A 72089-nucleotide genomic window follows, 5' to 3' on the forward strand; every position below is an offset into this window, starting at 1 on the left:
CAAATTTAGCATCTTTTAAATGTACATACCAACCACAATAAAATATTCCCTGGCATTCAAGTATTGTTCTTTTGTATGTAGGACCCCAACTGAGTTGTGAATACCCATTTAAAATGTCCCTCTAAATGACTATAATGACAGGGGAGTTGAATAGTCAGTGAAATTTTCTATTATTTTATTTTGTGTGTATTTTCATTAATAATTTATTGATATAAAAGATAAGAATGTTTTACCTCCACAAATTTGTATCTGTAATTTGTTCTTGGTGCACAGACATATTGAGGATGCCACTCGGCAGTACTGATTGAATATTTATTTAAACAAATATCAGTATAACCCAACTAGCTGGAAAATCCATGAGTTTGGTTTTGATGGCAGAGCATTCCTCAACAATTTATGTGTGCATGCAAATTTTGGTGCTTTGGATATAGGCTAAAGTATTTGCTTTATATGTATTATTTTGTTTGAATACAAGAAAGCTGGTTTGATTTGTATGTTTCCCCCTTATAGAATTGTTCCAAGGCTCTGTCAGAGATCACGTAGAGTAATTTTTCCCATCAATCTTTGCTGTGCAGCCATGCACGAATGCAGTAGGAAAAAGGGGGCAGAAATCAAATCACTTAATTGCAGCATTTTTCATCTACATCTTTTGTTTTATGGTGGTAAAGGCCCCGGAGTAGCCTACCATGATTCATGGCTGTCACTGCTGCCGTTAGCAGTTCAATCCTTCATTCTAGGCATTTTGGTACTGAAAGTACCTACACAATTACTTTGATGAATATGACTTGTTTGTTTTTTCCCCATTTTTAGCAGAGAGTGGTTGTGCTTAATACAGACATTTAAATAAGATAGTATTCGTGCCCACTGCGTGTGCACTGTATTTCAAAAGTTGTGTGTCGAGTTTAACGATAATATTGCCATTGTCACCCAGGTATTTAAGTTTGCTGAGCTTATGGGCTTTTACTCCTATTTTTATGTTTATATAATGGGAAGGCCTTAAAATAACCCCCACTTTATATAAAAGGAATAACTCACCTTTAAAGATCTACGAGGCTGTGACAGATTCCTACGAAACCTCATTTAAAAAAAAAAGTCATTTCATGAGTGTGGCATTACAAAGCCAGCAAACTAGTCTGCCTCTGCATTTATGCCTAGTTGATCATAAAATAATAACATTTTTGGAAATATATGCATGCATCTTAGGAAGTGACTTACAGTATTTGCATATTTGGAGAAAATGTCAGTGATGTCAGCGGGGGTTCTGAGAGTAGCTAAATGAGCAAGCTTTTCAAAAATTGCTATTTTATCAGCTATGCACTGTCAGCACAAAATGCAACCTCTTTAAGAAAGAGACAAGAAAAAGGCAAGTGATTTAATTTCTTCATTAGCTTACTTGCAACTGAATTACTGGTATACCTAGCAGCAGAGACCTATATGCTGTAAGCTTAGGGAAAACCATTTAACATCCCTTTTTGCCCTTGTGACAAAATATGTTAGAAGTTTTGAGTCTCCACCCTTTCTCCAAAAAGAAAGGAAATTGAAGTTCTACTTCAATATTGAAGAAATGGCAATTTGTCACCTCTCTCTACTCTGGTACCATGGGTGAAGATCATGGTTGTTTTGGTTGTTGTTTTGAGGGACTTTTTTGGGTAATCTTTCTGCTTCCTTCTTTACATTTCTTTGTTTCCTTTTGACTACAAGCTCTAAATATATGTTCTGTATAATATGTTCATGCTTAATGTGTATACAGGTTAGAGATAGAATATATAACAGCTCTCATTGTCTTTGTCCAAAGAGATTAGTAAAATCATTCGCTAGACATTTGAAAGAAAATCATCTCATACATAATGACAAAAAACCTCAAAATTGAAAAATCCAAAGCATATCCTTAAAACACTGACCATTAAAATTAACCTGATTTCAGACCCTAAGTGCAACCGTGTTTTAAATCGAAAAAAAAAAAAAAATCCATTACATATATAGTTAGTTTATGTTTACAATTGGTTGTCTTTGTCTTGTCCTAACATGGCCTATCTGAATTTCAAAACAAGGAAAGAGGAAGAATTTCATTTCTTTATTAAAAGTCATAGAGGAAAGTAGCAGAATGCAAGAATTTTAATTTGTTCCAATAACGACTTCTCTTTTTGACCCTTTTCATATCAATTAAAATATATTAACTTTAAGTCAAATATCTCATATTTGATGATAATTTATTGTTGTGAAAAATTAGTATTTAGAGGTTATATTTATAAAATTGAAATTAAAAAAATTTAAACTGAAAATTGAAGTTGGGAACAAGAATTACTCATCAAAGCAGGAAATTACTTGCTACAATAGTGAACTTAAGAACCCTAAAATCTGAATCAAATTACTGATGAGTTAGGCATGCAAGAATGCAAAGTAGTTTTAGTGGTGATGAGTACTTTATATTGTAACAGTGTTTTGGGTCAATGTTCAGATTTTTTCCTAAGAATTATAAAGTACCAAGGATGAATATATTATGTATACTCTTCAGAAATGTGGAAATGTGATATATGAGAAATCATGTCTTCACTGAAAGAGCAAACCATCTAATCTTATGTTATAGATCCTAAAAGTAACTGAAAACACATTAATTATTGAAATCAATTTGTATTATCATGTAAGGACTTAAGCATGCCACAAAATGACAACTCTAATTAAATTCAAGAGAAAAAAATTCCAGATCATGTTTGCAGTAAAATTATAGAGACGGAAAAGAGGTCAGGGAGAGAAAAATCCATTGATTTCTGTACTGTAGGACACAGAGATGCAGAGGCAGAGTCAAATTATTTTCAGTTTAGATTCAGCACAACCTGTTCATTGGTCTTAGTAACAGAGTTCTGCCTTCACACCTTTATTTCTGCTTTTCCCAAAGCAGGTACTGAGGAATGCATCACATGGTCAAATTAAGTTCTTACATGCTAGTTGTTTCAGGTTGGGTAGAATCAGACTCTGACACAGAATTTGGGAAGTCAACACACGTGAAAGGCAGGGGAGGGAGCAAGAGCAGGCAGGGGAATAAGTGGAGTGGTCATGCATGTTGGGATGAAGCATGAGCAAACCTGGAGGGACACCAACCAACAAGGAATGCTTGCCAGAATGATGTGCATTGGATCAGAATGGTGAGACTCCTGGCCCAGACAACAGATTGGTGCTCTCCCGTAGTAGCTAAAGGCTGGGGTTGCCTGCTATATATCCTTTTCCTGCAGCTAGGAGCACATGCTTGAAGGGGGATCTGGGTGGTATGTCTCCATGTCTTCCATGGTAGTTAAAATCCAAAGCTGTTTATTTCCTGGGGAAATTGGCAGAAATTTTAAAATGTATTAGAATATTGATGAAACTTCAAGAGAGGTTATAGTGTGCTGTGTTATCCAGAGTGTTTAACCTTGGAACTTATATGTTTTGTTCTCATTAAGTGCCTCTAGTGTTCTGTAGATCCTACTTGGGTTACCACTGCTCTTGTTTGAAGCTAATTTCTACAGTTCCCAAAGTCTGTTTTCCTTCTCCTTTTCCTCCTTCTCCTTTTCTTCCTTCTCCTTAACTTTCATCTTTGTCTATATGCCTTCATTTACAGAGCTGTGTCACCTACAATGCTCACTGCTTAATAAGCAACAAATTTAAAGTACACAGTACATATTAGGAAACCTATGTGGTAACATTCGTTGATTAAGAATTCCAGGAATGATAGGAATTGGTTTGAGAATAAGAATACAGATCATGAATACCCGGTGTTGAAACAATCTCTTGCAAAACAAAACAAAATGAAAGGAAACAGAACAAAACAAAAGCTGAAAGGTGTTTCATCCTAAGTAATATTAACCCAAGATTTGGCTGAATACTTATCTACAAAATTAAGTGATTTGGTGCCACATATATACAATTATGTAAAGATCAGCCTGGAAGCTAAATTAACCATTAAAGACTTGAAATAGACATTGGAAGGAAAATGTGATTCCCTGTAAATGTATAAATAAAAATGCTAAAATATAAGCTAAAGTGAATGTGTACCTCCTGCTGAAAATAGGTCATTGACGTTGTTATTTAAAAGAATATTTTTGCCTTGGTCATGAAATATGTCTGAGAAAAAGTAATACGCGAATTTAACGTCATGTTAGTATACCCTTTAAATTAGCTATATTCTATACACCATTTAATTCTTATGTTATAAAAATCAGTGTTATCATATTAAAAACCCCCAAAATATTAGAGTTCTAAAGGTGGTATCTGTTTTTGGAAAATTTCTTTTGAGAAAATTTCTTTTTTTCCTTCATGGTTCTTGGTGTGGCTTACATTAAAAAACTAAATAAAAACAAAAAACACAGATATGAAATTGGAAGAGCATATGGATTGAAAACTTACTGAAAATCTAATGTTTTCTGTGGAATCAACAAAACCTTAAATTCAATTGATTACTTGAATCATGATTATGTAATATGTATTTCTAAAGTATAGGTTTTATGTAATGTATTATCTCATCTGGGGAAGTAATATTGGACATTTTAAAGAAATAATATCAGAATAAAAAACAAAAGTTCTAAATTTTGTGAAACAATGAGGCTAATTTATCATAGACCTCAAAGTACCCAGATACCAAATTTTTCAGTATTTCACTATATTTATTCTCATTTCTTCATCGGTAAGGGGTGTGAGAGATTATGGTGCTAATGCTTAAAATTTTCATCCACACAATGACTTCTGAGTTTTGAGATTTCTCTTATTAGATAATCCTCACGTATTCTATATGGCAGGGCAGATGGAGGTCCTGTCTGAACCTTTCTGGACCAATCTCTTAGTAATGCTTTATCCTCAGAATAAAGGTCTAATAGTCACACAGTTACTTTCTTAATGTAAAACTTCCCCAGAATTCCATTCAAATCCCTAAAATTCTCATTTGAAACCCTGAATTTCAAGACATTTTATTTTTTCTTTCCTGAACTAGGCTCAACAGAGTCCCATTAGTGGTGTTTTCATTCAGGTTTGAGAGCTTAAAGTGGATGCTGCCCTAAGCATGTATAGAATATAGATTGGAAATATATTTTTGCTTTCTTTACATATATACATTCACCCTTAATTTCTAATTTCATTTGGCTAATTCCATAATGCAGCACACACATTATTTCAATATCTGGTTATGAGAATAAAAGTGCACACGCGCACACACACACACACCCCTACCACATTTTACAAAGTTTAAAATATCATTCAGGATGCTTATCTTGTGCATAAGATGGTCTCCCATACTCTACATTCTAATTAAGTAGAGCAGTAAATCAAAGCATGCTGGATGTTTTGTGAGGAACAGCTGGATTAAAATGTGCTTGAGAATAGGGGCTGGTGTCTTGGATGTCTTTTGGCAGACTGCCTGCCTTGGTGCAGCTACAGAGTACTGGAACGCTTGATAATTTCAGGGCAAGTTCGTTTTCCATGGCTTACAACCTGCTTAATGCAGGGAGGAAAGCTTGTAACTGTTTTGCCATCTCATCAGTATGTGATATGGAATAATCACAGTGGTTACCTAACAGTGATGGAAAGCCAGAGCAGCAAGGGAAAAGGGGACTGCAAATCTGACTGAACATGGGCATTTCAGGTTTGGAAATATGTGCTCCCTACTAAAATGAGCTATCGACTAATTCAGGAAGAAATGTTATATGGGCTTAATGTTCATCTTCATCCACACTATAATGAGAAGGATTAGACTGGCTTCCATATGTGGAATATTTATTTCAGCAATACAAGAAAATGTATTTCCCTAATATTTTTTTTCTGTATGCACAAGGCCTTAAATTTTACAGATGTGATTAATGTTTTAATTTGCTGTTCTAGTTGGATACAAGTTTACCATACAATATAAATTACTTACAAAGAAATTTGCTTATATGGAGCTTAATTCATAAGCTGTTTAACCACCTTGTGTGGCATTGCCGCTATTTCTCTATGGGGCTCTGCAACGATGCAGCTTATTTTAAAAAATAAGAGCAATCATTCTGTAAGATATTTTGAAGTCATTTAAATTGAATTATTAAGGAACAAATAACATACATACCAATGATTGTCATTTAGTTAAAATTAAAAAAAAAAAAACAAAACCAAAACCAAGCTTAACAATTAAATCCTGGCTACATTTTGAAAAATTCAAAGTAAGCCTATTAAGTGTAATGCTCACTTTTCAAGTTTCTTGTTATTTAGTCACCTAGTATTCTTTTGGCATGCATTTAGCGTATGGTGGGGAAATATGGCAAATATGCGGAACCTGGTTTCCTTCCAAATTAATTCTCACTTTATTTCTCTCAGAATAAAGAATGCATATTTTAAGAACAGGAAGATCGTGTCAAAATACCACTAACCCACCTTTTTACCTGTTCTCAGCTTGAGTGCAATAGAAGGTGTCTATGTGAATTAATTAGTATGTGTGGATTTAAGTTTTAAATCTTTAATAGAAAGGTGATATCAGTGTCCCCTTTATCTACATTTTATTTTGAAGGCCATCACATGAGGTATCGAAATGCACTGAAAACTTTAAAATAAATATTTGTATTTGTTATTGCTACTAGTACCAAAAAACTTTTCATTCAGATAATAAAGAAAAGCACTGCAGGAAGGTGAATTATCACAAGAAATATCAGCCACTATGGGAGAAAAGGGCACATATACAGGTGTTGTGGGATTAGACACATATACAGTTTATGAGAGGGGACACTCACCTTCTTAAAGAGTAGAATACTGTGCTTGCACAATTATGTACAGAAGTGAATATTCATTTAGAATGAAAAAAATAAATCACAACAAGTTAGTGGAGGCTCGAAGATACAGGTTCTGCTCCAGTAAACTGAGGAAATTTACTAGAAATGCTGCTTGAATGAGACCTTGCTCTCTCTCCCTGCCTGGAACCCTCTCCCGGCTCCCAGTCCTCTTGCCCTTTCGACATTAATTTCACCTAGATCAGCTTTTGATGGGAGTTTATGTTGGTAAACACAACACTGATCTTTGCAAGTCTCCTCACATAGTTTTCAAGTAATTCATTTGATGCTTCTAAGGTTGTTAATAAAAAGTTGCTTCATGGGGCACCTGGGTGGCTCAGTCGGTTAAGCGGCCGACTTCAGCTCAGGTGATGATCTCGCGGTCAGTGAGTTCAAGCCCCGCGTCGGGCTCTGTGCTGACAGCTCAGAGCCTGGAGCCTGTTTCAGGTTCTGTGTCTCCCTCTCTCTGACCCTCCCCCGTTCATGCTGTCTCTCTGTCTCAAAAATAAATAAACGTTAAAAAAAATTTAAAAAAAAGTTGCTTCGAACAAAAGAAATGGTAACAAAAAAGAAAGGCAAATATGAAAAGGAAGCGAGGGAGAGCTATATAAGATCAAGTTGCTTGAAGACACATCGTATTTTCCCAAGCTGCTTAATTGGGTGAGATGAATTGTAAACATGCCAGAAGAGCAGATGCCCATGCCCCACTGGTTCCAGGTGCTTCCGTGTCCAGGTTGTGTGTAAATGAATCCAGAAACACCTATTCATCACTAGATCCCATTTACAATGGACAATTTGCATATTATATTTTAATAGTGTGGAAAGTAAATTTCTGAGAAAACATCTTAACTCTCTGGAATATTGGAACCTAGAGCATAATGTCTGTGGTTTGCGTTGCACTGTTAAAGATTTCTTGAAATACATTTTCTTTTCCTGACTTTCTTTCCTCAAATACTGTTTGTTTTTACTGAAGCCCACATTAGAAGTTCTTGATATTTTGTTAAACCGGAACAGAATAACAGGGATAATTGAAAGCCCATGGAATTCAGAATTAACATTCGCATTGTTAGCGTTTTGCTATATTCAAAAGTAAAAACTTCCAAAGTGTTAAACTAACCAAATATTGTCTGGAAAAGCCTCTAAGAAGAAGCTGTAAAGGAATGTAGGAATCATAGAATATTTTGTTCTGAATTAATTGCATCTTTACAATGAGGTTTTAAGTTTTTAACATAACCAATATATTATAAATAGTGAAGTTACCCAGACTGAAAATATCTGTTCATTTTATTCAGTTTAGAATGATGAGTGTTCTCTGCATTCACGTGTGAAACATCTGTGATTTTACTGCTTGCCCTTGGGCCTCAGAAGACCAGGAAATGTAGTGTGTGGGAGAGGGGAGAGAGAGATTTGTGCAAGTAGGTTGCCAAGAAAGTAGGTAAAAACCAGAAGCAGTGGTGAAGGAACGAAAGGACAGTATATTCTAGTGCAAAAGAGGTGATTTTTTCCTCCTTTTTTCTGCCTGTGTATAGCAAGGTAGCCATTATCATCTTGAGCATAATGTCAGTTCAGTATTCACTTTGTAACCTCCTTAAGGGGGCGGGAGTGGTGGGGGGAGTATGTTTGTGGACTGGAATCTTAGAGCAAAACAGCACAGCCCACCAAGAACACTTTTTTTTTTTTTCCCAAGAAAGGCTGTTGTTAATGAGTAAGAAATATATTTAGGCGTTGCAATGCTTGAATCATTGAAGATTGAATTGATCTTTCTATATTCTTCCTTATTATGGGCACTGTATAAATGGGTGCTAAAACAAGTAAGTGCAAGGCTAGATTTTTATGAAAACTTAATGACAAAATAATAATAAATAGACATATATTGAATACTTACTATATCCCAGACATTCTGTTAAGCACTTTAAATGTATTAAGACATTTAATTCTCAAATTAATCTTTCTTCATTTTACCGGTGACAAAACTGAAATGCAGAGAGGTTAAGGAAGCTGCCTAAGCTCACAAGCTAATAAGTCCTAGCAAATGAAGGATTCAAACCAGACAGTCTGGCTGCAGAGTCCAAACTCCTTCGAGACTACCTGTTTGTAAGATACTAAGGACTGAATTTTCCAAGCTCAGATATGTTACAGTGGAAGCCAAATCAAACATGCAGACAAAACCGAGAAAATATTGAGCTGATTGTGTTATACTAGGTCTGTTCAGATTTCTTTTTCAGTCCTCTATTTTCCCTCCTAATAATGGGGACAGCTTCTGTGCATCTAAAGATCATTAAAATGCGTACTTCATGTGATTGGAAGATTGACTCATACATGTTTGTCCAAGTCAGTTTTTTCTGATGAAGTCCTTGAGATCTACTCACTTTGCATCTTCTTAGAAATAATTTGTTGGAAGTGCATTAGAACAACTTTGTATAGCCTACATTTCAGAGACATATCAGCATAACCAAAGTGTACAAACTACATGGTTTAGTTGAAACATAAGAATAGGATTCCAATATTTCTGTATATGATGTAAGATCCATCCACATCTTTTAAGCAAAAAAAAAAAAAAAAGGAATCCACAAATATAAGAAATGGAAACATTATTTTGAATAAGGCAACTATAGTTTCTATTCCCTAAATGCACATTGTAGCCCACCAATCACCTAGTTAGATTTCAACCTACATGACTTTGCTCATGTAATTAATAAAAATTTATTCATAACCTTTGACATTTTTATATTGTGATGGAGAACAAGGAGCAGAGTGAAAACTAAAGATTGACCCTCTATTTATTACATACCGATGTATTGCATATCCTACTGTCTTGTTTCAAAAAGATTTTATCATGTAATCTGATTCTTTGTATCATTTTCCTTCTATGACTGAGGAAGAATAGAATGCAGAGAGTCCTAGCTAGAGACATGGAAAAATTATAAATTAGCCTAGGAAGAAAAGACACTTAAAGAAACTTCAATTCACAAGTTACAGTTTTAGTAAATGACTACTATGTATGACATTAATAAATTGGTTTACTGCTGTGGGATATACAGGTGATTCTTGAGAGAAAGGAGAAGTAGGTGATATGGCCCTTTGGACAATAAACTTAAAACCTATTTGGAAAGAAATGGCACACATGTGAGTCAACCTGAGAATAATGCAACCTGAGTGTCCCCAAGTGTGAGACCAGTGAGGAAGAGGAGCTTAGTAAACAGCATATACATTGTGGTAAAAGATGGTCTCAGTTGTGGTAGTTATCTCAAGCGTGTGAAGTTTCAGCTGGTCCCTGGGAAAAAAGATGCCTACTGATGGATAGGAGAGGGCTGGTAGAGAATTCCAGATGGAAAAGTAGAGGGCATAATGCCAACCACTTGTGGACTTCAACTGTAGGTAGGGAGTTCCTATAGCCTTGTGGGTATATCTTAAAGCTCAGTGTTATCACAGAAAATACATAACATTATCTCTTCAATGAATATAGTTGCTTTATTTGCTTTTGTTTGAAAATACATTACTTTGTGTAAGGAGCTCTACAGTGCCTTCAGTGCAATGCAAAGAAATAACTAAAGGTAGAACCTTCCAATACTATTTATATGAAAACCCACCACTTTTTTTTTAATATATGAAATTTATTGTCAAATTAGTTTCCATACAACACCCAGTGCTCATCCCAACAGGTGCCCTCCTCAATACCCATCACCCACCATCCCTTCCCTCCCACTCCCCATCAGCCCTCAATTTGTTCTCATTTTTAAGAGTCTTTTATGCTTTGGCTCTCTCCCACTCTAACCTCTTTTTTTTTTCTTCCCCTCCCCCATGGGTTCCTGTTAAGTTTCTCAGGATCCACATAAGAGTGAACACATATGGTTTCTGTCTTTCTCTGTATGGCTTATTTCACTTAGCATAACACTCTCCAGCTCCATCCACGTTGCTACAAAAGGCCATATTTAATTCTTTCTCATTGCCACATAGTACTCCATTGTGTATATAAACCACAATTTCTTCACAGCAAAGGAAACAATCAACAAAACTAAAAGGCAACCAACAGAATGGGAAAAGATATTTGCAAATGACATATCGGACAAAGGGCTAGTATCCAAAATCTATAAAGAGCTCACCAAACCCCACACCCGAAAAACAAATAATCCAGTGAAGAAATGGGCAGAAAACATGAATAGACACTTCTCTAAAGAAGATATCCGGATGGCCAACAGGCACATGAAAAGATGCTCAACGTCGCTCCTCATCAGGGAAATACAAATCAAAACCACACTCAGATATCACCTCACGCCAGTCAGAGTGGCCAAAATGAACAAATCAGGAGACTATAGATGCTGGAGAGGATGTGAAGAAACAGGAACCCTCTTGCATTGTTGGTGCAGCCGCTCTGGAAAACAGTGTGGAGGTTCCTCAAAAAATTAAAAATAGACCTACCCTATGACCCAGCAGTAGCACTGCTAGGAATTTACCCAAGGGATACAGGAGTACTGATGTGTAGGGGCACTTGTACCCCAATGTTTATAGCAGCACTCTCAACAATAGCCAAATTATGGAAAGAGCCTAAATGTCCATCAACTGATGAATGGATAACCACTTTTTTAACATCTAGTCTCATGTTGGGGTGCTAGTTTTAAATTGTTCTGTGATTGAGAGATGTGTTTTAATAACAAACTTGACCTAAGTACAAGAGCTTAATAGGGCTGGAGAAATCATCTATGATGTTTTAGTGGATTTTAAAAAGATTTAATTATCAGTGACTGATTCTTATTTCCTTTTTCATTGCTGATAACATAACAATGAAATTGCTGCCAGTACTGCTTTCTGTAATTTTACTAAGAATCATTGTTTTTTTTTTTAAAGGGAGAAAAAAGACAAAATGAGATTAAGATTTTTTCTTTGGCTATATAAGCTTTGCTTGATCCTGTTTAGAATCACTTTTGGGGATCTGAAAGTTTTTATTCCAAAGTTATGCCATTTGAAACCCTTTGGTGGCATAAACATTCCATTATATAGAAAAGCAGACACGTATACAAACTTAACTTGGCAGAAATATATTTTTGCAGCCAACAGAGTGTGCACAGTAAGCCCAGAATGAAATATAATCAGGGGTCTGATGCTGACGTGGTAAGAAGACTGTGGTCTCCTTAAAAAGTGATGAAAATGTTTTCCCTTAGAAATCAATTACAAAAAAAAGGGTTGGGGGAAACACTGATGTTTTCTCTGGTATTTAATAATTGTTTAATGTTTGTATTTATAGAAAAACTACCAAAACAAAATAAGTGCATCTTTTTCACTTTAAAGACTATGTCAGGGAGTTGATGGGTGATGCAGGCTGACCACTCAGAGGTCACTAACATACTATGTCTCCATTGATAAACTTGCCTTGTCCCTGTGCCTGGTCCCCAGCCTTTCAGGATCAGCAATTTGTTTTGGTCAGCACACCAAGAGTTCATAGGTTCCACAGAGCTGGACACCCATTAATCACATTCACAGAAAATGCTACATCAAACATTGAATGATGATTTATTAATTTACAATGAAAAATACAAATGTTGATCAGTCCAGAATTCTCAAGTTAGCGTAACCAAAGCTCTTTCTCATTTTAGCAAAGACCCTACTTTGGGAGGTTGAAATACTCGATAGTTTCTTGATTTCCTCGTACAGATGACTAATGACATCTGTTTTGACAGGTCTTGCTAGTTTAAAGATAATTTAATTGACCTGTTTTTGCATGTTTATCTTGATTCAGCACCAATGATGTCTAAGATGGTTTTTCAACTTTACTTTTTCCTGAGCACCCGCAGATACAAATGCTTAAAATCATTAATACTATAAAATTATCAGGTATTAAGGACCCTAATAAATGATGAACCATGTCTGTTTAACCGCAGGTGCATTAATGTGATATACAGAATATATGTTTAGCATAGGATATTTCCTCTCCGTATTAAAACAGATATCCTTTAATCTCTGGAAATAATTTTTTGAAATTCACTGGGTAACAACTGGATAATCTTTATTATTATTATAAGTGGAAGATAAATGACATTAGCATGTGTGCTTCAAGCTAGCTAATCAGATTTCTCACCTTCAGTTGGGAATTAACCCTATCCAAATGATATGACAACTAGCCCTCCAAAAGTTCTCCCTGACTCAAGCTAATCCATCATAGTAATCTCTTACCATGTTCACTCTCAGTCCAGCAGTAAACACTTGACCCTAGCTTGACCTAGGGAATGACCATAGTCCTTTCCTGGAAATTTGGGATTCAAAAAAGGGCTCTCTATCTCTCTCTGGTGGCTAAAACTGGTAAAATGTATAACTTTGGAACTGTCAGTGGCCACGTGGAAAGTGCAGGTCTACAAAGAAAGAGTATGCAAATAGCATGTAGAAAGAATCAAAGAAAATAAATGAAATATCCCAGGAACATTAAAATTCTAGGGCCGGTTGTCTCTAAGGTTCAAATCTCTCAGCTTCCCGTAGCAGTTTTGGTTTTCATTTTGAGTATGAAATTTTGAGATGGATCTCCCAAACACGCACATACTATTTTTGTGAAGCTAAGGGGAGTTCAGTTTGCATTAAATGGAATAAAAAAATGACTAAATAATATAAAACATTATTTGGTAATACTGAGATTTATATTTTTAGCTAGATAAAATTCAAAGAAACTGATAAACATTTGTGACAGAAAGAAAAATGTAAGTTATGTAGCATTTTCTTCATTTGTTAAGGGGCTTTAGTGACTAACATTTAGTACAAAAGCCATATAATTCTATATGAAATTTCAATAGTCATGCTTTTATATTTGTACACAAGAGAGACATATATTCTTCTATATGTATAGGAATAATAACATTCAGTGACATATTGATTGTGTATTTCTTATAATTGAAAAAGTTGCATTAGTAAGATAATATCTAATTACTAGTAAAATCCAAAAGGAGCTCCTATTGCCAGTATTTTCTTAATCTGTAAGTAGGATATTTATTTTTACTCATTATCAGTTAGCATATTTGCTAAATATGCACTATTTTCAAAGCACTCATCTAGATGTGGAGGGTGAGATAAATATAAAATGGAATGCATAACCTCTGAGAATTATGGGATAGTTGGATATGCTTTGATAAATGTAAAAAATTATACAGTTCAACATACAAACAACTGTTTATTACCATGTTTAAAGCATCCATATCCTCAGTGGAACACTGATAAATGTGGAGTGGGATTAATTGTGGGTGTTCTGCAATAAAAGTTTTTGTATCATTTTGAATGAAAGAAAGACATAAATCGAGGGCTCACTGTAGCTATATATGCAGGTTTAGTTACTGTTCCAAATAAGAGCATTTAACCAAAAGGATGAGCTTCAGAAATGCTTTCTCCCAACTCAGAGCTGCTGACCAGGTGGCCCACCCTCAACCTAGAACACCTTTTCCCCACCCCACCCCACCCTTAACCTCTGGCCTGTCTCCTATTCATTCTTTGTATCCCAGATGATGGAGCCCCCTTCAGGAAGCCTGCTATTAGTTTTCTAAAACTGAGGTAAATGCCTCTCTGAGAACAGTTGATCCCTAGCTCATGCGGGGCAGTCTCACTGACTGGGCTCCCTGTTTGCTAATCATTTTCTCATCAATAGATTGTAAATTCCTACGGAGTAAATATTGTATTCATTTTGAACATAGTATCATCAGAGATTAGTACAGTGCAGAGCATATAGTTCCTCAGTAATAAATAAAGCAGTAATGAACAAATGTATCTAGGAATTTTATATGAAAATTATTGAATAAATGGTTCATAATAGTAAAGAAGGTGGTAAAATAGTTAAAGTAGGTCTGAGAGAAACCCAACTTTGTTTTCTCAAATTGAAAATTGAAATTTTTTTCTCAAATTGAGAATTGAAGTTAAGGCTTTGGTTATGATATGGGATCATAGGATAAATGATTATATTGGTTGTGAGGGATCTTATATTACATAAATTACTCCCACCCCCAGTGATAGGCAATAGCAAGACTTGGCATGATATTTACTGGGGAGACTGTAAACCTAAAATTAATTGCTCCTGCTTCCTGGCCTGTATAGCATACCAATATGGAAATCATGATTAGGAACAGAATATTTCTCTTAAAATGTTGATTTTCTTACTTAGGTATTATACTAGATGTATATTAATTACATATCCTGATGATATGTGTGTTTATGATAATCTGTAGTCCAATTTATGCCTGCATAGTTGGACAAATAGGCATTGATATATTTTATTTATAAAATATATTATGTATTAGAAAGTATAAATTATATAAGAAACACCCACTAGCCTCAGTAATAAAACTTTAAAATCATTAGAAACCCCTGTGTTTGTCAGATCTCTCATTCTCCTCAAGAATTAACTCCCATCCTGAGTTTGCAATTCTTTAAATTTATAATAAATACATTTAAACGACATATAGCATTGGCTATATGTTTCTAAATTAAGATGGCTTATACTGCAAAGATATTTGAGCAACTTACTCTTCGCACCAAAAATTATATTTTTGAAAATCTGAGACTTGTGGTTCCATTTATTTTTGTCCCTTAATGATATTCCACTTTGTGCCAAGTTTTGTTTATTCACCTATTAAAATATACTTGGCTTATTTTCGTTAAAAAATTATTACAAGCAATGATGTTATGAGCCTCTTGTACATGCCTTTTGTATACATGTGGAAGTGTCTTTAGAGTATATACTTTTTTGGGAGGGGCCTTTTATTCCCATGACTTATTCATTCCATAACTGGAAGCTTGTATATCCCGTTCCTCTTCACCCACCTGCCCATCTCCTCAACCCCTCGCCTCTCAAGTATATATAGAGAGAGTATAGGGAGAGAGTATATACTCTGACTAAAGTTGCAAAGAACTTGAACCATTGTCTGTATAGATATTATTACATTGGTTCTCTTATGTTATTTTAACAATTAATACTTCTACCAGCTGTAAATAAAGTGACTGTTTCCTTTATATCCTGACAACACTGGATATTTTCAGAATTCCAGTTTTTTTTTTCCATATTTATTGAATGTGAGACAACATCTCACTGGATTATTTCCTGATTAATGGGGACAGGAGAGAGGGAGTTGGAGAGGTTTAGATTTCTTTGTTATTTTTTAAAAATTTTTAAATGTTTATTTTTGACAGAGAGAGACAGAGTGTGAATGCGGGGGGGGGTGGCAGAAAGAGGGGGAGACAAAATCCTAAGCAGGCTCCAGGCTCAGAGCTGTCTGCACAGAGCCTGATGCAGGACTTGAACCCATGAACCGTGATATGACCTGAGCCGAAGTCAGACACTTAACTGACTGAGCCACCCAGGTGCCCCTAGATTTCTTCTTTTGTGAATTATCTTTTCAAGTCATTTGCTTTAAAAAAATATTTTAATTAATTTTAATATTTTAGCATTTTCCCGTTTTTTAACTTCTGAGTTCTTCCTGTAATATAGATACTAATTCTCAGTTTTATATATGCCTTGCAGATACTTTCTGTTTTATTTTTTATCTGATATGGATGGAATATCCAATATTCTATGAGATAGTCTGTGGTAACTTGCTCCTGGTGGGAAGTCTGATATCATAGCTAGTTTCTACTGCTTCCATTAAAAAACAAACAAACAAACAAACAATCTGATGAAGTGCCCTTTTAAAATTGAGTTTGTAGGAAAGAAAACAGTAATTTTCTGTCACAACATAAAATATTATCAAGTTAATGTCATTAGCTAATATTTCTCATTTCTACCCTATTCAGTTTCATATAAGCATGAACAAAGTACAAAAGCAATTATGAGAAAATAAATTAAAAAGCAAAAATAAGAGTTGGGGACTAGGGTGAAATTTATAATAAAATTATCATAAAAATATAAATAATTTTGTTGTATTTGTGTGTATAAATATTAAGATGGGTATCCTTAATTATGACCCCCAGCCTATTAATAAATATAATAAGATATATATGCTTATTAAAAATACTCTATTTTTATCCATATGACATATTTGAGTTATATTTTTGTTGAACACAAAAATACAGAGAAATATTTAATTGGAATTCATGTATTTTATGACCACGTAGCCTTGTTAGATTTATTGCTTATGCTGTGATCAGAAACAACCATTTGAAATTATCATTATTTGAAAAATTGTAAGATTAATACTAATATATGGTTATTTGTCCATATGTTGGCAATCTGTTGTTCCAATTTCTTCAGAATGATTTTTTGAACTTTGTGGTATTTGATTTAGTCAGTAGAACCAATGTATGGTGTCTTTGAGCAAAAGTGCTCATGGTAGTTTTCTTTCAAGTCAGTACAATTATTGGAAAAAAGTGACAAAGTGGACTTAAATATCAACCAATTTCCCATTTTTTACAGCAGCATACTTTAGAATATTTATTAATGTGTCTACCAGAAGTGTTACACATTGCCCCATTAAATATATGTGAACATATTTAGCTGATTATAGCCACATTAATTTTATAAAACATAATAGATATATGTCAATAAAGTATCATCCCACTCTAAACATTAGTTCTGGGGCAATTATTTTATTTTTGTTGCCACTGAAAATATATCAGGGAATAAAATTTTGTTAAATGGGCAAATGTTCCACCAATCTACCACAAAGAAATTTCTTTAAACCATTTAGAAAGACATTAGTTCTTAATTCATAGGATCGTAGTGAGACTTAAATGGAAATAATTCAGAAACATCAGTAAGTGCTAACGTGCTTATAACATAGTTTAGTATGTTATAATTAATGTTGTCATATAATCAGTTAAAACAAAATGAAAGATAAACTTATTTATAAAGCCATGATTCCCCCACTATTGACATTTGATTTCTCTCTCTAACCCCAGTACATATCGATATACATGTTAGGTATACCATCTTGTAATTACAATTTTGTATTAAGCTTTAAAAAAATGTACTTTATGAAAAAGTTCCATGTTGCTTGACCTCATAATTTTCATATTCAATGTCAACAAATAAAATAACATGTGAAATTTATATTTGCTTTTTGAGTATTTTAACATTTTTTATTTACATAAATGATTTTGCCATTAACTTCTCATTCTACTTCACCCTCATTAGGGTGACTCATAATTTTAAAATCAAGTTTGATAGAAAACAGTGTTACTTAATTGTTTAAATTATAAACATATTCTCTTCTGTATACCAATTATATTTCTATTATGCAAATTGTTCACGTTATGTCCTTTGGATTTGCTTACATATATGTGTGTGTTTTATATATATATATATATATATATATATATATATATATATATAAAATATATTTTATACATACATACTTGTTATCAATTTTTAAATTTTTTATATAACATAAATAAATCCTGTGGCCATAGTTGTTATAAGTAGTTTTTATTGTAGGCCATGTTCCTTTTCATTCTGAAAACTTAACAGAGTTTTAATTTCTGTATGGTAAAGCTTGTCTGTCTTTGGTTTTCTAATTTCTGCTATCACTTCCAAGCTTAAAATTTCCATCCCTTAGGAGAGCTTATAAATATTCAAATATATTTTCTTCATTTTCTCATTTATACATTTTAAATATCTCAATACAATTAGAATTTATTTTGGTGTCTATCTATAGGTGGAATCCTCAATTTTAGTTAATTTAAAGACCACTACATTTAAAAAATCCTGTATTTTTCTATTCTTTTACAATTCTCCTCTTTTAAGATATGATAAATGTATAATAGAATCTACTGCTAGTATTTTATTCTATTTATTTCTATATTTTTGAGTAACATTTATTTCTATATTTCTAAAACTATTTTAATTAAGTCTACTTTGGCATTATTTCTGAAGATTAATTGAAATGTATTAAGATTCATCCTTATGTTTTCTCTCATGAGTTCTCATTGTTTAAAAAAAATAAAAACTCTGACTTGTCCAAGGTAAGCCTTTAAATAGACAATTCTTTCAGAATTATAAAAATTTATATTGGGAATGAAATTTGGATCTATTCAAATTGTGGGAATTAATGAATTTATATCACCCCTGAAACATGTTTTTCAACTTTTTTTTTCCAACTTTTTAAGTTAACATTTTAGTATGATGGCTTTATGGAATTTTAAACTTTTAATTTAGGGGATACTAACCTTCATTTTATAAATTAAACACCAACAAACACTCCCTGGTAAGGAACAAGATTATTTTTTAAAAAATTGTCCTGAAAAGCTGCAAAAAAATGTATTCTTATGCCCAATAGTGTCTATTCTATTAAACACTTCTACATTTGGAAAATAGCTGATGCAAAGATCCTGTTTCAACCCAAAGTTCTCCTTCATGTTAATGGCTCTTCACCCCTTTGGTCTGCTTCTGAATGTTAGAAAAATGCTATGCAATGTTCAACTTAAATTAGATAGAAAAAAATAGCTCATTTTATAGAGAGGTTTTCTGCAACACCTGTATGTGCATGCGATAGGACTCTAGTCAAGGGGAAAAAAAAAGAAGAAATGTTTTCTAAAATGGAATGACTTTAATGAAACTGTTCAATCTGTACAACAGTATCATGTATTTCACTTGAATGAAGTTGTTAAACAAGATCTCTGTTTACATAGACTGTTGTGCAGTTATCAATCCAATCAAAACTCACTCATTGTTTTTTAATTCAAAAGTGATTAGCAAATGCTGAGAAGTCACCTTATCTCACTAAAACACAGGTACCAACTCAGAGTAAATATTTTGGTAAACAATTATTCTGGCCCTGCATATTCAGCAGTGTGCTAAATTATGCATAATCTTGCATAAGTAATAAGTGAAGGTAGCTTAAATTCAGTTTTTTTTTCTAACCTGACCTATTTCTTTCAGTGCTGTTAGCAGCTTAAATCATGTATGAGCTTTCTGTAAGGCTTCAATGAGTAGCTCGGGTGGAGAAACTTCAGTAATAAATTTCAGGAGAAGACAAGTTTTTTGACAGGCATAATGCAACACATACAGAGTCTGGAACTCACACTCTGGGAATTTAGAGCAATCCTCGCAAAGCAGCTTTTCCCTGTTACATTAATAGAGAAAATGAAGTATGAAAGTCCTCAGGAATTACTGCTAGGTGTAATTTAAATAATTTACCAGAAGACAGTTCAGCACATGCATTGAACAGGGGCATACAGAGTTTGCCATAAGCAGTTTATAAATAAACTATATTCCGCTGAAGTAAGTCAGGCATAAATTATAACTATTCCTTTTGTGGCTGCACCCTGTTCCTCATTGTAATAGTTATTTAAAAAAAAATTCAGGGTTATGACCTTCTCCTGGAAATCACAGACATTGTCTGCCTTGTACCTTGCTTATGAGCTTCCTTATGGTTAACGGTTTGGTAGCTGTGAGATAAAAATAAAAATACTATTGCTAGGGAAAAATGCACTACATATCTGTAAACAGAATTCTGGAAGAATCTGTAGCCTGGTTGGGGGTAGGGGGAGAGATGTGGCCAAAGACTATCAAGGAGATACGGATCATTTTACGAAGGCTTTACACCTTATATGTGGAGAAAAAGAGGGTATACTTTCTGTTTCTTGCCTCAAGTATTGGGCCTTAAATTATCAGGCCAAAGTAAAAATGCCAAAGGAAACATATAATGAAGACTCAAAACTATGTAGAAATTATTTATAAAACATGCATGTGGAGGTTAAAAAGCTATAATTCCATTGAGCCTTGAGTTATTAAGGAGCAGATGGACTATAGTGGCACCAAAATTTACCTAAAATATACTGTTAGTGTTTTGGAAGGAGACTTTGTAAAAGGCAGGTGGAGTGCTTGCTCTCTACTCTTAAAACATCAGATTATAAACTAGCATTTTGTAACTTTTACTTTCACTTAACTTCCTTTGATAGAAGAAATAGGCTCCTTGGTGGGGGGGGGGGGGGGGAGTACAGATAGAGAATAGCTATGTTCCTGAAGTTACACGAGAAACATAGATAATGTACATCCTCACAAGTGCTCTTTTAAATATACATCTATCACACTTGCTAGGTTGTCCTTTGAAGTCATATGCACTGTAGTTACCTGGCTCTCCATTCTCTGTATCTCCATTTATATGTGTATATTATGTACTCAGATTATACATGTGTATGTATACATACATACGTGCGTGTGTGTGTGTGTCAGAGTTAAATTTTTTTCTGGGAATGCATGATCTACATGCTGTTATAACTAGAAGTTAAAATGGTGCTTAGAGGAGATAGTGGGGAACATAGAAGAAAATATTATAATAATTATTATTTAATTTTCAGAATCAATTTTGTAATAATGGCCTTATAACCTGAAAACAACTGTCAATTAAGGAAATTCTTTTCTGACTGCTGTGTAGAATGAAAATAAACTTTAATGTGCCCATGTCTTTGATGGAGAAGAAAGACTTGACAGAATTGCCATTTAGACATTCAGACTTGAACTGTGATTTATTTATTACGATCTTCATATGTGATTCTGTGGGTCTTCATTAGGATATATTGCTTATGGTGATGGAACTGCATTGAGAAACTTGGCCTATGTTGTGAGATGAAAAATTGCTAAGGGTCTAATATACAGTTTGATGGCTATAGTTAATAATTCTGTGATGTGTACTTGAAATTTGCTAAGAGAGAGGATCTTAAGTGTTCTCACCAAAAAATGAAAATAAAAAGTAACAATGTGAGGTGATAAATGGGTTAGTTAGCTTGATTGGGTTAATCATTTCATAGTAAATATATACATCAGGTCGTCATGCTGTACACTTTCAATAGATTACAATTTTATTTGTCAACTATACCTCAGTAAAGCCGGAGAGGGGGAAAGCTTGACTCAGAATGCTAAAATAGGCAACCTGACTAATATGGGTCAGACCTCAATCTCAATACAGCGCTGTAAGTAACTAAACAGCCGAAATAGATACGTAACCTGTAGGAAGATTGTGAAAGTTGTATTAAACTCCCTAAGACTTATTTGCCTGAATAGAGGAAAAATGAAGAAGTTCTAATATATTTCTGCCCTAATAGGCAGTTAAATCAATTTATGCAAACTTGTAACAAGATTATTGTCAAAGTAATTTGTAATTTTCTATGTGCATCATTCACACAGTGCATTCCTACATAGCTGTTGTAGATGCTATCTCAAAATGTCATTTGAGAAATGTTGAAAGTCCCTCTACATTTATGTAATGGCATTTAGAAAAATCAAGGAAAATACTGTTCCAATATCCAAAGGAAGTATTTAAGAAATATTGTAAAATATAAATGCTGTAATAAGTTTGTACATGATGCTCACTTACATATTTTAATATTCATACTTATGTGAGCATAAAGTTTGATTCTATGGGTGTGAGATATAGGTATAGTGTCTGTTGATGGGATATGACTGGCAAGTTTGGGCAGAAGAGTTAGTAATACTCTGTTGTGCTGAGGAAAGGAATCCCCCACTGGACCATCAGAAGCAATCCTGCAACATAGGAGACATTAAGAGGCCCTGAGGCTACTGAAAGGCCTCAATTTTGGGTATATATATACCCAAAGGGTATATATTTGAGATAAGGAAAATAGTGTTACAGGAATATAACAAATTGACAGCCTCACTGTTTTGACGTTGGCCAGTCTGGGATTGGCACTAACAAATTCAACTTCCTAACATTTTATTTAGCCATTTATAAATCTGCAATCAAAACCCATATTGATAATAGAAGCCTCCTTTACTTGTTGATAGACTTGACACTTGTGTGAAAATCTAAGTCATTTATTACTATACTAGAATTCATCCCTCTAACATAGCTTCTTTATCAGTGATTGTTTCCATGTTAACATGTTGAACTTGTTACTCTAATGGAAAGTCTGGCAGCGTCTCTCATATTACTATATAAAAGAAACATTCTATCAGAGAAAAAAATCAGGTTATGCAAAGCACAAAGGTCCATGATAGCTTATCATGTATCCTACCTAATGTATATATGTGGTGTGTGTGTGTGTGTGTGTGTGTGTGTGTGTGTGTGTGTGTGTGACGTTTGACATTTTTGGCAGTCGTCGGGTAGTGTGCTATGATGGAGGAATACATATCACATAGGGTTCTCAGAATTGCTAGTGCTAACATAAAGGTATTTCAACCAGTATCTTTTCCTATTCTGGCTTTACAGCGACTCAAGATATCCATTGTGATTGAGCAAAAGTAAGGAAAAAAGTCTCTGTTTAATTATTCCCATATAAGGTGCCTGTGAATAGATCTACATAATATCAATTCAATCAAATGCAGGAGTTTAGTCAGTAGGATTTTGTCTGTTTTAAAGAAACACTATACTTGGAGTCAGGAAATACAGTTTTAGTCACATTTCTGTCCCCATTAGAGGCTCCAAGTACTCTGCCTAATTTTAACTGTTTTTAAATTTAATTAATACACTTTAAAAACAAAAGAACGGACAAATAAAGCCGTATATGAATGCTAATCTCACACAATACTGTTTTTCTTAGGAACATAATATGGCACCGTACAGACACCAAATAAACGTAGAGTGAATAGATAAGGTCTTTTCTATCCAGCTGTAGTGTAGCCTATCCCTGAAAAATGAGTTAAAGAACCCAGAATGTTCTCCTATTCACGCTGCCTTTCTGCAACTAAATTTTAGTTTAGTTATAGAAATGTTGGTAGCAAACCAACAGTTCACTCCTTAATTTGCGGAATTTTTACTCAGGGAACTATGTGGTAGGTATAGTGTACTACTTACTGAGGGTCTACCATGTACCAAGAGAAAATGTACTGAAGTTGTTTAAAATTACTTCCGACCCAGAACTAATCATCAATAGAAAATTTATAATGTAATTTACATTAGCATAAAAACTAGCGTTAGATTTACCTCAAAAAAAATTCTTTATACAGTTCTTCTTTTTCTGCATACTTAAAAGTAAGCTCTAAGTCTCCAATCACTTCTATAATCAAATGCAACTTATAACATATGCTGTTTATTAATGAAGTGTTTCTTTGATCTATAATTAGAACTTATACAGACATATTATAATTTTCTTTATTCCAATTTCTGCTTGAATTAGCTGTTAAAGGTAAAAAAAAACATCATTTAAACTCTCTTAACCAATGATATCCTTCAGAAAAGCATTTTTTAATTGTTGAATTGAAACTTCAGTAGATTAAGTAATGTTAACATGAAATTTTTTCTTAATATGAAATAAATAGGGTGTAGACCTGATGAAAACAGTTTAGTTAAAAGAATTCCATTAGCATCATTACAATGATAGAGAAAATAATGTGCAAAATAGAGTCACTGTCATGATCCTGACCTTGTGATACAAATTAAAATAAAGAAAAGTGTCATATTTCTCCATGGTTCAACTTGGGTTCACCTAATAGAACTCTGACAAAAGCAAATGTTTTGTCACTTAGTCTGTTGCCAAGAACATTTTAGTGCATAATTAATGATAATCCACTCTTTAATACGTGTATATGAATGAACACAAAGTTGCTGCTGGTGCAACAGAGACAATATCATGTTCAGTGTGAAGAGAGCAACACAATTTCTACTAAAATAATGAGCTGTGGAAAGGATAATGGAAGGTGTCAAATGCACAATAAACATGATTAGAGTGGACCAGGGAAAAAGAATAATATTTAACACCACCAGTGCTTTTCTCTTAAGAAAAATAAACTTTAAGTCCTTGATGGATTTTTCATGACTCCTCTCACCATGTTGTCTATAAATATCATGGAATATGCAACTTATTGCTTTGGTTACACCTTTCTCTTACATGCTGATCCCTTCTTCTCTAATTGACCCTCAAGATATGGTGTTCTCTTAGGGTTGTGCTTATTATTTTACTGCATTTACAAATTGCCTGAGGGATATGTTAATATGCAGATTATGATTGAACAGATATGGAGTGGGGGCACCTGGGTGGCTCAGTCGGTTGAACGTCAGACTCTTGATTTCGGCTTAGGTCATGATCCCAGGGTCATGGGATTGAGCCCTGCATTGGGCTCGTGCTGAGCATGGAGCCTTAAGATTCTCTTTCTCTCTCTGTCTCCCCCTCCATCCTTTTCTTCCCCCCTCTCCCACTCATGCTCATGTGCGCTCTCTATCTCTCTCAAAAAAAATTTAACAGATCTGGGGTGGGTCTGGAGATTTTGCATTTCAAACTAGATCTTAGAAGATGCCCTTATTGCTGGTCCATGGGCCACACTTGACTGGCAAGGCCTGGGGAACCATCTTTGGGCCTTTTCTCAGTAGACACAATCTTCTTGGCCAGTTAATTCACTGCCATGAATTTAAATATATCCTGTATGTTCATGATTTGTTATTCTTTATCCTCAGCCTCATAAATTGTAATCTTCAAAAATATTGATTTAACATACTAAAAATGAAACTCATTATTGTCTTCCTCAAACCCAATCTTCCTGCTTTCTGTCCTATCATATTAATGATACTATCATTTCTCAAGTTGTCTGAGATGTTCATATTATACCCATTTTACAGATACGGCTTTGAAAGTTAGGTAATACATCAAAATGATTCTGCTGGCAAATAAGGTAGCCAAGATTTTAGCACGTTAGTTGATTTATTTGAAAGTCTGTGCTCATTCACTGTATTTGATAACCTCTTTCGAGAATAATTTTCCTCTTCTTTACCTACTGATGAGTCACTTAATCATAATTTTTTTTTTCTGTATAACCTTCTCCAGGTTTTCATGACAGTGTGATGTCTTCTTTCCTGTATGGTTCCACAGCAGTTTGGTATCCATTCTTATCAAGGAACACACCACATTGCATTCCAATTATTGGTTGAGATGTCTGTCCTCAGCCCTTGGGGTGTAAGCTCCTTGAAGTTTGGGACTGTGTCTTATTTATCTGTTACTTTTTTTATTAGAAAAAAAGGAATACATGATAATTTTAGAAATAAATGATATAGAAACACAGAAAAAAAAGAGAGAGAGAGAGAGAGAAATTTTCTTGCAAATACTCTCTTGAAATCCTATTTCTCTTTATTAGGTTACAATTATTATGAGTTTGGTGTACTTTCCCTCTAAGCATTATCTATGCACATCTATTCATACTTGTATACAATCTCTGTATCTACATAGCTATAGGTGTATGTACATAAACACATAGTATATAAGTTGGATCATATTGTACACATATTCTATGACTTTTATTTCCATTAGCAATATATCTTGAGCAATTTTTTCTGTGTAGTTATGTATAGATATGACATTATTTTTAATGGATGTAAGTAATCCTTGGTATAGAATTATAATTTAAAATATTTACATATATATGAACAATTTAAAATTTTCAACATTTTTCTATTACCTATAAAGCTGAAAAATCATATTTCATATTTGTTTTTGTCCCCGTTCAAGTATCCCTTTATGGTACATATCTAGGCTTAAAATCACTGATTCAAAATATGTATGCTTACAGTTCTGATGCAGATAGCTAAATTGTCTAAGAAGGCTACACCAATGTATGGTTCCATAAGTAGAATAACCATGATTTTTTTCCCTAAAAAATATATATATGTATGTATTTTCTTATCCACATCAAGTCTTATCAAATTATTAATTTTTGACAACACTGGTGAAAAATATATCTCATTTATATTTATTTTCATACTTGTGATTACTTGTGATCTTAGTATTTTAGGAGGATGTGGGAATAATTTTTTGCTATTTGAATTTTTTCTCTATGATGGCCATTCTTACCATTCAGTCATTTCTTTTTTATACTGGGCTATCATGTTTTTAATGATTTATAGAGGTTCTCCATACATTTAGAAATTAATCTATCTTGTTTTATATGTTGAAATATTTTTTTTCTCAGTCTCTTTTAATTTTTTAAAATTCTTTAAATGAAATATTCAGATTTCACATTTTCTTATTATTTTCTCTTTATGTTTTGTTGTTTAATTCTATACACATATTTCCTTTACTCTCTAGTTTATTATTTATGTCAGGTTTATTATGTTATTTTACATGCAGTTAGATTCGTTATTTTTAGGTATATGGTTAGATGAGTTTGAATAAACAAATAATTATGTAACTACCACCACAAGAAAGATATAGAATATTTTTGTCACCACAAAAAGATGAAATTCTTCTCCTCTGTAGGTGATTGCTAACCCACTGCAAACAACTTACTTTATTTCTCTTCCTATTCTTTTACCTTTTCCAGAATGTCATATAAATAGGAGGGTATATAGTATACAGAATCTGATACCTAGATGTTTTCATTTAGCGTAATGATTTTGAAGTTCATCTATGTTGTGAGTGTATCAGCAGTTCATTCCTTTTTATCGCTGAGTAGTATTCCCTTTAAAGATGAATCATATTTTTTTTTAATATATTCACCTATTGATGGATATTTGGCTTATTTCTGAATTTTGGCGATTGCAAATAAACTGTAAACATTCACAAAAAGGACTTTGTGTGGGCTTGTGTTTTCCTGTTTTCTTGGATGGATTGCTAGGAATGCAACTGCTAGATTTATACTCAGCCACTGATTCCAGGTGGCTATACAACTTGCACTCCCAGCAGCAATGCGTGAAAATTGCAGTTGCACCTCATTCTAGCCAACACTTGTTATTGCCAAGTTGCTATTTGCTCAGCCATTTTATATGTGTATAATGACCTCTTATTGTGGTTTTAATGTCCATTTCATGACTAGTGAGGAGGAGGATCTGTTTATGACATGTAGTTACCATTGGTACTTCTGAATAGAAGTATCTGTTCAAATCTTTAATTATTTTTTAAAACATTAGATTATTGGTTTCCTTATTGTTGAGTTTGGAGAGTTTTTCTAGATACATATCATTTATCAGATATGTGTTGTGCTAATATTTTTCCTCAGCCTATGTCTTGCTTTTTATTTTAAGTCATTTTCAAACAGCAGGACTTTTTAACTTCAATCTGATTTATTCGGTTTTTCTTTAAAGTTTGCTTTTTGAATTCTATTTAAGAAATAATCATGTAATCTAAAGTTTCAATGATTTACTTTGGTACATTTTCTTTTAGATTAGATGTTTTTGAGTTTGAGGCTTTTAGCTCTAGAATTCATTTTTAGTTTTGTTTCATATGTGTGAGGTGAGGATCCAGGTTCATTTTTAGCCAGGTGTATAATTGTCCTAACATGATTTATGGAAATAATCATGCTTTCTCCAGTAAAATGTCTTGACATCTTTGCAAATATCAATTGACCATCTATGTTGTATTATCTATTGTTATATAATATAGTACCACAAAACTTAGTGGCTGCAAACATTAAACATATATTATCTCATATTTTCTGTGGGTTAGGAATCCAGGAGCAGTTTTGCTAAGTAGTCTGGCTCAGATCTCCCACAAGGCTGTAATCAGAATGTAGGTCAAGGCGTTAGTCAAAACTCAAGGGAGGATCTGCTCCCAAGCTCAGTAATGCAATTATTGGCCTGCCTTAGGTTTTCACTGGATATTGGCTAGAGATACCAGTTCTTTGCCAGGTGGTCCTCTCCATAGGGACAGCTTTCTTCCTCCAGAGTGGAAGATCCAGTTATAAGAGAGCACCCAGGATAGATGCTACAGTCTTTTTACAACCTAATCTTAGAAGCACTATCTCATCACTTCTGTTGTATGCTATTAATTAGAAGTGAAGCATTAATACAACCCGTACTGAGGAGGAAGAAATTCCTAAGGATGTGAATATCTGGAAAAAAAAATTGTTACAAGCCATCTTAAAGGCTACCCACTACCTATGAGTTTACTTTTGTACTCCCTTTGGGTTCTGTAAATCTATAGGTCTGCCCTTATCCCAATACCACAGTATCTAAATTATTGTAACTTTAGGATAAATCTTGAATTTAGGTAAAGTGTATTCTCCAACTCCCCCCCCACAGTTGTTTTCATTTTTTAAAATTTTATTTATTTACTTTGAGAGAGGGAGAGAGTGTGGGGGAGGGGAGAGAAAAAGTACTTTCATTTTTCTAGATCCTTTGCTTTTTTCATAAACATTTTAGAACCAACTTGTCAATATTTACAAAAAAGTAGGGGATTTTTTTCAGAATTGCATCAAAACTACATACATTTGGAAAGAAATGACATCTTTTTGTGGGGGGTGGGCGGGGGAAGAATTGACATCTTCAAGTGTTTCAGTACCAAAAAAAAAAAAATCCATTACTGTCTTTCTTTAAACTTTTCTCAAACAAGTTTAGAAATTTTCAGTATTCAATCCTACACAGTTTTGTAGATACAGCCCTTAAATATTTAAGGTTTTCTAATACTAAGGTAAATGGTATTCTTTACGTCAATTTTCAGTCATTCATTGCTACTGCATATAAATTCAACTGAATTTTTAAATTTAACCTTGTAAACTGAGAACCAATATACTCACCTATTCATTCTAGTAGCTCTTTTCTAGATTCTCTAGGATGATCATAGTATCTATCAGTTTTAAAAAATTTGCATCTTTCTTTTGGATCTAAATGTGGCTTACTTTCGTTTTTTATTACATTTACTAGGATTTCCACTACAGCTTTGAATAAGAGGAGTCTAAGTAGACATAATCAATCATCTCATTTCTGATCTTTGGGAAAGCAATTTTTAACTATTAAATATGATTTGCTGTAAGTTAGTTATAGGTTTCTAATAGAAACCTTTTATTATATTGAGATTTCTATTTATAATTCACTGAAAATTTTTTTATCATAAATATTGAATGTTTAAAAAATTTCTGCATCTACTGAGATGAGTCTATGTTTTTTTTTTCTTTTTCAGTCAACTGACATTGATTGACATTGAATTACATTGACTGAATTTTGAGTGTTGTACCAATCTTCCATTCCTGGGATAAACTCCAATAGTCATTACATATTTGGCACATAATTTGGCTCACAATACATTTATATATATACACTATATATACATATATAATGTATATACTCACATATGTAATCATACATGTATGTATATATATATACAATGATAAATATGTACATTAATATACACAGATGTGTGAAAAGTTTATATGACATATATATGTAGGATAATATAACATATATATGTAAAATTATCCATATATATTTGAGGCAAACAGAGTGATCTCTGACTATAAAAAGTCCTTTGTGCTAGTCTGGAGAATCTGAGGTTAATATACCATGCCATGTAAAGTCGTTAAAGTTTTAATATCATTATATGGCTTGAACACTACAGTCATGTGGGAAGAACAATCTGGATGTGGTATAGAAAACTTTTTAGAGAAGAAATGACCTAAGATAGAGGATGAATTTATTTAGAAGCTTATATTCAAAGTCCAGAGATGAGACAAGATGACTCGAACCAGAAGATTAGTAGGATTAATAGAATAAATAGAAAGAGAGTGGTGGGAGTAAGATTTAGTAAAAACAACTCAAAGCAACTTGATTTGAAACAAATTTAATAGTAGAAAGTTCTCAAAAGTAGGTGAAAGGTCAAAATGGCTCTAAAAAAGTTAAGTATGGGTGATCAGAAGAATAATTGTACAAAGGTTAACTTGAATATTTGAGAGTTTAGAATACAACCAGCTTATCAGCTTGGTAGGGGGTGGGGAGGTGGGACACTAATAGCGTTATTGGTGAATTAAACAGAGAATGGAGGTAGAGATTACAAAAAGGGATCTGAGCAGGTGGGAGCAGAGGAATTCTAAATACTGTGGGGAAAATACATTAGGGCCATAGGCAATCTCAATCACAAATTATTAATTACGGTTTCCAAGTGTTGGGAGTCTATAATAGTAGACTGATCTGTCTGTTGTCAGAAATAAAAAGACCCTTTTTCATAAAAATGTCAAGTAAGGCAAGAAAGAAATCAAACTCATCAAGGGAAGCAGGTACATCTGTGTATATTATGAATGAAAAATCACAGAATTTGACCCTTAGAAAGTGTCATTTTTAAGGAAGAGGGGGAAATAGGAACTTTGATGTATATTTTATGAGTTAATTAAAGTGGAGTAGGTATTACTGCAAGTCAGTTTGTTGGCTGGTTTTATTTGCATACCAGCAACAACATTAATGGAGAAGAATACAGGCAGAGTTTTGCATGTTATATATATATATATATATATATATATATATATATATATGCAATATATTAATGTATTATTTATATTAACATTTATTAAAATTAATTACTATTAATATTTTATGCCAATGAATATATTATCATATACTAACATATACTATATTAATATATATTATCATATATTAACATGTCCTGTATTAATATATATTATCTATATTAATATATATTAAAATATTTTAAAATAATTCCAATGCTGAAATTATTTTATCCAGTCTTAAAATTACTATATCAAATTGTAACCACCTTATCCTTTGAAACTCTTCTACAGTAATTTCCCCCAAACATCAACTTCTATCCTCCCCTTTAACTTCCTTTTTACTTTTCTTTTTATTCCTTTTTGAACCCATTTGAAAGTATTTTACAACTTTTTCTTGTTTTTCTATCCCCAGTTCTTTCCTTTTACCTCCCTGATTTCATGTGGACATATTTTTTCTCAGATTATAAGTAGGCATTATTTGTTCATTCAACAAATATATATCAAGGATCTACTACCAAATAGCAGAGAACTGTTTTAATTAAGATTATATTCTAAGATACTAATAATATGTAATAATAATGCACATTTAAATGAAAAAATATTATATTATACCTTCTAAGAAATAAAAGCCAGAAGCAGGGCCATAGAATGGGGCCACTTCAGAGAGTGAGGGGTGGAAGGCAGTTTACAATTTTAGAGTAATCATGATAGAACTCAGTGAACATGAGTTATTTCAGCGAACACTTGAAGCTGATGAGAGAGCAGTCATCCATTACCTGAGGGGCTGTCATTGAGCACCAGGAACAGCAGAACTGAGGATCTAAGGCTGAGTTATGGCTACTGCTCAAGGATCAGCAGGGTGACCCAGTAGGGCTGAACCAACTGAGCAAAGAAAACACAGAAGGATATGAAGTCACAGAGGTATAAGGACTATATCATGTAGGGCTTTGTAAGCTACTGGCCCTTATGAGGCAATAAAATGTAAAATTATTAGAGTTTGAGCAGGGAAGTGACAGATTTAATACCAGTTTTAAAAGAATCACTTTGGATACTGTATTGGAAAGAGGCTATAAGGCAACAAGGAAAAAGCCAAGGAGATAAGTTAGGAAGCTGGCTTGGAGAGAAAAATCAGCATTTTCTGATTGTATTTGGTGTGTGAAAGAAAGAGGGGAGTTAAGAATGACTTAAAGTACCTGGCCTGGGGAAGGAGAAGATGGGGTTGTTGTAAACTGATACAGAAAAGTTGTGAGTAAAGTAGATTTGAGGGATAATACCAAGAGTCAGGTTAGTAAACTGAATTTGAGATGCCTAATAGACATCTAAGTGCAGATGCTGATAAACAGTTGGATATAAGAGTCTGGAGTTCATGAAAGACATCTGAGCTAAAGATAGAATATGACAGTTATTTCCATATAGATGGTAGTTAAAACCTGGATGAGATTTTGAAAGAGACTAAATGAGACTTCCAAGGAAATGAGTGTGTCTAGAGATAAGAACAAAGGACTGAGCCCTGGGATGCTCCAGCATCAAGATGTTGGGGAACAGGAGGAGAATTGGTGAAGCATTGAGAGGAGCTGTCACTGAGGCTGAAGGAAAACTAAATTTAGAGGTACTTAGTATGAGGGAAAGATTCACTGGATTAAATGCTTCTGATGGCTAAAGAAATTGATTGAGAAATAACCATTAGATTTCGTATTGTGGGCATCATCTATGACTGTTAACGCCTTTTTGGTATGTGGTGAGGGAAAATCCTGAGTGGAATAAATTTAAGAGAAAAATGGGATTAGAGATGGATTATAGATAGTTCTCTTGAGAATTTTTCGCTATGAAGTAGAAGAAGGGATCAGAAGGGAATATAGAGCTAGAAAAGTTTTTATTATTTTTAATGGAAGAAATAAGAGCATGTTTATATGACTAAGGGGGAAAATAAAAATTGATGAAGCATTTCAGAAGGGAAAATTCCAGAAGCAACAGACAAGAACTGAGATCTAGTGCAAAGTGGAAGTGATGGCCTTAGAAATTCAAGGACTCCATCTATTTTAACAAGAAAGGAAGCAAATGCATAAGTACAGATTATGGTGGTTGGGTAGATATGATAGTGGAAGCTTAAGCAAGTTATCTTTTGTCTGTTTCTATTTTCCCAGTAGTATAGAAAGCACCATCTTTGGCTGAGTGTAGAAATGGAGGAGGAGACGTTAGGGGTTTAAGAAGAGAGAAGTTACAAAAATAGTCACCTAGGAAGGTGTACTATTGAATGGGTAAGTGAAGTGTTGTAGGACTGCTAGAGACCAGCAGGGAACCCTTAAAGTTCATGGTCATGAATTTAAACTGCATTTAAACACTGTCTATATGGTTGTGGTGCTTTTTTCCAGTTACATCCAGCATGGCTGCAGTAGCCTTAAGAATTAGAATTTTTTCTAAAAGAATACGCTGAAGGAAGAAAAGGGCAAGGAAGTCAGTGGTGTATGGAAAATGAAAGGAAAGGAGGCATTTAGACCAATGATTTCATTCCTAGCAAAATCCAAAAGGGCAGTGACTTTAGATTTTTTGCAGATCTGCAGTGAATTTCAACATATAGAATAATCTTACTGAGAAAAATAAGGAAGTGGTGACAAAATAAATGTAGGCAGGAAATGGTAAAAAAGAAAGAGACAAGGAAAACTGGAGCTATAAAGTAGCTGAACCTAGTTTCAGTCACACTTGTGATCTTCTGAATGACAGTCATCCCTCTGTTGTTCCTACTTGTTTTTTACTTTGCAGCCTTTCTGTAGCTCAATACCACATTCTCAGATGGTGAATTCTGCTGTCAACGAGGATGTACTTTTATTTGAAACAGTCAACATTTCCATCTCCCCCTATGGCACTATTGCAGGCACCCATTTAAAACATGAAACAGGACTCTCCAGTAAAATATGCATGTGGACACAAGTTCAAAAGTTCAATCCCACCATGCTGCTAAAATTTAGACAGGAAAGTAGTAAAGTGCCATTCATCAGTCATTCAAATTGGGTATACTTAATGGAATTATGACAAAAGCCAATGTTCTTTTCTTTTTAAGAGTGTTGCCGTGTTAAATTGTACAGCCTTGTTAATGATATTCTACTCTTGTCATTCACTTCAGGAAATGTTACAATAAGCATTAGAATCTGATTATTGTGTAATATAATATATTTTTTTGCCTCTTGCCCCATGTCAAACCAGACGCCCGTCTAACTTCAGTGCTGTGACAAATAGTCACAAATCTCAATCTCTTGATGTTCCAGGTGCTACTGCACTAGCTCAGGATACTTCATTTGTGATATCAATCCTATGGCTATAGCCAGAACACTAAAGTTTGTCAATAAGACTGCATGTACTGATTTGAAACATGACCATTGTTTTCACTTAAAAACTGGGAAGAGAAGGCTTGGCAGGGAGCCACATCCTTTCCTGGCATTACTTAGATGACCTTTAATGTGCTTGATCAGGATATGAGTCACTGTTTCTGAGAATTGGAGTTCTTGCAGAGTGGTCACCTTGTTGGAAGGGAACTGAAGATGTAATTCTTTAGTCACACCTATATGATCTCAGTGTTTGCTGTAAATTAGACAGAAAAAAATTAAATCAAAATAAAATAATCTGAAACTTAATACTTGAGGCGATAAATATTTCCTGTTTAAACAAAGAGAAATGCTCTATAGTCAAATATAACATTATTTTTTGTTGTTGTCCCTTGTCCATAAAGAATAAAAAAAAGAAGAATTTCCAACTATTAGTCTCTGTTCTAGCTTTTTGAACGTCTTTCTCAATTGTATGAAGTTAGGTATACTTCTGCTTGCATTCAATTATGTAAGTGTTAGAATATATAGAACCTTATCTGTCAGTGTTGCTAGCAGAATAAAAGAAGAGTAAGGAAAGAAATGGAGAGTTGATGAATATTTAATAATGCTTTTAATCAGTCTCACCAAATAAACATTTCTCAGGCTGCTTTGCAAATGAGATTTCCCTATCATAGGAGCTTGCAGATATATTTTTCCTTTTCCCCAGTGAAAATATTGGGAGTCTGGTTGGACTGGTAAATGATTTTATAATCATTAATGAATTTTAATGACTGACAACTTAAAGTAAACAAAAATAATATTGAAATATGCTTTCTTGATGAAGTTGCTATCAAAATGTACATTGCATATTTTCCTAAAGTATTCACTTAATAAAGGCATAATCTTTTACATTTTGATGTTTAGTTTATATGATTCCTTATATATTCCCTAATCACTTTAATTGGCACATTTAGTAGTTGTGGAAATCAGTAAACAGCAGAGATAAATGCCAGCCATAGGACACAAGCTATAAAGATTCTTTCAGATCATGATTAGATTTGAAATGTTAATGAGTTTGCTGTGACCAGAGATGACCAAAGATGATCAGACTTCCTAGGAAGTCTAAAAATGATAAGACTTCTAAGAGATTTAGTGATGCCTCTTTCAGTAAAAGTAAAGAAAAATGAGCCAGGTATGCCATAGCTGAGAAAAAAAAAAAAAGAATTCCATTATATAAAGTATTGTTGAAAGGCAAGGCATTATGTTACATGAAGCCAACAGCACATATCCGGAACTAACTGGATATTTTGTGGTTTGATCCACTGCCTTCAGGATCACTAGGGATGTCCTAATTGGACCTTGAGAAGTCAAAGGAAATTCTTACAGATATCCATTTGTTCTCATGGTGACCAATATTAATCCCTTATAATTTTTGCACTCGTTAGAAAATAGCTCTCCAATATGAGAGCAAAGATTTCTTCAAAGCACACTGGATTGGATTCCATAGGGTTTCTAGAAAGACACTGAAAGGGCACACTGATTTTGATATTGTTTTACTATATAGTAGTGTGTGTGTGTGTGTGTGTGTGTGTGTGCGCTCACGCGCGTGCGTAAAATAGATAATTGATTACAAAAAGACTCTTTTCACTTTTATTTTTATGGTAACTTGTGTTATATGGAGGAAATGAGTTCTGCACATAGAAAATCAGAAGAAATACCACTTCTGCATTTGGGCCACCATGTACTCTCCCTTCATAAGTAACTATGACTTACTTAATGACTTTATCTGACTTAAAAAAAAAATCAAGTACTGAGGTGCGTGGGTGGCTCAGTTGGTTAAAAGGCTGACTCTTGATTTTGGCTAAAGTCATGATCTCAATTCATGAGTTCGAGCCCCATATCTAGCTCTGTGCTGACATCACAGAGCCTGTTTGGATCCTCTGTCTCCCTCTGTCTCTGCCCCTTCCTCATGCGTGCACATGTGCACACACATGTTCTCTTTCTTTCTTTCTTTCTCTCTCTCTCTCTCAACAATAAACATTTAAAAATTAAAAAAAGCAGGTGCTATTGATGGTGGAGGTGGTTGGGGAGCTGTCTACAACATTTGTAAATCAAATACCACTTGCTATAAACATATCTGTTTCACAGTAGATATTTTAAATCACAGTAGCCACAACTTTTCCAAAAGGACAGTGTTTGAATCCAAATTCTACCACAAAGGAATGTAGACAGCATTTTGGGCTTAGTACTGTACTTTGACCTGAGTCATGCTAAACAGTAGCTTCCAGTTCACTATCATGGATTGGAAATATTTCTCTGAGGCCCTTTGTAAGCCGGATTGGTAAGGACCGGCAGGGATAAATCTATTGGAGAATAATTCTAAATCTTTTCCAGTACCCGTGTTCTTCTTAAATCTTCTGCAATTCTTCTCAATCTTCCAGATTCATTTTCCAGAAGTTTTCAGATGACTTTTGATTGGAAGGCTTAAAAAAAAAAAACCTTTCTGGGTTTTCATCAGAAAATTACATTTACAGTTTTACTCTGAAAGTGTTTATCTATAGAATTACCCATGAGTTCATCTCCTAGGTTAGTTCCACCTTTCACCTCAATCAAGAAAAAGTCATCTTTTATGGCATAATCCAAAATCCATATACCCCAGAGAGGTGCTGACCAGTCATTGTGTGCTGTTAAGAAGGATCTGAAATTTTATCTTTTCAACAGCTAAGAATTTGAAAGATAGACAAGTTTTGCCTTCATCCTATACTAACATTTTTTTTAAAAAAAGCCACCTTAGCAGAGATTGAAGAGAAGCAAAGGATTATTCTCTCACTTTAAAAAATGCTCTCTAAGCCAAAGCATAAGAGACTGTTAAAAACTGAGAACAAACTGAGGGTTGATGGGGGGTGGGAGGGAGGGCAGGGTGGGTGATGGGTATTGAGGAGGGCACCTTTTGGGATGAGCACTGGGTGTTGTATGGAAACCAATTTGACAGTAAATTTCATATATTAAAAAAATAAATAAATAAAATTAAAAAAAAAATAAAAAAAAAATGCTCTCTATACAATCCAATTTATTTAAATATCTCTTGGCCAACTCAAAACAAAGAGGGAGACAGAGAAGACATTTTGGTTCAAAAAGGGCAGTGCCTAAATAGTTACTGTAAAGAAGATTTGTTCCTAAATAAAATACTTAATAAAAGTATGAATTAATGGATATAAGAAGACAACCTTCAAAACATCTAGCTTTTTATTTTTATTATTTTAAAAATGAATAGTTGTTAAGTAAAACTGTAAATTTTATTGATAAAAACTGGTTCTGGAGAGGTTTTTTTATAGACTTTCTTTTAAAGCAGTTACGGTTGAGAGAAAAAAATAAGTGGAAGGTACAGAGATTTCTATATACCCTCTGTCCCCCAATGTGTGCACAGCCAACATGATTGGACCATTTCTTAACAACCAATCGACCTACATGGACATAACACTGTCACCCAAGTTCACAGTTTACATTAGAGTTCACACTTGATGTTGTACATTTCTATGGGTTTTGAAAAATGCATAATGACATGTATCTACCATTTCAAAATAATGCAGAGTAGTTTCACTGCCCTAAAAATTCTCTCTGCTTTGCCTATTCACCCCTCCCTGGCACCTAGTCACTGGCACTACTAATCGTTTGGTAATTTACAATTATCTCCAGAGCACCCTGGGAGAGTCTTAAATCACCCCCATAAGTAGAGATAAGGGAGAGTCTGAAGAGAGAGGCAGGCCACTCCAGGTTGGTAACTGGCAGTTTAATAAGCAAAAGGAACTTGTATACAAAGCTTGTCTTGGGCAGCAGCAAATGAATGGATCCCTGCACCTACCTGCCAAATCTTAACTGGGTTCAGTCACATATACCGTGTAAGTGTTATCAACACCACATCATTATCTCAAGGCCATGTCCTTGGAACAGCTTCTGGGAGTGGGAAAGATAAGCAGAACCCACATTTCAAAGACAAAGGATGGGGTGAGGAGCCTCTAATCATTTGGGTCTGGCTCACTTGTCAACTGGCAGTTATATATTTTCCCAACATCCTTTTACTGTCTCCACAATTGTGCCTTTTCCAGGATGTCATATAGTTGGAATAATAAAATATTAGACTTTTCAGATTGAATTCTTTCACTTAGTAATATGTACTCAACTTTCTTTCAAATCTTTTTCTGGCTTGACAGCCCATTTCCTTTTTAACACTGAATAATATTCCACTGTCTGGGTGTACCTCAATTTATTTACATATTCATTACATATTCACCTACTCAAGGACATCTTCATTGCCTCCAAGTTTTGGCAATAATAAATAAAGCTGCCATAAACATCCCTGTGCAGGTTTTTGTGTGGACATAAGTTTTCAACTCCTTTGGGTAAATATTGAGAAGCACAACTGTTGGGTTGTATGGTCAGATTATGTTTAGTTTTGTAAGAAATTTCCAAAATGTCTTCCATAGTGGCTGTACCATTTTGCATTCTCATTAGCAATGAATGAGAATTTATGTTACTCCATATCCTCCTCAGCACTTGGTATTGTTAGTGTTTTGGATTTTGGCCATTCTAATAGATATGTTGTAGATCATTGTTGTTTAAATACATATGGTATGGAATATCTTTTCATATGCTTATTTGCTATTTATATATCTTCTTTGCTTAGGCGCCTGTTCAAGTCTTTGGCACATTTTTAAATCAGGTTGTTTTCTTATTGTTGAATTTTAAGAGCCATTTGTATATTTTGCACAATAGTTCTTTCTCAGAAATGTGATGTGCAAATATTTTTTCCCAATCTGTCGCTTGTCTTATTCCCTTGACAGGGCCTATCACAAAGGAGTTGTTTTAATTTTAATTAGGTCATTATCAATTCCTTCTTTCATGAATCATTCCTTTAGTGTTATATCTAAAGTCATCACCATACCTGAGGTTATTGAGGTTTTCTCCTATGTTATCTTGGAGTTTTATAGTTTTGCATTTTATATTTAGGTCTATAATGCGATTTGAGTTAATTTTTGTTAAGGGTATAGGTCTATGTCTGGATTAAGTTTTTTTACATGTGGATTTCTAGTCGTTCCAGGACCGCTGTTGAAAAGACTGTATTTGTGTCATTGTATTGCTTTTGCTTCTTTGTAAAGTTGATTGTATTTATATGGTTCTATTACTTGACTTTTTATGCAGTGCCATTCATCTGTTTGTCTATTCTTTCACTGATAAAACATTGTCTTGATTTCTGTAAGCTTGTAGTAAGTCTTGAACTTGGGTAGTGTCATCTTCTGGCTTTGTTCTTTTTCTTCAATATTGTATTTGGCTATTGTGGGTTTTTGTCTGTTCATAAAATATAGAATTATTTTGTTGATATCTACCAAATAACTTTCTGGGATTTTAATTGGAAATGTTGAATCTGTAGATCAAGTTAGAAAGAAATGACATCTTGCCAATATGTCATGAGTCTTCCTGAGCATGGAATATTGCTCCATTATTTGTTATTTTGATTTCTTTCATCAGTTTCATAGTTTTCTATGTATATGTCTTGTACAGATTCTTAGATTTATACCTAAGTATTTCATTTTGTGGGATGCTAATGTAAATGGTATTGTGTTTTTAGTTTCAAATCCCACTTATTCATTGCAGGTATACAGGAAAGTAAATTACCTTTGTATCCTACAATCTTGCTATAATTACTTTTTACCTCCAGGGTTTTTTAAATTGATTCAGATTTTCTACATAGAAATAATATCATCTGTAAAAATAGACAGTTTTATTTCAGCTTTCCCAATTAGTATAGCTTTCTTTTATTTCCTTTTCTCGTCTTATTGCATTAACTTGTACTTCCAGTTCTGATGTTGAAAAGGAGTGTTAGGAAGGAATGCCCTTGCCCTATTCTGAATCTTAATGGGAAAGCTTTGAGTATCTTACCAGTAAGTATTTTGTTAGCTGCAGGTTTTTTTCTTCCTTTTTTTTTTTCAGCTGTAGGTTTCTTGTAGATAGTGTCAAATTGAAGAAGCCTCTCTCCATCCCTAGTTTGCTGAGAGTTTTTATCATGAATACATATTGCACTTCATCAAGTGCTTTTTCTGTATCTGTTGATATTATCATGTGATTTTTCTTTTTTACATTGTTGATGTGATAGATTACATTAATTGTTGATGTTGATCCAGGCTTCCATACCTGGGATAAATCCAACTTGGTTGTGTGTATAATTCTTTATATATATTATTGGATTCGATTTGTCAGTATTATGTGAGGGATTTTAATCTGTGCTAATGAATAATACAGTCTTGTAATTTTCTTTTCTTGTAATGTCATTCTCTAGTGCTGGTTTTAGAGTAATGTTGGTCTCATAGGATGAGTTAGGAAATATTTCTTTTGTTTCTAGCCCCTGGAAGAGACTGTAGGAAATTGGTATAATTTCTTTTTTAAATGTTTATAGAATTCACCAGTGAACTCCTCTGGGCTTCATGCTTCCTGTTTGGGAAGGATATTAATTACTGATTCAATTTCTTTAATTAATTTAGGTCTGTTCACATTGTTATTTCTTCTTGTGTCAGTTTTGGCAGATTGTGTCTTTCAAAGAATTGGTCCATTTCATTTAGGTTATCCAGTTTGGGAACATAGAGTTGTTCATAATAGTCCTTTATTATTCTTTTGATATGATAGGATCAATAGTAATAGCCCCCTTTCCTTTCTGATACTAGTAATTTGTTTCTTCTTCCCTCCCCCCCCCCCCCCCCCCCCCCGGTTACCCTGGTGAGAGGACTTCTAATTTATTTATTTATTTTTTCAAAGAATTGCCTTTTGGTTTTGTTGATTTTCTCCATTGATTTAGTCCTTTCAACGTCCTTGATTCATGTTCTAATTTTTAATTATTTCTTTTTCTTCTTCTTCTTTTTTAATGTTTTATTTATTTTTGAGACAGAGAGAGACAGAGCATGAGCAGGGGAGGGGCAGAGAGAGAGGGAGACACAGAATCCAAAGCAGGCTCCAGGCTCCGAGCTGTCAGCACAGAGCTTGATGTGGGGCTTGAACCCACGAACTATGAGATCATGACCTGAGCTGATGTCAGATCTTAACCAACATAGCCACCGACACGGGTTTAGTGGGGTTTTTTTGCTTTTTTTTTTTTTTTTTTTTAGCATTTATTTATTTTTGAGAGACAGAGAGAGACAGAGTGTGAGTGGAGAAGAGGGAGAGGGAGACACAGAATCCCAAGCAGGGTCCAGGCTCTGAGCTGTCAGCACAGAGCCCGACGCGGGGCTCAAACTTCTTAGCCGTGAGATCATGACCTGAGCCGAAGTCGGACGCTCAACCGACTGAGCCACCCAGGCACCCCTCTTTTTCTTCTTTTTTAATGGTTTATTTATTTATTTTGAGATAGAGAAAGTGAGTGAGTAAGTGTGTGCAGGAGGGAAGGAAAGAGAAGGATGGAGAGAGAGAATCCCAAGTAGGCTCCACGCTGTCAGTGCAGAGTCTGATACAGGACTCATAACTCATGAACCGTGAGATCATGACCTGAGCTGAAACCAAGATTCTGATGCTGAACCAGTTGAGCCACCCAGGCGCCCCGTATTTTTTATTCTTCTTATTTTAGCATTAATTTGCTCTTATTTTTCTAGTTTCCTACATTGGAAGCTTAGTTTATTGATTTTAGATAGTTCTTGTTTTCTAATACATACATTCAATGCTATGACCTTCCCTCAAAATAATGTTTTCACTGCATCCCACAAATTTTGATAGGTTGTAGTTTACTTTTCATTTAGTTACAAATATTTTATAATTTCTCTTGATCTTCCTTGACTCATGTGTTCTTTAGAAGTATGCTGTTTATTTTCCACATATATTGGGATTTGCCAGCTACTTTTCTGTTTACTGACTTCTAGTTTAATTCCATTGTAGTCTAAAAGCAGACATTGTATGATTTTTATTCTTTTAGATTTTTTAAAGTATGCTTTATGACCCAGAATGTGGTCTGTCTTCTTGAATGATCCTTGTAAGTCTGAGAAGAATGTATAATCTGCTGCTGTTAGATGAAGTAGTCTGTGTATGTCAGTTATATCTGATTGTTGGCATTGTTGAACTCAACTATATCCTTACATATTTTCTGTCTGCTAGATATGTCCATTTCTGGTAGAGAGTTAAAGTCTCCAACTATGATAGTAGATTCATTTATTTCTCCTTGAAATTGTATCATTTGTTGCCTCACATATTTTGATGCTCTTACATATTTTGATGCATAGATGTTAAGAATTATTATGTCTTTATTGCTGACCCCCTTAACATTATTTAATGTTCCTCTTTACCCCAGATAACTTTCTTTGCTCTGAAATTAGTTCTATCTGAAATTAATGTAACTACTCCTGCTTTCTTTTGATTAGTGTTAAAATTGGTGTGTCTTTCTCCATTCATTTACTTTAAATCTATGTGTGTTTCTACATTTAAAGTGGGTTTCCTATAGAAAACATATCATTGGATATAATTTTATGATCCATTCTGAAAATATTTTGTCTTTTATTGTTGTATTTAGACCATTGAACTTTAAAGTTCAAATTGATATGGTTGTAACAATATCTACCGTATATTTTACTGTTTTTTTTAATTTCTTGCCTTTGTTCTTTCCTCCTATTTTTGTCTTCCACTATTTTTCTGACTTTTGTGGTTTCAAAATGAACATTTGAAATTATTCCATTTTCTCTCCTTTTTAGACAGTTGTACTTTTTTTTACTTTTTTTTGGTGATTCACCTATAATTTGCAGTATATATTTACAAATAATCGAAGTCGACTTTCAAATGACACTATATCGTATACAGGATGTATGTATATGTATACACACACACACACACACACACACAGAGTTGACCTTTGAAAAACATAGGTTTAAACTGTGTGGTCCCTTTCACTTTGATTTTTTACATTACAGTACTATAAATGTATTTTCTTTTACTTATGATTTTCTAAATAGCATTTTCTTCTCTCTAGCTTACTTTACCATAAGAATACAGTATATAATATGTATAACATGCAAAATGTATGTTAGTTGATTGTTTTTGTTGTTGGTAAGGCTTCCAGTCAATAGTAAGCGGTACTGGTTAAGTTTTTGAGGATTCCAAAGTTATACACAGATTTTTAACTGAATGGGGATTGGTGCCCCTAACCTCCAAGTTGTTCAGGGGTCAATATATACAATATATATATTTATACACATGAACACAAATATATAATATGTATACATAGTAAACACATTGTTGCTCCTATTATTTTAAACAAACTGTTATCTGTTAAATCAATTAAGGACTTGAGAAGTAAGTGCTTTTATTTTATTTTCACTTATTCCTTTGATCCTCTTCATGTTCTCTATTTTTAATGTTTCTGATCTATATAATTTTCCTTCTCTCTCAATAACTTGTTTTACACTTCTTACAAGGCAGGTCTACTGGCAATAAATTTCTCAATTTTTGTTTGCCTGAGAAAATATTTCTTCTTCACTTTTGAAAGATCATTTCTCAGGGTACAGAATTGTAGGTTGGTGGGTTTTTTTTTCTCTCAACACTTTAAATATTTCACTCTCATTGCTTGCATGGTTTCTGAGGTGAAGCCAGATATAATTCTTATCTTAGCTTCCCTATAAGTAAGGTGTTTTAGTCCTGTGGCTTCTTTCAGTGTGTTTTTTTTTTTTTTTTAATATTTGATTTTCTGGAGTTGTATATGAAGTGTCTAGGTGAATTTCCTGAGCATTTATCCTGCTTGATGTTCTCTGAGCTTCCCAGTTCTGTGTTTTCGTATCTAACATTAATTTGAGGGGGGGAAATCTCAGTAATTATTGCCTCAGGTATTGCTTTTGGTCCTTTCTCTGTTTATTCTCCTGTTGGGATTCCCAATATGTGTATGTTACATTTTCTGTAGTTATCCTACAGTCCTTGGGTATTTTGTTCTTTTTTTTTTTTTTGTCTTTTTTCTCCTTACTTTTCAGTTTTGAAAATTTCTATTGAGATATCCTCAAGATCAGAGATTTTTTTTCCTCATCCATGTCCAGTCTACTAAACAGCTCACACAGTTATTTTTTCATTTCTATTGTAGTGTCTCTTTTACCTCCAGGATTTCTTTTTGATTCTTTCTTAAAATTTCCATCTCTTTGCTTATTTTGCCTATCTGTTCTTACATGCTCTCTACTTTATCATATCTACTTTTAGTCATAGTTGTTTTAAATTTCCAGTCTGTTTCCAATACCCTGGACATATCTGAGTCTGTTTCTGTGCTTGCTGTATCTTATCAAACCATGTGGGGTTTTTGCCTTTTATTATACCTTATAATTTTCTATAAGTGAACATTAATTAAAAGGAACTGCAATAAATGGACCTTTAGTAATGTATTGGTAAACTGTCCTATAGTTCTGTGAATAATAAACCTATGCCTCTGGCCTGTGAACTTCACAAGTACTTCTCAGTTTTCCTGCACCATTAGGTGGGACAGGTGGGCCAACATGGGATGGAGGTGGGCATTTTTCTCCTTCCAGGTTGGTTAGGCTCTGAAAAAAATCCCTGTAATTTATGGTCTCAGAAAACAGGTTTTTTTTTTGTTTGTTTGTTTTTTTGTTTTGTTTTTCAGAGCAGACCTTGTGAAGAACAGAATGCTCTGGCATATTTCAAAATGATTCCTTTTTCCCTATCCTTGCCAGAAAGTAGAGGGGAGTTTTTCCTAATATTTATTATGAGGACCTGGTAGAGTTCCTGGAGGTAAAACTCATGAAGCTGGGGGGCTTTCTTTGGCCTAGATCTCCCTGGAGTTTTTAACTCTCAGACTTACCCACACTGAGTTTCCAGCAATTTGTCAATTTAAAGTTTAGATTTCCTGTCCTTGGTACTGTGTCCTGCAGAGGTTCCCGCTCAGGGGTTTCTGCTACAGTAAGTTGTGATTCATCTCTGTCTCTAATTTGGGGAACAGTGGTTTGTTCTGTGACCTCATTTCTCTGATGAATCCAAGAATGATTATTGATTTTTCAGTTTGATTATCTTTTTACTTGTTGTTTGGACAGAGTGATGATTTCCATTACATGCTAGACTGGAAACTAGAATTCCCAACTAACTTTTTAAAATCCAATTTTGTTTTTCTTAAAATAAGATTAAAATCTAGTAGGAGCATTTTTGAAATATTAAATATAAGTGATAAGTACCCCTTTTGTTCTACAACTCCCTTATAAGAGTAGTCCTTCATAAATACGTCACCCTTTTTCATGTACATTTTGCATTTTTTAAACCATCCCTTTATTTAAAAAAATTAATGTTGTTTTTATTTTTGAGAGAGACAGATTATGAGCAGGGAAGGGCAGAGAGAGAGGCAGACACAATCTAAAGCAGGCTCCAGGCTCCAAGCTGTCAGCATAGAGCGTGACATGGGACTTGAACCCACAAACCATGAATCAACCTGAGCCAAAGTCAGATGCTCAACCAACTGAGCCACCCAGGCACCCCTGAACCTTCCCTTTATTTAAAGGTTATCCAAGATTAATGAAGGCAACTAGGGCTACGAAGAGGCTTGGATGGGCATGCTGATAAATCCCCACTCTCTCTTTGGAGCTAATTCTCTTTGTGTGGGAGGGGGAATTTCTTGTATGAAAATTTCTACTTACAGTGTAACACTTTTTCCATCTTTTGTCAGTTATTAAAATATTTAGTGCTTCATTGGTTAATCCCATAAATCTTCCTGAATTTATATACATTTTGGAGTATCACTCAAATATTGTCAGTGGACCATGATTTAGTCTAATATTCTTTAGTGAGTTTTATATACCTTGTAAAGATATGTTCTACTAATGACACTCAGAAAGTGAAAGATGTTGTATATTTGAATAGTTTCTTATGCAGCATAGGCTTTCTGGATAAACCATTTCACTGGCAGATGGTATAGCTTGATGGCCAAGAGCCCATTTTCAGTAAGCAGACCTTTATTAACCATATTATGACTCAGTTTCCTCAAGCAGGACTTATATAGAACCCACTCATTCTAATGATTTAAAATCTTATTTGTAGAGTGTTCAAAATAGTGTCAGGTATGTAGCAAGTGATTAATGGATACTAATTATCAATAACCAAAACAGTAATATGGTTATAGTTAGGTTGGTAGGAAATTGGAGGCAAAACATATGGATTAACCTGATATCTTGGGCCTAGAAAGATGGAGCTCTTAGATATTGATTTATTCAGCAAATATTTATTATGTGTCAGACACAGTATTCCATGCTGGGGTTATAAATAACTGTGATATAATTTGATTGTTTTAAAAGAGACACATAAAATCTACTCTGGAAGCACTGTGCAGGGATTAATTAATTCTGTCTAGGAGAGTCACAGACGACTTCACAGAGGAAAAAGGCATTGGAATTAGGTCTCTAGAGATGTGTAGGAATTAGCTAAGGAAAGAATGAAAAAAAGATAAAAAGAGACTTTCCAGGGAGATAGCACAGTGTGAACAAGAGAATGAGGCATGAAAGTGCCTGGGGTATTAAGGAAATAATGGATAGTCTTTCCTGACTGGTTGGCAGAGTATAGAAGGGAAATGTTAAGCAATGAGTCTGGAAAAATCAGTTGAGGACACACTATGAAGGACTTCTAATACTTTGCAAAATACTTTAAATTATACTGAAAACAGTAAGAACCTAATTGAGAGTCCCACATGTATTGTTCTGCTCAATCACTCATTAATGTATTCATTCCTTCAAGGAGTACTTATTGAACAGTTAGTAAGCACCTGTCCCATTCTAGGCACTGGGAATTGAGCAGTAAGCAAAAGGCAAAATGCCTTTCCTTTATAGTCCTCACACCTAGCATAAAATAGCAGACAATGAGCAAAAATATAAAATAAAATAAAACAGTTATCAAAGGCAATAAATGCTAATGTGAAAAATAAATCTGAGAAGAGAGATAGGCAATGTTGAAGGTAAAGCTGCAATTTTACATACGACAGCCAAAGAAGGTATTGGTTAAAAGGTAACATGTGAGCCAAACATGAAGGAGGAAGGACATGACCCGTGTGGATGTCTGGAGAGAACAGCAAATGGGAAGGCACTGAGATAAAAATGTGCCTGATATGGCCAAGGAGCAGCAAGAAGTATTGCTGGAGCAGAGTAATCAAGGGAGAAAGAAGTAAAACATAAGGCAGAAAGATGATAGAGAAGAGAGGTAACAAATGAAGATCACAAAGGACCTTGTGGGCCATTTTTAGAATTACACTTTAGTCTGTGCAGAGAATGACGTGACCTGACTTCTATTTTAAAAGAATCACTCTGACTGCTATGCAGAGAATAAGCAAGTATGCGGGGGAGGTGAAGGGTAGAATTATGGAGGAGAGTCAAGAGACTGCTGGAAAAATCAGGCAAGAAAGGATAATGGTGTTGGTGGTAGTTGTAGAGAAGGTGACAAGAGAAAATGATCTGGAAATATTTTAGAGTAAAAGCCAACGGGGTTTCATAATGGGTTAACTTGACTGTGAGGCGTTAGAGAAAGTCTCCATCTTGGCTTGACAGTTTTCAGCCACTTGCCACAGTCTTAAGGACAACTTTGGGTGTTTCACTGCAAATCAGTATGTGGAAACAGACTATATATAATACAAATTTTTAAAATATAATACAAATGCAAGTAAAAACATTTAAAAATATGAAGTTCATAAATTACTTACAGTAATAATACTCATTAAACTGTGCTTCATTTCCTCTAAGAGATAACTAAAATCTTGTTAGGAATTCTGTACTGTTTTTCCCTTGATATAGGATTCTGCATTCTCTCGCCTTGGTGAAAGTCATATAATCTATTTCAAGAAGATAATTTTTCTCCCCTGATGAGGATACAATTGTGGCAAAATTATAGACACTCTTTCATTTACTAAGGAGCACATTCATCTCAGTAGACTTAGACTGGGTTACGCCTAGGGGCAAATCCAAGTTTTAAGGCTCCTGAAGTTTACAATGCGAGACCTTCTTTAGGAAAATATACATAATTATATTTTTAGTGCTCCTCTCAGAACCTTGGCATACACCTGTATAAATGAGGACCTAAATTATGCTTCTTTAGTGACAAAATAAGCCTGATTTTGTAGTATCAGTTCCCCAATTCACCAAGGACTAATCTTAGTCTGATCACTTAACAGGATCCATGAGCCCTGGGGTCAGAAAGTGCTCTGATCTGAGCTGGTCTATGATTTTGAAAGAAAATTGTTGTGCAGTGTAAGGGCATTTTGGTATTATAGGTTATAAATCAGGATTCTTCAAAATTGCTTTCTTGTCATTTTCCTATTCTTAAATAAGCATCCTTTGATATGGAATTATTTTTAGAACATTATCTTTCCATGCAATGAAAATTACTTTCACATACTCTCTTCAAATGAAAAACTGACATGCTTTTCAATTTGGGCATGCTTTCCAACTTTTAAACTTTCCAATCTCTAAATTTATTAAATATCCATGTATGTAGTAAGTGTTCAAAAAACAAAACACTACTGAGAAATTACATTTTACTATCAGCGGACTCTCCATGTCTTTTCTTTTCTTTTCTTTTCTTTTCTTTTCTTTTCTTTTCTTTTCTTTTCTTTTCTTTTCTTTTCTTTTCTTTTCTTTTCTTTTCTTTTCTTTTCTTTTCTTTTCTTTTCTTTTCATGGAGTTGCATGCACTTACAACACAGGAACTCATATGGGGCAAATTAGTATCCCTAAAGCACCAGATAAGTTCTTGCTTCCTATGAAGTGGTGACTCACGGGTGGCTGCAGACTTTTGTGGTTTCCATCAAGAAATGCTGCTGAGGCTCTTCATCTGTATGCATCACTGAAAAATATTTTTACCATTGATTTTCCTCTGGCATTGATTTACCACCTGACGCCATCAATAATGAGGTTTGTGAGCTGATTTCTTAGGCTGTCTGGGAATTTTTAAAAATTTCTTTCTCTCCTCTTTCTTCTTTCTTTCTTTCTTTCTTTCTTTCTTTTCTTTCTTTCTTTCTTTTCTTTCTTTCTTTCTTTTCTGGCACAAGAGTTGCTGGTAGTAAGTAGTAAAGCAGGAAGAACAACTGATCATTTGAACTTGAAAATTTGCAGCTAACCAGTCGATTCCACTAAGTCATTTCTCCCAGTCCTTTTCCCCTTCCCTCTTATTACCTATCGCTTTATTACTTGATGGGAAGCCTTCCATCGGTTGGCCTTCTGAGTATTGCTGTTTTTCAGTTTGGTATGCATTGGAATGCAAATTAAATGGGACAATTATCTGTGGTAAAGTGTTTTCTTGATGCTTGGAAGAATGCTTTTTCTTTTGCTTCCCTTAAAAATTTGAAGGCATCTAAAAAGCTGATTCAACTCAAGTACTTAGTGAAAAACCAATTCTGTAAACTATGCCACTTTCATTTATTGAAGTTAGCCCATGTTTGGGCCTAAAGGGAGAATTTTCTGAAACACATGTCTATTTCACTGTGGCAGAATGCTTTCCTTTACAAAACAATAATATGGCGAAAAAGTAGAAAGTAGATAGTCAGCATTCCCACATCCCTTGTAAAATAAAATGAAAATGCAGATACCCTTCTGTCAAGGTCTGATCCTGGACCAAATTATATACCAAAATTTGACAAAGCACGTTCTGGGAGATATATATTCATTATTATGCATGAACTTAACTAAATATTGATCACTCTGAGTGAAACAGATGGAAACAGCCATTTTTCTGGGTTTCAGATATTGAATTATGAGAAGTCAGGGGAAAAATTCTCACTGACAGGTCAAGACAAAATAATTTAAAAAACAAGATAAGAAAGGATATGATTTTATGTACAATATATCTATTTAAAAATAATTCTCTTTTTTTGTCTCCATACATTTTTGAAGACTTCAACCATAATAGATGACTTTTATTGAAAACATAGTTTAGACATGAAGAATTCCTAGTATTTCACCCTTTTATGAAGAATGCATATAACCATCTATTTCAATTAATTATATGTACTTACATCAAAATATTTTTTACATATTCATTTTATCTTTTAATTAGTTATAAATTTAACAACTTGGGGCACTTGGGTGGCTCAGTGAGTTAAGTGTCCAACTTCGCCTAGGTCATGATCTCGTGGTTTGTGAGTTTGAGCCCCACATCATCAGTGGGGAGCCTGCTTGGGATTCTCTCTTTCTCCCATTCTCTGTCTGCCCCTCCCCTACTTGTGTATGCTTTCTCTATCTCAAAAATAAATAAATAAACTTAAAAAAATTAACAACATTTGTTTAGACTGTGTACTTTTTTTTATTTTAATTTTTTTTAACATTTATTTATTTTTGAGACAGATAGAGACAGAGCATGAACAGGGGAGGGGCAGAGAGAGAGGGAGACACAGAATCGGAAGCAGGCTCCAGGCTCTGAGCCATCAGCCCAGAGCCCGACGCGGGTCTCGAACTCATGGACCGCGAGATCGTGACCTGAGCTGAAGTCGGATGCTCAACCAACTGAGCCACCCAGGCGCACCTAGACTGAGTACTTTCATATGTAATTTCATATGTAACATACATCTGCATCACCCATGTGAAAGATCCCTGGAACTGCATAACGCACAACTTGGACAACTCTCTCCTATGGCCCTGATATCCTCAGAAGCAAGATTGATAAGCCATTGGTATTTAAATACTTGATTTCATTAAAGACTGCTAGATTGTTCTCTCGACCAGCATGTGCCCTCCTACCAACATTTAATACTATCCTATTCTGTAGTTTGGGACAGCATTTAATGTTATCTTTCTGGCATTTGCCATTCATGTGAACCTGTATCATGTAGTCCTCTCCTTATTTGAAGTTACTGTTTTTCTCTGATACTAGAACCTAGCCACCTTTTATCTCCCCAGCGTTTTCTCACAGTCTCATATTAAGTTCCAGGATTCACCATCGTCCCTGTTGCTTCTGAGACTTCTCCTGGGTATGGTTTAGAGGAAGAAAATGGACCTAATGAGCTAACTCTAGATCACCATTGTTTTGGAAACATGCATTGTCCAGTATGTATGTGTATGTGTATATACAAATATTAAATTTGAATCTGCTTGAGTGATCTTATTGTTTAATCAAGCTGTGTTTTTTAATCTACCTCAGTTCTATTTCTTTTTTTTTTATTTATTTTTTATTTTTATTTATTTATTTTTTATTTATTTTTTTATTTTTAAAATTTTTTTTTAACGTTTATTTATTTTTGAGACAGAGAGAGACAAAGCATGAACAGGGGAGGGGCAGAAAGAGAGGGAGACACAGAATCTGAAACAGGCTCCAGGCTCTGAGCTGTCGGCACAGAGCCCGACACGGGGCTCGAACCCATGGACCATGAGATCATGACCTGAGCCGAAGTCGGACGCTTAACCGACCAAGCCACCCAGGCGCCCCTACCTCAGTTCTATTTCAAAAGGAATCACCTGTTTTGAGTGTAGTGAATATCTTCTGCATTCTTCTGAGTCCCTTTATATATTTTTTTAGGTTTGTTTATTTTGAGGAAGAGAGAGAGAGCACGTGCATGTATATGTGAGTGGGGAGAGGCAGAGAGAGACAGAGACAGAGATAGAGAGAGAGAGAGAAAGAAAGAGAATCCCAAGCAGGCTCTGTGCTGTCAGTACAGAGCCCAACACAGGGCTCGAACTCACAAACCATGAGATCATGACCTGAGCCAAAAATTAAGAGTCAGATGCTCAACCAACAGAGCCATCCAAGTGCCTGTGAGCCTCCTTAGATGTGTTGCTTTCTTTTGTGTAGGTATTGACTCTCAGATCCAACTTCTGGGATGCAATGAGCAGCAACAATCCCACTATCGAAGATAGATACAGGTAACCAGTTGGTTTGTCAAGTGCTCATCCCCTCTCAAGGTAACAGGAAAAAGCATCCCTACACCATTTGTCTGGAAAGACTAAGGCTCTCCCAGCCTCTGCTGCAACAAATATTTAGTGTTCCCTGTCAACATCCTTCTGGCATAGTGGCCAATTTGATCATCCTTGCAGCTATGCTCATGGAGGATGCCCTGCCCACTCTCTCACAGATTTACAGATTGCTGAACACCAAGCAGCAGTAAGAGGGAGAGAAAATTTAAGAAGGAAGGTACAACAAGGTCAAATTCTGAAAGAATTTTTTTTAGAAAGCAATATGAAAATTCAAAAAAAATATCTTTGAAGTTTGTTTGGCATTTTGGAAGTGATTCATACTTTTTCCATAGTAATGTCATAAGATTTTAGAATAAAGAAAAAGGTACTAGAATGAAGATATAGAAACTGCTAACAAGAACTGTTCTTCCTATGGAATTTCTGATAAAAATGATAGGCAGGTATAAAAAATGCAGATTGCTAGAGGTAGGCATAGGGTCAGGGGTCAAGAGATGTTTTTAATTTTATTGATAGGCGATTTTGAATATGTTATACAGATGGAGCTAGGAGACAGAGCACTTGGAAATATACGAGAGGCAGAGAGTGCCAAGAACACATAGTTCTGAGGTTAGTGGGAGGAAGTCATAATAACTAAGGTGAAAGAATCCATCTTAAACTGAATAAAAGACACTTCTGAGACAGCTGGGAATGAAGTCAGAGTAAGTAAAATTGCAAAGAAATTTATGGATATGGTGGCAAGAAATTGAGGAAATCACATACAGTCTGTTTTCTCAGTAAAGTATGAGGCAGGGTCATTGACAAAGAGAAATGAAGATTTACAGTGGGTGAAGCAATGATGTGCTGGTGCTGCCCAGTAGAGCTAATTGTTCAATTTTCAGGAATTTTGCCAGCCAGTTGTTAAACATGCCCATTATTATAGTGTAAATTACATGAATTTACAGTTAAACAAATTACATTGAAACAAAGGTAATACTCAACATTTATCACTTCTTAATTATTTTACTACACTTTACTATTATCGATGAACTTGAGGTTATTTGTATCTGTTTTGTCTGAGAACAAATATAATATTGTATCTGGTGGAAATACCACAAAAGATAGGCTGTTTAGAATACATTCCTGCCTCACCGTTTAGTGATGTCAAATAGTACCTTGAAAAAGGCCACACTGGGAGTATTTGCGTATTGAAAATCAGCAAATGCTATAGATTAGGGCTTTTTTCATTTGTTTTGTTTTTCAAAGAGCTGTTGATTGATTATATAGTGGCACACATCATTAGTACAGCTTTTGAGGATAACAGCATTTTGAAGGCGCACTCTGAGGAACAGGAAACAGTTGACAACGGATTGATAACGGAGGACCAAAATCCACTGAGCTGGGTTGAAGTTAGGGAATACATTTTAAAGGCAACATATCCTACAAGCAACCCAGGTGTAAAAAGAGCAAAAGTGTTGGGTTGAATCCTTGAGTGCAGTGTCTGGGGTAAATGGGTAGGAGAGCTTGAATGGGAGCATCTTGAGGGCTCAGCCTTTTATAGAGAGTAGTGAATGCAAGAGGAAGCTGGGAGACAAGGGTGGTAGTATGGAACCGGAAACCTTAATGGAAGCCCATATGGTGTTAAAATGATGTAGAGGAAAAGTAAAAAGGATGCAGCATTGTAGTGAAAAAGGATTTTGGGATTTATTATTTTAGTTAGAGTCATTTCCAGCCCCTGGGTGTGATGGTGCTTATGAGTTTATTCAAGTTATCATGATCATAGATGTAGTGGGATTAGCAGAAGAGTCACAAGATTAGATTGCTGAATGAGTTGATCATATGGGCTGAAGGTACCATGGATGATGGCAGGAATTGGAGTGAAGAACTGAGAATGATTTGGAGTTGGAGTGGAGAAATGAGAATGATGCTGAAATCAGACTGGAGAGCAGCTTTGAGCTGGATCAAATAGGTCTGAGTTCCTTGTATGCAGGAAACTCATTCAGTGAGAACTGCTTCTGTGGAAATAGACAGATAGGGGTACTTTACCAGCCACTGTCACCCTTAGAGGCAATAGCTGCTGTGGATGTAGATAGTACATTGGAATGTATAAGGAAAATATATGTATGTTTTTATAAATATATATTACATATATATTGTATATAAATATACAAATAAACTTTAAAATATATATATACACTGTATTTTAAAACATATATATATACTATATTTTAAAACATACACATACATATATATATGTATATTGTATATATGTGTGTGTGTGTGTGTGTGTGTGTATATATATATATATATATATATATATATATATATATATATAATTTATTTTGAGAGAGAGAGAGATCGAGAATGAATCCCAAGCAGGCTCCAAGCAGTTAGCACAGAATGACCTGAGCTGAAATCAAGACCGGGCACTTAAGCTACTGAGCCACCCAGGCACTCCTAAAGAAAATGTATTTTAATGTAAAAACCTTTTTAATGTTTTTCAAAATATGATTTGCTTATAGCCTTTCTGATAAAATTGATCTACAGTTGTGCTAATGGGTTGGGGACAGTGGCAAGGATGTCTTATTTTAAAAAGATTTACTTTTTCTAACCTGCTCATTCCCCACCTCTTCAGGCCACTGCAGAGGGACTTTTTTCTTTTGCTCTTTTGCATGTTCATAAACAATTAAGACAATACTCCACTTCTTTTTCTCTCTCAAATTCTTAAGCATTTTCAAGTTCTTGTTATTATGGCATACTTTCCAGAATTTATTTTAGTATTTGTTATGTTTCATTCCTTTTACTATTCCCTCTAGGTGTCATTTTCCTCTACCACCTTTACTAAGGAAATCATATTGAGTTCTGTAAAGCATTAGCACTCAATTTTGCCTTTCATTTTTTATACAAAGAGCATATATAAAAGATCATTTTATCCTTTAGTATTGCTTCCTCTTATAGAAGTTTTAGCCATTATTTTTGCCAATGTTTTGAAAATAGACACTTAGCTCATATTTCTTAATGATGTACTCTTCAAAATGTGGGTGACATCATTGAACATGTATATTTGTAATAATAAATTTTCCAAAAATTTCTATCTAAATCTCTTGCTTGGTGCTACTCAACAGGGAATCAAAACTCAGCAGTATAACAGATTATTTTTTTCTACATTTTCTCATTCATTATAAATATAGCCATGGTTTTAACAAGGACCAATGGCTTAACCCAAAGGATTGATCTGGGACCCTTTGATAGGTCAGTACATGCATATCAAGGACATCTATTCCTCAAATCTCATTAGCAAAGTGTTTCTTACACAAGGCTATACAAAGATGGAGTAGAAAAGCATCCGTGAGTGTGTGTGTGTGCGCACGTGTATGATTTTGTAAGAAATAATTTCTCTCTTTTACACGCACACTCAAAATCTATTTTATTCTCTACCTGAAGGTAAACACTTATCTGATTATTTAGTCATTCATATTTCTATGTCCTTTTGTCTAATCTTTTACCATTGCTATCTGAAAAGAGTGGGAGTTTTGATAAGCTATCAGAGAAAAGCAAGTAGTAACTTTAAAATCCAGGAAACTGTGGGGTGCCTGCGTAGCTCAGCCAGTTGAGCCTCCGACTCTTGGTTTTGGCCTAGGTCATGATCTCACAGTTCATTAGTTTGAACCCCATGTTGGGCTCTGCACTGACAATGCCTAGCCTGCTTAGGAGTCTCTCTCTCTCTCCCTCTCTCTCTCTCCCCCTCTCTCTCTCCCCCTCTCTCTCTCCCCCTCTCCTGCTTGCGCTCTCACTCTCTCAAAATGAATAGACTTATTTTTTTTTTTTTTTAAATCCAGGAAAGTCTGAATGAATACTTTGGGAAACTTGGGCATCAACACAGTGCTGGGTGCGTCCAAGCTGATGGTTTCACTCCCATAATTATGGGAGGTAGTTTGATATAGTAAAAATGGTAACAGAATTGGGTATTCCACAGTCATGAGTTTCATCTTGGCTTTGCCTTACTCTATGAACTTTGGCAAGGTATTTAGTATTTCTAAATCTCAGATAAGATCTAGGATTTGGAAATAATAGTATTTATCTCAACTGTTTTGGAAAGGATTATATGAGATATTCTGTTAAAAAGACTTGCATGTAGCTGATGTACAGTACGTCTTCAATAAATATGGGTTCCCATGTCTCTAGTGCCTAGGAAGTAAAAGATTGCTTTGCTTTGCAATGATCTATCAAGATGCTAAAATGTTATAGCATCTATATGTATAATTTTCAAAATTGGACTAAACTAACCTTAAAACTTAGTGTTTACAATTCAGATTTCTTTTTTTTTTAATGTTTATTTATTTTTGAGAGACAGAGTGTGGGGGAGGAGCAGAGAGAGGGGGAGACACAGAATCTGAAGCAGGCTCCAGGCTCTGAGCTGTCAGCAGAGAGCCCGATGCCCGGGGGCTCGAACTCACGAACCGTGAGATCATGACCTGAGCTGAAGTTGGATGCTTACCGACTGAGCCACCCAGGCGCCCCTACAATTCAGATTTCTTAAAAGCACGTGTGAACTTTTTTTAAACATTTGTTCATTTTGGGGGGACACCTGGTTGGCTCAGTTGGTTAAGAGTCTGATTCAGCTCAGGTCATGATCTCACCATTCGGGGGTTCAGGCCCTGCGTTGGGCTCTGTGCTGATAGCTCAGAGCCTGGAGTCTGCTTCAGATTCTGTGTCTCCCTCTCTTTCTGCCCCTCCCATACTTGTACTCTGTCTCTCTATCTCTCTCTCTCAAATAAAAACAAAACATTAAAAAATTTAAACATTTATTCATTTTTCAGAGACACATAGAAACAGATCACAAGCGCCAGTGGGGCAGAGAAAGGGGAAGACCCAGAATCCAAAGCAGACTCCAGGCTCTGAGCTTTCAGCACAGAGCCCCACATGGGGCTAGAACTCAGGAACCCTGAGATCATGGCCTGAGCCAAAGTCACACTTAACCAACTGAGCCACCCAGGTGCCCCAAAAACACATGTGAAGTTTAAGAAATACCTACACAAAGTATGAGTGAAAAAGAAAAATTACAGAAATTACACTCTGAAATTCTAATATTCTAGTGACATAGCCATTACAGATGAATTGGTAATATATTTTTCTTATGAAGCATTTGCTGCTTTATTCTTATCCTTGGGAAAATATTCAATTATCTTCATCAAATCATTAAATTATAGATTTTATTTTTGAATCTTAGTTTTTAAATTGTAAAATATTTCATTGCTTCAAGATTATCACTTTTAATCTTAATAACCTAATAACTGTCATTGATCTTATTAAAATATTTTACTTTCCACTCTGCTAGATTAAAATCTTAATGGGGTGTAATAAAGTATTTTTCCTTTTGTTTCAAAGACCTACTAAGATAATAATCATGTACTATTGGTCAATTTAATGTTATTGGAGATGATTTTTTATACATGTTGTATATTATGTGTGCTCTTTCCATCAAATCATGCTTTGGTATGGGTGTTATATCTAAGTGATGAATCACTGGTTTCTCCTCCTGCAGCCAAGACTACACTTTATGCTTTCTAACTTGAGAATTAAAAAAAAATCAGAATTTACACATAACTGATGACACAGTAACACTTTTCGAGAAATAGAGAGAAAACACATACATTAACTTTTCAGTAAAATAAATCATAATTTAAACTTCTAGGTTTCATATTATTTTTGTTCAAAAAATGAACATTAATTACAATATTTTATAGGAAAATTTACCATGCCCTCTATATAAGTAAACTGGCCCTTAGAAGCCAGACATATTTGGAAAGTGGTTCAAGATGGTGGCATTTGTTTTGAACTCACCTCCATCTATAGACACAGTAAGTTTACATTTATATATGGAATAATTTCCTCTGAAAAAGATCTAAAAATTTGATGAACAGAGCCTCCACAACAAAGAATAAAGGGACAACATGGAAATGAGTAGGAGGAGTGACGCAGTCTTGCCAGACAAAAACAAAAATCCACTTTAGGCACAATGATCTACAGTTGGAGGGATATCAAAAATATGGAACTTTACTCTAGGAAGTGAGGAGTATATACACACATCAGGTACTCAACCCCTAGATCCTTTGCAGGAGATATGAGCTCCCAAAATGCCTAGATTTGAGAAGCAACAGGATTACATCTAGGAAATCCATAGAACTAATAGAAAACAAAGAACCTGCCCTTAAAGGGCTCCTGTACAGACTTACTTGCTACAGGACCCAACATAAACACACCAGTTTAAAAGGAACTAAACCATATGTGGAAATCACTTCCTGATCTTAAAACATCTGGTGGGGAGTCAAGAATTTGTTGGGACTTTTTCTAAGGATAGAGACCATTTTTGCAATCTCATTCTAACTTCTAATACCAATGCTTGCAGGTGCTCTTTTGGAACTCTTCTTCTAATCTGTTATGACAAAAGGATGTGTCCCGCTGAAGGCCTTATTCTCCCATATGCCACAGTCACCTACCACAGCCTAGCTGGGTGAGAGCCTTTCCTGCCCCCAAGCTGCAGCTTTAGACTCACTAGAGCAGGCAGTATGCACAGCTCAGACAAGGGATGCCCCTGAATGCCTGGCTCTGGTGATGGTACTTTTGACCCCCATGAGACATCTCCTACAGGAAGTCATTCCTTCAAAACTAGGAGAAGTAGATTATTTGCCTAATATATAGAAAGAGGCAAAATGAGGAGACAGATGAATGTGTTCCAAATGAACAAAACAAAACCTCAGAAAAAGATCTTAATGAAGCAGAGATAAGCAATTTACCTGATAAAGTGTTCAAAGTAATGGTCTTAAAGATGCCTACTGAACTTGGGAGAAGAATGGATAAATGAAGTGAGAAATTTAAAAAAAGAGAGAGACAAAAAATATAAGAAAGTACTAAATAGAAGTTGTAGAGCTGAAGAATATAATAACTGAACTGAAAAATACACTAGAGGGATTCACCAGCAGATTGGATGAAAGAGAAGAAAAGATCAGCAAGCTGGAAGACAGAACAAAAGATCTCACCCAGGCAGAGCAGCAAAAAGAAAAACTAATTCTTTTAATTTATTGTTTTTTAAAATGTTTATTTATTTTTGAGAGCATGAAAATGCAACTGGGGAGGGACAAAAAGAGGGGGACATAGGATTTGAATGTGGGGTTCAAACTCACAAATGGCAAGATAATGACCTGAGCCAAAGTTGGATCCTCAACCGAATGAGCCACCCAGGCACCCCCAGAAAAAATAATTTTAAAAAGTGAAGATGCTTTAAGGGAGCTTTGGAGTAACATCAAGCAAAATAGCATTCACATTATAGAGGATCCAGAAGGAGGGAGAAAGAAAGGGGGAAGAAAAAGTGTTTGAAGAAATAATGGCTGAAAACTTCCTAAACCTGGGGAAAGAAACAGACATACAAGTCCAGGAATTCCAAAGAATTCCAAATAAGAGGAACCCAAAGAGATCTACACCAAGCTGCATTATAATTAAAATGGCAAAAGTTAAAGTACACAGATCTCAAAAGTGGCAAGAGAAAAACAACTTGTTACATTCAAAGGAAACTCCATAAAACTACTAGCAGATTTTTCAGCAGAAACTTTACAGGCCATTGGGGAGTGGCATAACATGTTCAAAGTGCCGAAAGGAAGGAACTTCCAACAAGGTTCTGACCAACAAGGTTATTATTCAGAATAGAAGGGGGCACCACACACGAAAGTAAATTCAAAATGGATTCAAAACTTAAATGTGAGACAGGAAACCACCAAAATCCTAGGGGACTATACAGGCAGTAACCTTTTTGACATCAGCTATAGCAACTTCTGACTAGATATGTCCTCTGAGGTAAGGGAAACAAAACAAAAATAAACTACTGGGAATTCATCAAGATAAAAAGCTTCTGTACAGCAAAGGAAAATCAACAAAACTAAAAGGCAATCTACAGAACGGGAGAAGATATTTGAAAATGACATTTCTGATAAAGGGTTAGTATCCAAAATATGTAAAGAACTTATAAAACTCAACACTGCCCCCAAAAATAATCTAGCTAAAAAATGGGCAGTAGATATGAACAAACATTTTTCCAAAGAAGACATACAGATGGGTAACAGACACATGAAAAGATGCTCAACATTGCTCATCATCAGAGAAATACAAATCAAAACTACAATGAGCCATCACTTCACACCAGTCAGAATCACTAAAATTAACAACACAGGAAACAACAGGTTTTGGTGATGATGTGGAGAAAGGGGAACCCTTTTACACTGTTGGTGGAAATGCAAACTGGTGCAGCCACTCTAGAAAACAGTATGGAGGTTCCTCAAAAAATTAAAAATAGAACTGCCCTAAAACCCAGCCATTGCACTACTAGGTATTTACCCAAAGGAAACAAAAATACTGATTTGAAGGGATACATGCACCCCAATGTTTATAACAGCATTATCAACAACAGCCAAATTATGGAAAGAGCCAAAATGTCCATCAACTGATGAATGGATAAAGAAGATGTGGTATATGTATATACACAATGGAATATTAGACATAAAACAGAATGAAATCTTGCCATTTGCAACAACATGGATGGAGCTAGAGAGTATTCTAAGCAAAATAAGTCAGAGAAAGACAAATACCATATGATTTCACTCATGTGGAATTTAAGAAGCAAAACACATGAACATATTGGGGGTGAAAGAGAGGAAAGCCAGGAAATAGACCCTTAGCTATAGAGAATAAACTGAGTAGAGGGGAGGTGGGTAGGTGTTGGGCTAAATGGGTAATGGGTTACAGAGAGCATTTGTAGTGATGAGCACTGAGTATTGTATATAAGTGATGAATCACTAAATTCTACACCTGAAACTAAAAAAACAAAAACAAAAACAAAAATTAAAAAAAATAAGAGAGAGAGAGAAAAAAACAATTGAAGGAGAGATTAAGAGTTTTCCAGGTAAGCAAACACTAAAGGAATTCATCACCACTAAATTGGCTTTACAAGAATGTTAAAGGGATCTCTTTAAGCTGAAAAGAAATGGCAATAATTAGTAACAAAAAACATGCAAAAGTAAAAATCTCACTGGAGAAGACAAAGATATAGTAACAATAGCAATCAGTCACTTGTAAAGCAGTGATAGCTTAAAAGATAAAAAGCACCAAAATTAACTAAAACTACAATAGTTAGTTAAGGGAAACAAAATTAAAAAATAAAAAATGTGACATCAAAACTATAAAATGTGAGATAAGAAAGTAAAAATGTAAAGTTTTGCACTGTGTTCAAACTTAAGTGCCTATCAACTTAAAACTAACCATTATATATACGTAGGATGTTCTATGGAAACCTCATAGTAACCACAGAGCAAAAACTTATAGCAAATACCCTAAAGAAAATGAGACTACTAAGGAAGTCCATTGAACTATAAGAGAAGAAACAGAAGAATAAAGGAACCAGAGAGAAACTACAAAAACAGCTAGAAAACAATTAACAAAATGACAATAAGTACTTACCTATTAATAATTACCTTAAATGTAAATGGACCAAATTCTCTATTTAAAATATGTTGAAGTGGCTGAATAGTTAAGAAAACAAGACTCATCTTTATGTTGTCTACCAGAGACTCACCACAGAAATAAGAACACACACAGACTGAAAGTAAAGGGGTGGGAAAAGATATCCCATGCAAATAGAAACCAAAAGCAAGCTGGTGTATTTATACTCATATCAGACAAAAAAGACTTTAAAACAAAGACTGCAATAAAAGACAAGGAGGATATAACATGATACAGGGGTAAATCCAGCAAAAATAAAAAACATTTATAGGTATATATACACCCAACATAGGAGTACCAAAATATATAGAGCAAATACTAATGGACCTAAGAGGAGAAATAAACAGCAATACAAAAATAGTAGGGGCTTTTGACACCAAACTCACATCATTAGATAGATCATCCAGGCAGAAAATCAATAAGGATACATTGCCCTTAATGACACATTAGACCAGATAGACTTAATAGATACATAACATTCCTCCAAAAGCAGTAGAATGCATACACATTCTTCTCAACTGCACATGAGACATTTTTTAAGAGTCATATGTTAGGCCACAAAATACATCAATAAATTCAAAATTGAAATACTATCAAGCATCTTTTCCAACAAGGATGTTATGGAATTTGAAGTTAATTAAAAGAAGAAAATTGGAAAAAAACATGCAAATGTAGAGATTAAATAATGTACTATAAAACAACCACTGGGTCTTGGGGCACCTGGGTAGCTCAGTCAGTTAAGCATCTGACTTTGGCTCAGGTCATGATCTCAGTCACTGCTTGTGAGTTCGAGCCCTGTGTCAGGCTATGTGCTGGCAGCTCAGAGCCTAGAGCCTGCTTCAGATTTTGTCTCCATCTCTCTGCCCCTCCCCTGCTCATGCTCTCTCTCTCTCTCTGTCTCTCTTAAATATAAAATAAAACATAAAAAAACAACCAGGGGGTCATTGAAGAAATCAAAGGAGAAATAAAAAAAAAACTATAAACAAATGAAAACAGAAATGTGACATACTGGAATCTATGGGACATAGCAAAAGCAGTTCCAGGAGGGAGTTCATAGCAATACAAGCCTACATTAGGAAACAAGAAAAATCCTGAAAAAACTACCAACATTGATACCTCAAGGAACTAGAAAAAGATGAACAAACAAAGCCCAAAGTTAGTAAAGGGAAGGAATTAACAAAGACAAGAGCAGAAAGAAATGAAATAGAGACTAAAAAGACAAAAGATAAATGAAACTAAGAGATGGTTCTTCGAAATGATGAAAAAAATTGACAAACTTTAGTTAGACTAACAAGAAAACCAGAGTAATCAAATAAATAAAATCAGAAATAAAAGGTAAGTTACAACTGATACCACAAAAATACAAAAGAAACTACGTTTCATAAGAAACTACTATGAACAGCTATGCACCACCAGATTAGACAACCTGGAAGAAATGAATAAATTCCTAAAACACACAATCTCCCAAGATGAATCATGAAGCAACAGAAAATCTGATTAGACCAATTTCTAATAAAGAGATTTAAATAGTAATCAAAAACCTCCCAACAAACAAAAGTCCAAGATCAGACAACTTTACTGGTAAATTCTACAAAACATTTAGAGATTTAATACCTATCTTTCTCAAACTCTACCAAAAAATTGAAGGGGAGGTATGCTTCCAAATTCATTTTACAAGGCCAGAATAACCCTGATACCTAAAATCAAAACCAGAGATACCATAAAAATAAATTACAGACCAGTATCACTGATGAACACAGATACAAAAATCCTCAACAAAATATTAGCAAACCAAATTCAACAATACATTAGAGGGATCATATACCATGGTCAAGTTGAATTTATTCCATGGATACAAGAATAGTTCAACATTCACAAATCAATCAATGTGATATACCATGCTGACAAAATGAAGAATAATATCATATGATCATCTCCAAAGATGAAAAAACTTTGACAAAATTCAACATACATTTATGATAAAAAAAAACAAACTCTCAAATGGTTATAAAGGGAACATAACTCAACATCATACAGGCCATATATGACTAACTTAAAGCTAACATTCTCTATTAAAAAGCTAAAAACTTACCCCCTAAGATCAGCAACAAGATAAAGATGCTCACTCTCATCACTTTTATTCAACATTGTAGTAGAAGTCCTAGCTACTGCAATAAGATAAGTAAATAAGAAAAAAAAGGCATCCAAATCAGAATGGAAAAAGTAAAACTGTCACCAATTGCAGATGATACTCTCTATAAAAAATTCTAAAGTCTACAGAAAATTGTTAGAACTAATAAAAGAATTTAGTAAGGTTGCAGTAGACAAAATCCATATACAAAATTCTGTGGTGTTTCTATACACTAGTAGCAAACTATTGGAAATAAGAATTTAAAAAGCAACCCCATTTACAATTGTATCAGAAGAATAAAATACCTTGGAATAAATTTAATCAAGAAATGAAAGACCTGTACAGTGAAAGCTATAATACTGATGAAGGAAATAAATGGAAAAATATTTCTTGTTCATGGATTGAAAGAGTTAGTATTGTTAAAATGTCCATATTATGCAAAACAGTCTATAGATTCAATGCAATCTTTATCAAAATTCTAATGGAATTTTTCACAGAACCAGAATAAAGAATTCTAAAATTTTTATGGAATCACAAAAAAAAAAACACAAAAACAAAAACAAAAACCCAAAACCACCATATAGCTAAAGCAATCTTGAGAAAGAAGAACAAAGCTGGTGGTACCACTCTCCCTGATTTCAAACTATACTATAAAGCTATTCAAAATAGTATGGCAATTGTCATAAAAACAGACACTCAGATCAATAGAACATAATTGAGAGCCCAGAAATAACCCACACATACATGGACAATTAATTACTACAAAGGACCCAAGAACATAGAATGGAGAAAGGACAATCCTTTAAGTTTGGTCTAGTGATGTGTTTGTGAATCTGATACCAAAGGCAATCGAAACAAAAGCAAAATGAACAGATGGAATTACATCAAACTTAAAAACTGTGCAGAGAAGAAATCCATCATCAAAACAAAAAGGCAATGCACCTAATGGGAGAAGACATTCATACATCATGTAGCCAATAAGTGGTTAATATCCAAAATATGTAAAGAATACATACAACTCAACAATAAAAAAAAGCAACTCAATTAAAACATGGGCAGAGGATATGAATAGGCATGTTTCAAAAGAAGACATACAGATAGCCAACAGGAACATGAAAAAATGTTCAATATCACCAAACATTAGAGGAATGCAAATAAAAACCACAATAAAATATCACCTCATACTTATTAGAATGGCTATTACTTAAAAGACAAGAAATAACAAGTATTAGGATATCAAAAAGGGGAACTGTTGTTCCCTGTTGGTAAGAATGCAAATTGTTGCAGCCATTTTGGAAAATAGTATGGAGATTTCTTAAAAAATAAGGCTAGGTCTACCATATGATCCACCTGTTGCACTTCTAGATACTTACCTGAAGAATATGAAAACACTACTTTGAAAATATATATGCATCCATGTTAATTGCAGCATTATTTACATTAGCCAAGATTAACAACCTAAACGTCCATCAGTGGATGAATGGATAAATAAAATGTTTTATACACAACACACACACACACACATACACACACACACACACACACACACACACACGAATATTATCCATAAAGAACAAAATCTTGCCATTTGCAATAACAGGGATACACAATGAGGGTACTATGCTAAGTGAAATAAGTCAGAGAAAGACAAACACCATATGATTTCACTCACATGGAATCTTAAAAAACAAAAATGAACAAGAACAAAACAATACCAAAACAAATTAATAAATACAAAGACAGATTGATGCTTCCTGGAGAGAAAGCAAATTAGGGTTGGGTGGAATGGGTTAAGAGTGTTAATTGTGTTGTGATGGATTGTAACTAGACTTTTGGTGGCAATCACTTTGTAATATATGCAGATGTTAGATTATAATGTATGTACCTGAAACTTATATAATGATATATATTAATTTTACCTCAAAAAAATTAAGCCAGGCCTATTTGTTTTCTAGTTCTAGCGTTGACAATTGCAAGATGACATGAATTCTTTATGGATTTTTTAAAAGTACATATTATGTGTTTTCTCACTGTCAAGTTTAACTGCCTTATGAGTAAGGGTGTTACAAATGCTAATTTTTTAAATGGAAGAAAATGACTAATTCTCCCAAGTAAAAATAACAATAAAAGGAAATTGGCTGAAATTTCTTTTAAACATGTGAAGGAATCATATTTAGCTTTGCTTAAAGACTATTAGTTTCTGTTTATGGAATTTTAGAAAGTCTAAGCTTCTTTAACAGAAAACAGTCTTTTACAAAAGTATCTAATCCTATCCTAGTGTTGGTTGCTAGGAGAACATTTAATGCAAATTAATCAGTAAACGTCTAGCAGCCAGCTACCTGAGGAGAAGGGGAGTGGGAGAGACTTAGAAGCTGGCCAGCAGGGAAACTGCTGATGGGAAAATGGCTGTCAAGGGTTTTTTATACACACCAGCAGCATCACACTGTGATATGAATTTTTTTCTCTATCATTCTTCTAGGTAAGGAAGGAAAAGAAAACAAGAAACATTGGAAGGATAAATGGGGTCTTTCCTGTGAAGGTGAGCTTTTTTTTGTTGAACTTTGGTAAAATGGCAAAAGAGAGATTAAGAATTAATAACAAACGAAGATTAGTGAGAATAGGTAGCATACCTAATATACTTCCTCAATATTTGCATTTAAATTTTTCTCTGCATCATGTATCCTATTTGAAAATAATGTTTCTATAAAGTACAACAACAATAAGATACTCTGAGTATGAAAAAATGTTTTTCTCTACCCTAAAATTTCATCTGGGACAAAATCCTACAGTATTTTAGAAAGAATTAAGGATAAATACTTAGCTAATTTAAAATGAAATTATGCTTTAAAATGTCAACAAAACGAGAAATAAATTTGTTTTCTAAAAATTTTAATGCAATTTAGGTATATCCCACAGTGAGATTTAGACCATTCATTGGCATTTATAACTGTGGAAGCAAAGTGTCAGTGCTGGTAGAACTGAAGACGTTTACACACTGGGAAATAGTTACCTTTGTTTACTGGACCTGGATTAATTCCTAAATGTGAGTTCTTTCAGCTTTTTGTTTTGTTTTTACTATTGAAGAAAACCAAAAAGTGAAATTCAATTTATATAATTTCACTTTGTAATAAATTTAGGAGAACATGGATGCCTTATCTTTAGAAATGAGCATTATGGAAATATATAAGCACAGAAATATGCTACAATAGCTATAAAGGAAATAAAAGAATAAAAACTTGTGTATTAATTATACATAAGTCCATTCAAATAGGTTTTTAAAATAGGAACATATTTGATGTGGTTAGTTTATTATTTTTGTACTGAAAATAAATATTTTTAATTTTTCTGTAATAAAGAAGTTAACTTTACATAACTTCTTTTTTAAGTGATTTCTACATAGACGTATTAGAGTTATGCCATAAATTGAATCATAATCCGAAGTTAAAAATCATGAAGGGAATTAAAATTAAAAACATATCTCTTTGAGGTTAGATCATAGATCTAAGATCTAAGCTGTTGACTAAGATTATTTATTTTCTCTTTTATATAAAACTCATATGTCCAATAAGTTTAATTTTCTGCTCAATTTTAAATTATCTGGCAATAACTTATATAGAATATTATTTTGCTTCTTATAGTCTTTCCTGTGTAGGGCTCAGGATAAGTAAATGTACCAATATAAAGAACACAAAAAAATATTACTAACATTGCTTACTAGGTGCAATGAACCCTAAAGTAAGAGATGAGCCCCTGACCTCAAAGAGATTACTATCTGCCTTCAGAGTTCAAATTAAAACAAAAACAAGAAACAAGAAATGAAGATGATATATTTTTAGTATGGAGTATTTTCTAGAGAACTTGGAAACAAGAGTGTTTGGCAAATTCTGTAGGAACCAGAGCAAGCTCCACAGTGGGGAAGAATTTGAGTGGAAGGTGAAAAACAAGGAGGAATTGGAGGTGGTGGTAGCGGCTTTGGGTTATAATATGATTTGAATTTAAGTATTGAATAAGCAACTGATATCAACTTATTTGCCCTTGCAAATAATACCACAAATGTATTTTTTGCAAATGGTATTGAATGTATTCATTTTGGGGTGTAATTACATAGCATATACTTTCATAGAGGTCTACACAAGACAAATTAACTAGGTAATTATTGTTTGTGATTAATAAAAATATAATTTTGATATGTTAAAAATACAGTAATTTTATATATAGCAAGGTCCAGGGTTATGGAAGTGTTATCTACACAAATGGTTGGGAACAAAAGGTAGTTTAATTAAGGGATTTTTTTCATAATACTTTATTGAATAGCTATTTACCTGAATTGATTTTTTTAAAATAAACAATGTTATTACTATTGTTTCAAACACCAGTATGAAAAGATATAGAAAATTGTAAAAGTATGACATCTAACAAAAATATTGAATTAAAATTCTACAATACTCACATATTAATCTGTTGAAGATATAATAAATCTACATGTAAAATGTACATGGACCATTGATCATAATTATTCTTTTTCTATGAAAATGGCAGATCAAATTCTCTTATATCTGATCATATGAAAGAGGCCCATAATGAGTGGTTGTAATTTGACTATAGTAGTAATTGCTTATATAAATGCCATCCCTCTGAATGTTTATAATGACCATATAAAGCTAATCTTTATTTTACAACAAACCTTCCTCCTGAATGCTGGCACTGGCCCAACCTTTCCAAAGCTAATCTCCCCTATATTTACTCCTCCTCAAGTGTATCTTCTAGTGGTCAGTGACATCACATTTTACAATGGTGTACAAGACAGGTTCCTGGAAATCAGGCTTGATGATCATCTCTGAGAGCCATTTGATTTCCAGTTTATTTTACATATATTTTTACAGCATTTGCATTATTGTTCGTGATTTGAAGCCTCAGATGATTAATTTTGCATGTCAGTTTGACCAGGCCAAGGGGTGCCCAGACATTTGGCCAGTTTCTCTGGGTGTGATTATGAGGGTTTTGGGGAAGAAATAAACAATTGAATCAGTAGACTGAATGAAACAGATTTCTCTCCATAAATTTGATGGGCTCCATCTAATCAACTGGAAGCCTAATTAGAACCGATCCTCTCAAGAGTAAGAGGGAATTCTTCCTGCCTGGCTGCCTTCAAACTGACACTGGGTTTTTCTTCCCTTTGGACTCAAACTGAAACATTGGCTCTTCCTGGGTTTCAAGCATACTGTCCTTTGGACTAGAATTACACCATTGGCTCTCTTGGATCTTCAACTTGTCTACTGTAGATTATATCCTATTGGTTCTGTTTCTCTGGAGATCTGGAGAATTTTGACTAATACAAAGCCCTTGGCACATTTTGTTTGAATTTTGAGGTACTTTCTTAATTGCTCTCCAGTTTCACACTCTTCCCATATTTCTTCCATATACCTGCTATAATTATATTTTTCAGATGCAAATCTCTGTAGGCTGTTCTCTTGCTTAAAATTCTTCCTAGGCTCCTCATCCATTTTAGGATAAAGCACAACTACTAACATATCAAATAGAGTACCTCAATGATCTAGGCCAGCCTCGTTGGCCCTAGGTTTTTCCCTCCTTCCAGGAAAATTGAAAAAGTTCCAGTTTTCTGAATCTAGATTTTTGAGCTGATGTATCTTTGTATGTGATACTTGCTCTTCCTGTACTGTCACTTCTTTCACTCACTCACTGTCCACTTGTCTAATTCTTATCCTTCCTTAACACTGGCTCGTGTTTTGTTTTTTTCCTGAAGCTTCCTCTAAGTTCCTTCTTCTCCTATCTGGTTGACCTTCTTTTTTATAGGATGGGGTTGTAATAGTTGGCTTTTTCACCCATATTTCAGAAGAAATGGTAAGATTCTTGAAGAAAGGTATCATATCAAATTACAGTAAAACCTTGGTTTGTGAGCATAATTCATTCCAGAAACATGCTTGTAATCCAAAGCACTTGTGTATCAAAGTGAATTTTAAGAACCATTGGCTCAGTTGTGATCATGTGACATTTGGCAACACATACTACTTGTATTGGAAGACATTGCTCATTTATCAAGTTAAAATTTATTAGAAATGTTTGCTTGTCTTGTGGAAAACTCACAAAAAGTTACTCGCAATCCAAGATTTTACTGTGTTTTATTCAGTGCCTTGCACAGAACAGAACACATGGTAGGTTTTCACAAAAGTTTTGCTGAATAAGTGAATGAACACCATCTATAGTAATTAAATATATTTATCTTTTTTAATTTTATCTATTTTGAAAGAGAGAGAGAGAGAGTGAGAGAGAGAGAGAGAGAATGAGAACACAAGCAGGGGAGGGACAGAAAGCAAAGAAAACAGAGAATCCCAAGCAGGCTCTGCACTATCAACATAGAGCCCAACACAGGGCTGAAACCCATGAACTGTGAAATCATGACCTGAGCCAAAATCAAGACTCTGACACCTAACCTACTGAGCCACCCAGGCACTGCTAAATTTATTTTTAATGCACACTTTCATATTTAGCATAGAAAAGTCATTTCAGAAATTATCTAATTCTGAATTTAGTTCTGTTTATATTTTTATATTCTTTATTTACCCTGCCAGATCCACCCTGCTCTGTGCCTCAAGGAGCTAACACTTATGAATTTTGTTAATGGGAACTCCTGCTCTCTGGCCTAAGATTGTGTTCAACTGATAGTGAATATAAGCAAAAGATTGGAGGGTGAAAGTTGAGGAAGGTTCGGATTTTATACCCAAGGCGGTGGTAGCAGCTTGAACCCTCCAAAACATGGCAGTATGGTTCATCCTTGAACAGTGTGGGGATTAGGGACATCAAACGCTCTGTGCAGTAAAAAAATCCATGTGTAACTTTAGACTCCTCTAAAACTTAACTACTTATACCCAACTGTTGATTGGAAGCCTTAATGATAACATAAACATCAATTAAAACATACTTTATATGTTATATGGATTATATACTGTATTCTTACAATGTCTAACTTTTCCTTAATTTTTTTTGCGTATTTCTAGGCTATGTAGTCCATTTGTGACTTTTTTCAAATTATTGCACACCACCAAAATTTTTACCAGTATATATTTGTTGAAAAGAAATCCACATATAAGTAGGCTAAAGGGGATGAGCCATGTTATTCAAGGAACAACTGTAGATACATTCCTCTCCCAAAGCTCTCTGTGCTTCTCTCCCTGGGGTCTAGTATCCTTGCCCTTCAGGCTAGGAGTGGCAGCAACTCCCCACTATAGCTTGAGAGTACTTTACCTTCTATTGCTAGTTTCAGTTAAACTTGTCCATCACATCTGTGAACTTTTTTTTAAGTTTATTTATTTATTTTTAGGCAGAGACAGCATGGTTGGGGAAAGGACAGAGAGAGTGGGAGATTGAGAGAGAAAGAGAGAGAGAGTATCTATGCCCTGATGTGGGACTCAAAGTCATGAACTGTGAGATTACGACCTAAGTGGAAATCCAGAGTCAGAGGCTCAACCAACTGAGCCACCCAGGCACCCCTTAAACTTTTCTTTTTTTTCTTTTTTTTTTTTTTTTAAATAAGGTGAGTTTTAATGAAATTTTACTCCTACTACATTTTTTGTAATGGAAGTATAAATACTTAAACTTTATAACTGGGACATATCTTTGGTTAAATTAAGATTCTTATTTTTTTTTTATTTTTTAATATATGAAATTTACTGTCAAATTGGTTTCCATACAACACCCAGTGCTCATCCCAAAAGGTGCCCTCCTCAATACCCATCACCCACCCTGCCCTCCCTCCCACCCCCCATCAACCCTCAGTTTGTTCTCAGTTTTTAACAGTCTCTTATGCTTTGGCTCTCTCCCACTCTAACCTCTTTTTTTTTTTTTTTTTTCCTTCCCCTCCCCCATGGGTTTCTGTTATGTTTCTCAGGATCCACATAAGAGTGAAACCATATGGTATCTGTCTTTCTCTGTATGGCTTATTTCACTTAGCATCACACTCTCCAGTTCCATCCATGTTGCTACAAAAGGCCATATTTCATTTTTTCTCATTGCCACGTAGTATTCCATTGTGTATATAAATCACAATTTCTTTATCCATTCATCAGTTGATGGACATTTAGGCTCTTTCCATAATTTGGCTATTGTTGAGAGTGCCGCTATAAACACTGGGGTACAGGTGCCCCTATGCATCAGTACTCCTGTATCCCTTGGATAAATTCCTAGCAGTGCTATTGCTGGGTCATAGGGTAGGTCTATTTTTAATTTTCTGAGGAACCTCCACACTGCTTTCCAGAGCGGCTGCACCAATTTGCATTCCCACCAACAGTGCAAGAGGGTTCCCGTTTCTCCACATCCTCTCCAGCATCTATAGTCTCCTGATTTCTTCATTTTGGCCACTCTGACTGGCGTGAGGTGGTATCTGAGTGTGGTTTTGATTTGTATTTCCCTGATAAGGAGCAAC

The 72089-nt window shown here is 34.5% G+C and overlaps 1 long non-coding RNA gene across 1 annotated transcript; it reads right to left on the reverse strand.

Moving 5' to 3' along the window:
• Window positions 1-25413: 25413 nt before the first annotated feature.
• LOC122220203 lies at window positions 25414-31674 on the reverse strand. Its single transcript, XR_006202720.1, has 2 exons — window positions 31587-31674; window positions 25414-25602 (listed from the first exon to the last, which is right to left on the reverse strand). It is a non-coding gene; the product is annotated as an uncharacterized LOC122220203 (long non-coding RNA).
• Between the last annotated feature and the right edge of the window lie 40415 nt (window positions 31675-72089).

Source organism: Panthera leo, chromosome B2 (genome assembly GCF_018350215.1).
Source record: "Panthera leo isolate Ple1 chromosome B2, P.leo_Ple1_pat1.1, whole genome shotgun sequence".
Lineage (NCBI taxonomy): Eukaryota > Metazoa > Chordata > Mammalia > Carnivora > Felidae > Panthera > Panthera leo.